The sequence below is a fragment of the Lontra canadensis genome, unplaced genomic scaffold (genome assembly GCF_010015895.1).
Source record: "Lontra canadensis isolate GAN:19392208 unplaced genomic scaffold, GSC_riverotter_1.0 scaffold87, whole genome shotgun sequence".
NCBI classification, from domain to species: Eukaryota; Metazoa; Chordata; class Mammalia; order Carnivora; family Mustelidae; genus Lontra; species Lontra canadensis.
The window spans coordinates 7185981-7258069 of NW_022631081.1; the positions used below are offsets into that span (position 1 = coordinate 7185981).

The 72089-nt window shown below is 43.5% G+C and overlaps 1 pseudogene and 2 gene segments (V, D, J or C); all 3 read left to right on the plus strand.

The window, feature by feature from the left end:
- Nucleotides 1–4360: 4360 nt before the first annotated feature.
- LOC116882689 lies at nt 4361–4819 on the plus strand (annotated as a pseudogene).
- A 15605-nt stretch (nt 4820–20424) lies between these two features.
- On the plus strand, nt 20425–35761 carry LOC116882713. The segment is given in 4 exon segments: nt 20425–20470; nt 20590–21023; nt 32002–32136; nt 35636–35761. Coding segments are annotated over 4 exon segments (741 nt in total).
- A 3548-nt stretch (nt 35762–39309) lies between these two features.
- On the plus strand, nt 39310–52322 carry LOC116882714. The segment is given in 4 exon segments: nt 39310–39355; nt 39591–39897; nt 45377–45540; nt 52209–52322. Coding segments are annotated over 4 exon segments (631 nt in total).
- Nucleotides 52323–72089: the final 19767 nt, after the last annotated feature.

Genomic DNA, 72089 nt, shown 5'->3' on the forward strand with positions numbered 1-72089 from the left:
TTGTTCAAAAACTTCCTAGAAGGTTCTGAAAAATGTGTGTAGCGCAAGTAGATCCTGCAGGGCACAGATCACGGGAAAATCACTAGGGACTAAGATGAGTGCTTTTGGATCAGGAAAGCTGTCTCTCTCTTTTTTATTTTATAGTGGACCCCAAGTTTTCTGGTTATAGAAGTTTCAGGAAATTTAGTTGAAAAATATTGCACCAGTAAGATAACTCAGTAAAATCTTTAGAAATATATAAAATAGAATATCCATTATTTCATTATTAATTAAAATAACAATTATTTCCATAAGTTACAATTAACAACAATTATTCTATTAAGATTATCAAAAAATAAAAAAAGGCTCATGTTACTGGAAAGATAACCAGTTCTGAAGTCACACTGTGATTTTCATTCAGAGAAAGAAGAGTGTGCCTTCGTCTCAGGTCACAATCCCGGGATCCTGGGATCAAGTCCTGCATTGGGCTCCCTGCTTGGTGGGGAGCCTGATTCTGCCACTCCTACTCCCCCTGCTTGTATTCCCTCTCTCTCTGTGTGTCAAATAAATAAATAAAATCTTTAAAAAAAAAGAAAAAGAAACCTACCTGGAGAAACATAGTAGGGTGGTCTCTTCTACATGATGATCTATCTTTCAACAGGGAAAGAAGAACAATCATGCAATGCACATAAAGTGAGATAAAATGGGGCATTCCAGGAAAATGCGGACAGATGAGCTATCAGAGCCCAACTGCACATCAGCACTCTATCTGAAGATGAAAAGGAATAAATACTGTGTCTACAACTGAACATACTTCCCATTGAACATTCATCCACAATCCGTTCTATGATCTTATTCCATGAAGTGTGACCTTGTGTCACTACTGATGTATCCACAACTGATAAACTGATAATAACCCTGGTCACAGACACACTCTTCTCTCTCTGAATGAGCTACACAAGAACTTGGACCAGATCCTACAAAGTCAAACTGACAGAACCCGACACACCCTCCCTCCTCTTCTCTGATTCTGCATCCCTCGGGTTTAGTCTCTTACTCTGGCTATTCAGTCTGAACTCTGTCTCCACATTAGAATTTTAGAGAAAACTGGAAATGATCGTGCTCTACTTTCCAGTCTCCAAGGTCCATCTCTAGGCAGGAGAGAGACCAGAAAATACAGCTGCATGCAACTCCTCACATTCTCCTCTGCCTCTCATCCCAGGATCCATTTTTGTTCCCATCACCACCATTCAGTCTCTTTTCTTTTAATTTTAGAAGTTTTTATTTATTTATTTATTTCAGAGAGATTCAGAGAGAGAGAGAGAGAGAGAGAGAGAGCCTGTGTACAGAGCAGGGACAGGAAGAGAGCATCTTAAGCAGACTCTTCACCCAGTGTGGAGCCCTATTTTGTGCTAGAGCTCAGGACCCTGAGATCATGACCTTAGCCAAAGGCAGATGGTTAACTGCCAGAATGACCCAGGTATCCCTCAGGACCTTGAGATTAGGAGCAGAGTCAAACCAAGTCAGAAGCTCAACCAACTGTGCCCCCAGTCATCCCCAGTCAGTCTCTTTAATATGAAAATAAAGTTATTGCGTTTCCTGGAAAGGATGCATTCATCTACCTTTAGGAATTTGTACATGGGATCTCTTGTATTTTACCCACTTCAGAATTAACTGATGTCCCCACCCATGGGGAAGTTTGGAGGAATGCACAAATAATCCCTGCATATTTTAAGATACATCATTACTTTTCTTATGCTCCAGATTCTCATTCCTAAGAATTCTCTGGACAGTGAGTCCACCATAGAAACATTTTTCTATGATACATAAAGTTCAGGGCTGTAGTTTTTGTTTGTTTTTTTTGTTTCTTTTTGTTTTTGTTTTTCCCATACAGGCACAAAACCATCAGTAATATCTTGTTCTCACTCTCTGGTAGACCCCTGGGGACATGGTGGACTGTGAGTCTGGTTGGGATGTGGGGGCAGGAAGGAGGCAGCTGCATGCTCCCCACCTGCCCTGTGCTCCCAGAGACCTGAAAACCCCACAGCTGTAGGTCTTGAGTCTGCATGAAAAAAAAGACGTTTCTTGTCAGTCAACAAGACAAGGACTCCTGATTCCGTGAATTATTAATAGGCATGCTCTTACATGAGTTCTCCTGGCCGAAGTAAATCCTTTTCCACTAAAAAAAAAAAAAAAAAAAAAATTGAGATACTTACCTCTAAATGCAGAATCAGGACCCTGGAGTTTTATAAAGAGAATCACCATGAGGAAATATCCCTTAGAGTGTTTCAAAGTCATAAGAGGGACAGGGGTCACGTAGCCTCATTTTTGGTCTCACACACACACACACACACACACACACACACACACAGCCCTCTCCTCCCTCTGAGTGAATACTGTGTCTGCAACTGCAATTTCCAGGCTCTCCGGGTCAGGCTGTATTCACCTAGCCATTCTCAGGGTCATAATCTTCTGAAGGTAGAATCCTCCTCAACAGGAAAATTGGACACATCATGTGTAACATGGGTCTTGTCCCCAGGGAAGCTAGGTTGGGCTCAAAGCCCTGCTTTCCTGGGATGAGGCTGATGCTCATGAATCCCAGGGGGAGTCTCTGTCCCTATGGGAAGCTCAGGCCCTGACCTTCTCTGGGCTCCAGTCAATGCCTCAGGCTGATCAGTACATTGATTTTGGGACAAAAGCCTCAGATCTGCTCCCATGGGGCTCAAGGCCCATGGGGTGGCATGAGGAACACCCTCGCTGAGTTCTCAGGGCTTAACTGTTTCTCTCTCAGTCACCCCAGTGACATCTCCAGTCAGACTGCACTCTGATGGAAAGTTATCTGTCCCAACCCTGAGGGCCACAAGGCCTGTAACCTCAGCGACACTGATCCCCTTATCTTGACCTCTCCTCCACTCACATGCAGTAACTTTGACAGGAATATCTGGCTCTAGTTGGCCTTAGTTAGTAAAATTCATTCCTGTCATCATGAGTGGCTGAATAAATAACTGTTCAATCCTGAACATGTTGGACACAGTTGCAGGGACTAGAGCTGTGTCCACCCCAAAGAGTGGTCTGACCCCAAATCCCTCTGTCCTGGAAGCTCTGTGTTTGGTAATTTTGTCAGTAGGATGGTTCTGAGTTCACAGGAACAAGCCCCTCAAGGGTTTCCACTGGGCACCACGTTGACCTTTCATACCTGGGAGACCAGGCACAAGGTCAAATACGTGATTTTAGAAAAAGTATATAAACCCCTATTATCCTGAGAATAGAAGACATTCCAGTTCCATTAAATCAATCTTATTGAATGAGATTATGTATAATTCTTTTTAAATAGGAAGTTGGCTCAGTGGTGACTGACACATAAACTGTCACTATGTCCCTGTCAGAACATCTGTAGCTGTCAATTCTTTCTCCTAGAACTGCCTGCACATCTGCCTTTTGTGCTTTGAGATCAGTGTCACACGCTGCCTCATGTGATTGGGTTCCTAGGAACTCATGTCTGTGCTGGGAGGAGAGATACTAGGAGGGAATCACTGCCCCAGTGTGTGGAGAACTGTTGTTTCAACCAGGTGGGAAGAGTGACAGATGACAGATATTCCATTTGTAACTCTCTAAGAATGTATGTGATGGCTTATACCCACAACCTGGAGTGAAGAGCTCCCCATCACCTCAGCGCTGAGGAAACCTCAGAGGAAGTCTCCTTCCTCTGGAAGGAAATTCAGAAAAATTTCTGGAAATTCAGGAAAAGGCACATAAGTGGAAAGTCCCAGCATCCCTCACAGAAGGGACCATGTGCACATGGGGACATGTTACTGCTCTAGACTGGATCCTGATCTCTAAGAGGAGTTTTTATTAGGGACTCCATCACACTGCTGACCCAGGAACAGACAAGAGACCCATGGACAGACTAACTCTGATGACTCTTAGTTGAGCATATAGTTAGTTCTCAAGTAATGGGAAGTGACATATAGGAATACCTATAATGCAGGGAACCGTGGACAAAGCTGTTGGGGATTGTGGAGATGGGTCTGATAGACCCTGGTTACCAGTCACACAATAGGGTGTCTGTGTTGGACACAACAGGGTACCCTGGTCCCATTTCTGAGAAGTTAGGAGTGCATAGAGCTGGGACCTGCCACCCTGCCTGCTCTGGAATCACAACTGGGACCTCCCCACCCCCTTTCTCCACACAGTCAATCCAACCAACCTGACATCCTCAGGTGGAGGAACCTGACCCAGTGTCTGTGAGGGCTCAGACAGCTGTGTTCTAATTTGCATGGACAAGCCATCCCTATTTCAGAGGATGAAGAGGGGAAGGGAGAGTAGAAGAGATCTACTCATCTGTGGAGCCAAGAAGGAAGGAACAGTGATGACTTACACCATGGCCTGGTCCCCTCTCCTCTTCACTTTCCTCGCTCACTGCACAGGTGACTGGATGAAGGGACAGGGGTAGAGATCTTGGGAGGAGACTTAGGCCCTGTTTCCTCCTCTTGTCTTTAGACCCCTGTATCAACCTCTCTGTGCCTATCTCCTTGCAGGGTCCTGGGCTCAGTCTGTGCTGACTCAGCCACCCTGTGTCTGGGGCCCTGGGCCAGATGGTCACCATCTCCTGCACTGGAAGCAGCTCCAACATTGGGAGTGCTTTTTATGTGCACTGGTACCAAAAACTTCCAGGAACAGCCCCCAGAACCATCATCCATGGTGATAGATGATGACCTCAGGGGTCCCTGATCGATTCTCTGGCTACAAGTCTGGCAGCTCAGCCACACTGACCATCACTGGGGTCCAGGCTGAAGACGAGGCTGATTACTGTTGTCAGTCCTATGACAGCAGTGTCTGAGCTCACACAATGTTCCAGGCCTGTGGGGAAGTGAGACAAAAACTTGTTGTTCCCCCAGCAATGGGGTTCTCCTTGCAGTTCCCAGTCCTTGTTCAAGTCATCCCCTTCCTTTGTTTGGTTGTAGCCCAAGACCAACCTCAAGGGACTTTGGTTACAAAATCATCCCGATTCTCATAAATTCAGTCCCTCGCTCCTGTCCTTGGCAGGAACACATTGCACCATTTTCTCGTATTTTGGAGAATTTCGTGAGTGCCAGGGACAGGGTCCCCTGGTAACAGTCGGCTGGTGGAGAAAACAAAGGCAGGAGAAATGTAGCTTAAATTAATTGCCTTACAGCTTGCAGCTCACTCATAGATACCTGACACATGCAGAGAGTGAAATTCCTCAAGGAAAGCATGGCTGTCTCAGTGACTTAATTTTTGGGTTTTATTAAAGACTAAAAGTAACTTTATCTTCACAGTAGCTAGGCCCTCAATTCCTGACAGCCTTGCTTCCAGATTCCTTAGAGACTTGGGCTATCCCTAACTTCCACTAATTAAAAAGTATATAATTAGTCACTCCTCACTGTACCAGTGCAGCCTTCAGCCCATGGGTCCTGTCCCCATGCTGTAGTAAAATCATCTTTTGCAACATTGAATATCTCAAGAATTTGAGTTTAATTTTCTTTTAATTTCAATTAATGTTTGTGCCAATGTGGTCCATCTTGGGGCAGCCCATCCTTGACCAGTTCCTCCCTCCTCTGAAACTTTCCAATGTTATTCATATTAAAGGTTGGGCTAGTAGATTTTTCATTTTTTGACACTCTCCTGACAACAGGCCAGTTTGGTTAAACTCGTTTCAGGAGAGGTGATGCAGATGTGTTCTCAAATTAAGGCCTATGATCCAATAAATCAGGTATTAAGAGGCATTTCTGCGGAAACAAACAAAAATGATGGTTAATGATTACATCAAATTATAAAGCAGTTCCTGAGTTCTGAGGTTGCCTAGGGGAGAAAACATCTTGATGTCAAGTACAAACTATCTTCTGATACAGTGACAGCAGGTTGTGGCAATCTGACCGACTTTCCTGGATTGCAGCTCAAGTGTGTCTGGTGAACTCTGAGTGGCCCCCAGAGCAATAGGCATGAAGAGTTTCTCTATGTGAGCTGCTGTGGTGATTTTTTCTGAAGTTTACATCATATTCTTTGTATTTACTTTTCAGGACTTCAGGGAAAGGACAGTTTGAGTAACACTCAGAAATGTGGGAGAAAATTCAACATGCTGGCTAAAAGACCTGTAGCCAGATATTGTAGGAAGCTAGAGAAAATCGGGGTCTATTCCAGGTCATAATGAACAGTATTTGAATCATGTATTCACTCAGGTGTCTTATTGAAATATTCTCTACAATCACACTCATTTCTACTCAATATAGCCAAACTAACATTAATTTGCTCACCAAGTAATTGTAATTTCATAAAAAACTTGGTCTGATTATTTATATATCTGAAGCAAGAGTAGCAGTTGACCATATAGGCTCTTTAAAATCTGCTTTGGGAACTTTTGTATGAAACCTCTAGATTGAACATTTAACAGCCCATCCAGGCTAGAGGCCAAACCAAAACTTGTGCTAGAAACTTGCCATCAGACATTACATGAAACACCAGTAGACCTGGGGAAATTCTCTGTTCTTGTAAAACCAAAAATTCCCTAAGGTTCCTGCACTTGCCAGGTTATAATCTTCTTTTTTAAGATTTTTTTTTTATTTGAGTGAGAGTGAGAGAGAAGGAAGAAACACAGAAGTGGGAGAAGGGGCAGATAAAGAGGAAGAAATGGAATGCCTGTTGAGCAGGGAGCTGGAATCAGGGCTTGATTCCAGGACCCCAGGATCATGACCTCAGCAGTAGGATGATGCTTAACTGAGTGAGTCAGCCAGGGACCACAGGACATGACCTTCTTGACTCACCTGTTAAATCTGCTGGAAACTCTATAAGCAGGTAGTAGGTTGATACTTCCAAGAGGCTCTATTGTCTCCATAAAGTCAGTGTCAGTCCCTTAAAGCTCTCTGGTCATATCTGAGCATATACCTATACAGTCTTTCAAATATGACATTCTAGTCAATGTCTTGGTATATAGCAAATGTTTCCAATTATATCATGTTACAAGGAAAATAGAATCTTATCAAATTTATGCCAATAATTACATTGCCATAAATTATATGAATACTAACTGACAGTTTCTGAGTTTTGGAGGGATCAGTTATAGGGAAAACATAAATTATTTCCCTTGATCACAAAGGTATATTTCATTAAGTCATTTATAGATCAGTTCACTAACAGAAGCTTCCTTAAATCTGAAGGAAGAAAACATTTTTAAAAGTCTATAATGTTTCAAATAAGAAAACATAAAGATTATAATTATCTTCCTCTGTACATTCAGTTTCATGTTATTTATTTTTGTTCTGTTGGAATCCAGTTTTTCTATTAGTTCTGGCAATACTTACTTTAGTTTTACTATCTTAAATATATCAGAAACCCACATTTTTCAAAGTCTTCTCCATGAATATCCTTAAAGATGTAACACATTTGAAGTAGCATCAGAGTAAGATGAAAACTACATGACAAGACATGAGAGTGGTCATGTCTACAGATGAGATTAGAGTTCATTAAGATATAATTGACAAGGAAATGTGGTTTTTCCCATGAAACACAACACAAACATATATCACAGGCAAATACGGAAAGTTACATAGTTGTAAGCAAATGTAGGAATTTTTTAGATATTAAAAAATATATTTTTCAATACATCAATGTCCTGATAAACATAGGAAATATTTTGTGGAAACACAGAGTGCATGTTTTCTAGGTACATAATTTTAAAGTTGAATAAGAACTTTTGTTTACCATTTTTTTGGGAAGAGAAGATGAATGATTTATGGAAATTTTCAACTTTTTAACCAAGTTAAAACAGAATTTTTTTTTCCTTGTTGAGATGCTTTTATTTCGATTCTTCTAAAAACTGAGTATCTTGGCTAAAAGATTCAGTAACAGAAAATGTTAACAATACTGGGTCATCATGAATTAGAATACAATATTCAACTTGAGAAACGTTAACAAGATTTGCAACTTATTGTTTGTTAATTTTGCATCCACATCGTTTCATCGTAAAATCACTTATTTACATAAATGTATCTTAATTTTAACCAGTATTGCCCACACAGAAATTTACTTTCAAAGAGACTTTTCCAAAAACCTAGTAGTACTACTTTCTCCTTTCTCTAGACCCATCATCATCCTCTCTGTGTCTCTCCCCCTTGCAGGGTCCTGCAGCAACTCTGTTGCCCTCCGTGTCTGGAGCCCTAGGCCAGAGGGTCACTATCTCCTTCACTAAAAGCAGCTCCAATCCCAGGGGTTATGCTGTAAACTGGTACCAACAACTCCCAGGAGTGGCCCCTCCAACTCCTCATCTATGCTCATAATAATCAATCTTTGGTGGTTCCTAAACAATTCTCTGGCTCCAGGTCTGACAACTCAAGCTCCCTGACCATCACTGGACTCCATGCTGAGGATGAGAATGGTTACTCCTGTCCATCCTCTGACAGCAGATTCCATGCTCACAGTGCTCTGGGCCTGTCAGGAAGTGACACAAACTTGTTGTCTCCACAACAAAGAGGCTCCCTGTGAGGCCTTATCTTCCTGACCAAGTTAGCTGTTTCCTTTGTTTCTTTGGTATTAACAGGGTCCTGAGATCCATCTGAGGGGAATTGTCCACAAATTATTTTCACATTCTTATAATTTGACTCTGAACCCTGTTCTTGACAAGAATCATATTTTGTCAGTTTCTCAAATTAAGCAAACATTTCTGGGTAGCAGGGGCAGGATGTCCAATGGACAGAAAATCAGGGAAGAACCCAGTAAACATAATCTGGCTGTTTCTGAGTCCCAACACATCAGGAGTGTCCAATACACATCCTGGTACCAACATCTCCCATGTATGTGTACCGAAAACCTCCACTACTGTGATGGTGAGACCTTCTGTGGTCCCTGATCCTTTCTTTGTTTCTATGTCTAACAGCTCTAGCTCCCTGACCATCAGTCACTGGGCTGATGTCTGATGACATTCTTCTCCCAACTTCCCCTCCTGTGACAGCACCTCAGGGCTCACACAGACTCCAAGTCTGTAGAAATTGAGACCAGAGCTTCTTTCTCATCCGCCAGGAGAGGGGGGCCCAACAGCTGTTCAGGCTCTGCCTGTGGCTTCTGCATCTGCTGCGGCTTCTGCTGCAATATGGGGCCAGGTCCATGCAAGGGCCCTGCCTAGTTGTGAGGGCTCTTCCTTTCCTCCTTTTCCCAAAGTCACTCACAACATCCTCTCCCTAGACAAAGGGTGTCAAAGGACACAGAAAGGTCATCTCTCTTATCAGGATGGGACACAGGGTCTCTACACTGAAATTCATGGACTGTGGGTGGCAGGTCCATGGTGCTCATCTCCTCCTGAACTGTGAGGAATTGGGGATCTTCATTCTTGGTTATTTACCTATTTCTAGAAGTTTCCAGAACTATGCAATCCTATTAGTATTCCATAGGAATGAACGTTCTTCCTGCTCATTAGGCTGATTTCTTCTGTCCCTGCTGCACAAACAGAGAGTATTGAGCAATCATATATTTGGCTCTTTTGGGATGACTCCCTTTTTATTCCCATCAATGCTGAGAACTAACCAGTGATTTCACTTGTCCACTTTCATTGTCTAATACTTGCAGAAAGATATTGAATAAAAATGGAGTTAAGGTCACTTATGCCTGTTCATGATCTTGTTGAAATGTCCTCTCCCCCTCACCATAGCTAATTTCCTGTCTGGATGAGTGAGTTCTAGGTGTATAGGAGAGAGTGTGTCACCATGTTACAAAAACGTGTCTGTCTCTTTCTATTTTATGCAATTTTTGTTAGGACTTTCGGTTCCATTTGTCAAAGAATTGTTCTAGATCTAGTGAGATAATGTGATTTCCATCTATTTATTTACAGATAGGATGCCTTATATAAAATAATTTATTAATATGGAATTCAGCTTGTACACTTTCAGTGAATCACATATAGTCATGGTGTATGAACAAATGGATGTGATTTTAGGGTCATACTGTTCATATTGTATTTAGATCATTTGCACAATATGACAATAGTGATATGAAAATTTATTTTTCCTATCTACTATTGTTCAGGTGTAAGTATCTATTTTACAATTCTTTCTATAAGTATTTTAAAATTCCAGGGAGAATTGCTTGCTTAGCAGAGCATGCTACTTTGGATCTCAGGGTCATGAGTTCAAAGGAGATGTTGGAGGGGCCTACTTAAAATAGTTAAAATAAGTAACTAACAAACTAGATAAATAAGTAATTTCCATAGTTTTTCAATATTTTGAAATAACATATATATGAAGCTAACACATAAATCACATAAATTTTTCTGCTCTTGTTAATGTATCCTTTGAAGCTAACATCATCTCATGACTTTTTGTAGAGCAATTCCTAGTAGTATTCTCTTTTTTTTTCCTTTCCTTAAAATGATTTTACTCATTTATTAAGAGGGAGAAAGAGTGAGAGAGAGAAAGCAGAGCAAACATGAACAGGGGGAGGGGCAGAAGGACAAGCCGACTCTCCAATGAGCAGGGACCCCCACAAGATGCTCAAAACTAGGACTCTGGGATCATGACCTGAAAGGAAGGCAGATGCTTAGCCAACTGAGCCACAAAGGTGCCCATATTTTTTCCACAGAAATTAGTCTGTTTATTCACTTTTTTTCTAATGGAACCATTTTTTTTTCTTCACAATAAATTATGCTTATGTCTTATTATAACATAGGTCAACAGTGTATTTTTATTTTTTTTTAATTTTTGTCCACATGACATTTCATACTTCACATATTTGCATATTAATCATTTTCATTCAAAAACAGTAAGTTGTAGTTCTATTCTGTCTCCTAAAAACAGGATTTTGAGGAACCAATTACAAAGTTGAAAATAGAGCTATCCTATGACCCAACAATTACACTACCGGGTATTTACCATAAAGATAGACATATAGTGATCCAAAGGGCACCAGCAGCCAAGTGTTTATAGCAGCAATGTCCACAATAGCCAAACTATGGAAGAGCTCAGATGCCCAACTACAGATGAGTGGATAAAGAAGATGTGGAATTATATATATATAATCTCAATCATATATATATACACACATTTATATATATGAAACATATATATGTGTGTATATATTTCCTATCATATATGTATGTGTGTGTATACATAGATATAGATATAGATACAGATATAGATACAGATATAGATATATATCTGTATCTATATATCTGTATCTATATCTATGATTGGATATTATAGCCATCCAAAAACAGAAATCTTAAAATTTGCAATAACATGGATGGAACTAGAAGATATTATGTTAAGTCAAATATGTCAATCAGAGAAAGACAATTACCATATGATATCACTGATATGAGGAATTTGGTAAACAAGGCAGAGGATCATAGGGGAAGAGAGGAAAAAGAAATGAAACAAGTCAAATCCAGAGATGGAGATAAATGATAAGGGACTCCTAATCTCAGGAAATAAGCTGAGGGTTGCTGGAGTGAAGGGGATGGGGGAGGGTATATGTTGTGGTGAGTGCTGTGTATTATGTAAGACTGATGAGTCACAGACTTGTACCTCTGAAACAAATAATACATTTTATGTTAGTGATAAAAATAAATTAAGAAAATTAAAAATTAAATAGAATTTGTGATTCTCTGGATACCAAGGGGTGCTGTGGTCCTGAGGAGAGCACAGAGACTGACACCCACCTCCCTCCCACATGTGAGGAGCTTGAGTCTGCTCTAGTGGGACTGGGTGAAATGACCTCTCCAGGTATGTGACCACCTTGCACTGTGACCCCCTAACCCCCTGGAGAAACTGGATTCTGGTCTCCCTCAGCCCCTGGGGAACATAGGTCTTCTACACCTTCTTCCTGTGACTAGAACCATCACCAGCCCAGAGTGATACAGTGATTGGACATGGGGGTGGCTGCAACATATTTGCATGGAAGTCTATTTCCAAGAACAATGGAGAAGAATGAACAAAACTCAGTGTCTCCAGTCCCACAGTGGTCCTCAAGAGGCTGTAGTATTCTGTTTCCTACATGGCTCTGTTTTCATTGGTAACATACAATCCACAGGAGATCCTCCCAGTTATCCCAGTGAATCTCACTGAAGAGTCCCTGCCTCATCTGTAGGTGGTACAGATCCAAACCCACCCCATGTGGGATCCCAGAAGAGTCACCTGCTCCCTCCCTGGAGTCTGGATCAGCAGGAACATCCAAGTCAACACAGTTAAAGTCCCTGCTCATGTGAGTAAATGTCAGGAAATATAGTTGGAAGCAAGACTCTTCTGATGGCAGTAAGTGCTGTGGGGTGTCTTGGGAGGAGAACTGGGGTGGAACTCACATAAATTGGAAGACACAAAGTGGGTGACAAATGCCAGGTTTTTCAGCTCCCAAGGGCATCTCTGAGCTAACAGCATTCTGCACAATGACTGGTTCAATCTTCTTCTTCTTCCTCCTCTTCTTGTTACTTCCCTCTCTCCTTATTCTTCCTTCTTTTTCTCCTTCCCTTCCACCTCCTTCACCCTCTTCTTCTTTTAAGATTTATTTATTTATTTGAGAGGGAAAGAGTGAGAATGGGGGACAAATGGAGAGGGAGAGAGAGAATCATCAAGCAGACTCCCCACTGAATGTGGAGACCAATGAGAGACTGGATCTAACAACCCTGAAATCAGGGCCTGAGCCAAAATCAAGAGTGAAACGCCTAACTGACTGAGAAACTCAGGTGCCCCAGTGACTGACTGGATCAATCCTCTAACAGGTTTTCTGTGCATGTTCAGCTTCCCCATTCCCTCAGCCATTAATTTCACCACATTCTTCAGGTTCCTCAGACAGTTCCCCTCTGGAGGGGCAGGGGCTATGTACCAGGACCCTACAATGAATTAGATAGCTCCTTTCTTAGATCCTTTCTCTCTGCATTAAATGCTCTTCCCTACCCTTAATCATCCTTAACTTCACCTCCTCCCCACTCCAAGGCATCCCAAAACTTTGATAACCTTCCAAAAAGAGTAATTGACTCTGTTACACCTGTCATTCTCACAGGATGGGGAGGAAATCCAAACTTCACCTGGGATTCATTTAGGAACTGCTTTCCCTTTTTGTGAACAATCCAAGGCATAGCCTTTCCCTGGACCACATTCCTCTCTATCCCTTATGAGAATCTGTTCCTTATTTCTGTTTCCACCTCCCCCTTCTCATATCTACCCTTGTCTATGACCAGAAGCAGACATGGGACACACATATGGAATAGATGTTTGGTCATAGACAACTACCCCATACAGAGATGAATCATCCCATGGTAACCAATGTTCTGGTGAAGATCCATGTGTCTCCCTCACTGTCCTCATTCAGTTCCTTCCTCACATGGAAAGCTGCGAGGTGGGCCAGACCCACACATCTTGGGGAGGACTGATTACCTTTGGCAACTTCCTCACCTAAGGATTAGTTTAAATTATCTCCTCCCCCACCAACATGAATTATCCACTGGCACGCATCCCTGAACTTTTGTCATGCTCATGTCATATCCTACTGGTATCTATTTATTTTTAATATTGGTCAAAATAGTGATATTGTATGTGAAAATGATGCAAGTGATGAATATCTGACTCTTACTATAGAGGACAAATACCCAGTCTATTGTATAACTTGTATATACATAACTGAAAATGTCTCAGTGATGGAACATATAAATCAGTAAAAGTATAATTATCTGTGAATAATTTATAATCAGAATTGTATAGGCTTCTAACTGCACAGTTCCCGTGTAAATATAAAGTTGATCAATGGGGTGGAATACATTATTTTCTCCATCATCACGTAACCCTATAGTCCAAGGTGGGTGTCAAAGCTTGAGAGGTTACCTCTGAATGTCACTGACCTTCTTAAAGAAAGAGGAATATAGGTCTAGGTGGAAGATGGTGGGAGATGCCAGAGGCTGGATCAAGGAGTGGGGAACTGGTCAACCAGCAGAGAGGGGCTGGGTGTGAAGAGGTCCCATGTCCTCTCCCAAGGAGGACACCATGAAGAGTCAGAGAGCTGAAGTAGAGCTCTCCCCTCAGTACTGACATAACCATTAGGTCAGGAGCACAGAGGGGGCTCCTTCCTGATCCTTCCTATTATTTCCTTACCGGCACCAATCAGAAAATAGGGGGTGATTCTAAAATACGTGTTTCAAAAATAACTACATAAGTTCAAGAACATATAAATGAGTTATTTCACAAACTAGACAATTAAAAAAATACTGTATGTTTTTCTGTTTCATCCATAAGAATTGAAGGCAGTGCAGGCTCAGTTTAGTTCTTAAACTCATCCTGTGTTGAGAATCTACCCTGTGAGATCACTCATTTCATGTTCATGGATGCAGAGCTTCCCTCTCATAGTCCCTTCTGCTTCATTACATGTTCCTACTCTTCCAAAATAGGGAACAAGTTTTTTTTTTTTTGTTTTTTATCTCCTCTAAGCTGTATCTGTTTAGTGTCTCCTACAGGAGTTCATGTAGTAAATTCCCTACAACAACCAGGTGATTTTCTCTACATCACCAATGAAGAAGCCCAAGAGCATATCAAAAAAACAATTTCATTTAAGATAGTTTCAAAAAGAAGAGAAATTTTAGGAGTAACTTTAACCACATAGGCAAAAAACTTATAAACTGAAAAGTACAAAGGATTGTTAAAAATATTAAGAAGATTTAAATAAGTGAGAGGAGCCCAGAGCCATCAGTTTGATGACTTAATATGGTAAACATACAACCCAAAACCCCCAAATCCATGTCCACATTCAGAGCTGTACTGCCATGAATTTATTGGCCCTGGTTTAAAACCCCCTTGCCTATTGGAGGGTTTGGATAAATGTCTGTACTTTGGACCCAGATTTTAGACAGTCATCCCCCTTGAGATCAACATTAGGACATAAGGGTTTTCAGTGTATGAGAAAAGGAAGAACACCTCAAAAGAGGAGGGCTCCATTTATATTAATGATCTGTGTATACCAATCTTCATTCTAATTCAAATAATAAAAATGGCTATATATACATATATACATACACACACATATATGTCATATCCTACTGATGTGTGTGTGTGCGTGTGTGTGTATGTGTGTGTGTGTGTGTGTGTGTTAAATAGCATCTTTCAGTTTAAAGTTTAAGGAAAATTTGAACCTAGAAAAGTCAGTAGGAGGGGAAGAATCACTTCACTGGAAGCATTTTTTTCTCATGGCAAAGACTGGCATCATAAGTCCTTGCAATGTGGGCTCAGGGGACCTAAGAGGAGAATCTAAACCCAAAACAACAATAACAATGGTCAAACAGGAAGATGGGTCCATGTATAATTACAACGAGTTGTGAACCACTTCAGTACTCTAAGAAGTTTAAGGCTTTTACTTGGTTCAAGGTTATGGGAGACTGGTGATGACCCCAAGCTCCTGAAAGAGACAAACCCCAATGTCAGGCAACCCTGATATTCCTGCTAACATAAGCACTGTGCAACACCACGTATGCAACCATTCAGAGTTCATTAGTGACCTGGGGGTGGGGAATGTCAGACAGAACACCACAGAGGGCACCCCTTCATTCTATTGCCCTGGGCAGTGACATCATTCTAGATCTAATCGCAAAATTCTGGACATCATTCTAGGAGCTCTGGGAGGTGTCCGAGGGGCTGGAGAACTTTGTGTCTGTCCAGAAGGTGGAGCTGTGGGACTGGGCCTGTGAGGACAGGCTTCTGGTCCAGACCAAGTAGGGAAATACTCTAAGAATTCTTGCACATAGACAGGAAACAACATGTGTTGGAGGGGATGTGGAGAAAGGGGAACCCTCTTATACTCTTGGTGGGAATGCAAGTTGGTGCAGCCACTTTGGAGAACAGTGCGGAGATTCCTCAAGAAATTAAAAATAGAGCTTCCCTAGGACCCTGCCATTGCACTACTGGGGATTTACCCCAAAGATATAGATGTAGTGAAGAGAAGGGCCATCTGTACCCCAATGTTTATAGCAGCAATGGCCACGGTCGGCAAACTGTGGAAAGAACCAAGATGCCCTTCAACGGACGAATGGATAAGGAAGATGTGGTCCATATACACTATGGAGTATTATGCCTCCATCAGAAAGGATGAATACCCAACTTTTATAGCAACATGGACAGGACTGGAAGAGATTATGCTGAGTGAAATAAGTCAAGCAGAGAGAGTCAATTATCATATGGTCTCAGTTATTTGTGGAGCATAACAAATAGCATGGAGGACAAGGGGAGTTGGAGAGGAGAAGGGAGTTGAGGGAAATTGGAAGAGGAGGTGAACCATGAGAGACTATGGACTCTGAAAAACAATCTGAGGGTTTTGAAGGGGCGGGGAGTAGGAGGTTGGGGGAACCAGGTGGTGGGTATTAGAGAGGGCACGGATTGCATGGAGCACTGGGTGTGGTACAAAAAACAATGAATACTGTTATGCTAAAAAGAAATTAAAAAATAAAAAAAAGAATTCTTGCATACTTGGCATGAAGTGTTTTCACTGATGTGTGACTGCAGCCCCTGTGTCCCCACAGCTGCATGGGGGCTCAGCTCTGATTCATTCCCTACTTCCTGGGTCATCCTCCACCCCATGGGGGACTTGCCCAGGCTGGTGATTCGACAGGGACAGATACACTCACACCTAGAAAGTTCACATCATGAAAAAATCTCAACTGCCATGCTACCTGGGTCTAGGGCAAGAGACCCCTGGGGAAGGGAAGGGGGGAATTCCAGCACTGTAGCCTCAGCCAGCAGAATTCTGGACTTCTCTGTCTTGCCTGATTCCTCTATCACCTCCCCCCTCATGGACAAAGAGTCCCCTTTAAGGCTGAAGAGAAAATATGCTGGGATGCAAGAGTCATTTGCCCTGTTTAGTTCCCAAATACAGCCCCATTTTTTCTGTCACCTTCGAACCTCCAGCTTTCCTTACAGGGTCCTGTCAGACTGTGCTATCCACAGCATCTGAGTCCTTGTTAGGGGGAAAAGGAAAAAATATATATATATGGTATTTATTATAAATTAAAAGCAAATATTGCACATTATAAAATTATATATACTATATAAGCATATAAACATATATTGAATGTGTGCAATATGTTATATTGAATTATTACACATATCATTTTATTATATGTAATCTAGTAAATATAGATATCAGGTATGATATAAAATACTATAGATTTTATATAAATATTTTATCATATGTATGACACATGTCACTTGTTGCATATATGTTTCATATATTCTAAATTATACACTTAAGTACTATAAGTTACATATAGAGGGAGGGAGAGGAATGCAAAGTTACTCTGTGTGGGAACAAATGTGAGTTTGCTCCATTCTGAGTTAAATTTAGAGACAGAGCCATGTGTGTAGTCCCACAAAGGAATCTATTTGCAGTGAATAAAGAGATCACAGGGAATAACTTGCAAAGCCTTGACTCTGGGAGTAGGAGAGAGTGGGTTCTTTTTATTTAGTATTTGGGATGAATATTCAGAAGGGGAGCTTTGTCATCCCATGTCAAGGTGGGCATAGGATGGGTCAGGAGGACTGAGAACACTGGCCTCTACAGGCATCCTCTGCTATGTTACTGCAGGCTGGGCTCCTCCTAGTGCAGAGACTCTCACATTACAAGGAAGGAGAGGCAGCTGTCCCCCAAGGGGAAGGGGCTAGGGTCCTGCCCCCAGAGCCAGGATGCACTGGGAGGGTCTGAGCTCCTTGTCTGGGGTAAGGATTGTGGGGCCTGGTTTTCCTTTGAAATAACATTGAGAATTTCACTGATTTGCTGTTTCTGATGTGGTTAGACTGTTTCCTGGCCTGATATAGGCTGTCAATTTTCATATTCCATTTGTTCCCTTAAAATCCTTAACTAGTGAGGTGTGGTTTTTTTTTCCCCTTCCATTTCTTCTTAATTCTTACAACTCTGAGGAAGATAGGATGTGTGCTGGGGAAGTAGAGCTGCTCTGACAGAGATCATAAGAGATAGCTAGGGTTGGGGGTTAATTGACTTCTCTTGTGTCAGGAAAGCTGTATCCCACATTTTTTGTTTGGTTGGTTGGTTGGTTTTGCTTCTCTCCTGGGGACCCGTAAGTTTTTATGCTCACACATGGACCCATTGATGGGACTCCTTGGTACAATAGCCCTTTGTGGACAGTGTCCAGCAGCATGGTCCTTCAGAGATGAAAAGCACAGCCCAAAGACAGCTCTCCCCTGGGGCAACCACCATCACCTTAGAGTCAGCAGGGGTTGGTGGGGGGAGACTGCCTGTTCTTTCTAACTTTGTGAGGGGCTCCTGGGCCCTGGGTTTTTCTCCAACACCCAGTTTTCCAACATCTGTGCTCACCACTCTCTCTAGAACTTCACAGTAATAAAGGATCTTCTGATCCATGATAGAATGCCTTGAGAATGTGTGTGACGGTTTCTCAGGGCTCCCTTCAAGGTCAGGGATCCTGGATGATTACTGTGACTCCCCAATTTATTCATGATTAAATATATTTCAGTAGTTCTCAAACTTATAGTTTCTGTTGTCATTTCTTAGAAATATGATATTGATCATTTATTTCTGTATTTTGTGTTGACTTACAGAAGCTGAGAATTTTTTTCAGATATATCTATTAGCCATTATAATTTTTTGTTTTTCTTTTAAGTTTGGGTCCTCTTTATCTTCAAATTTGTTGCCCATAAAACTGCATACTTTTCTCCAGTGTATCAAAGGAACTTTTGTTAAACAAACACAAAGTGATGGGGTAGGAACTTTTTTGTGATATAAGTTAGGCTCTAAAACACAGGCATTGAGGACAGCAAATAGCATCTAGGCATAATTGTATGAACCAGACAAAGTACTAGCAGTTCTGAAATGAATAAAAAAGCATATTTTATTGATATTGTAATGAACACTGTTTTGACACAGGTGGGCATTCCTTAAATGTGTATTTCAAGAATGTAGGGGAGGTAGACCTGGATGGGTCAGGTGGTGAAGCATCTACCTTAGGTTCCAGTCATGACCTCAGGGTCCTGGGATCAAGCCCTGTGTCTGGCTCACCAGGGAGGCTGCCTCTCCCTCTCCTTCTGTGCCTACACCCCAGCTAGTACATGCACTCTCTTTCTCTAATAAATAAATAAAATATTTTAAAAATAAATAATGTAGATGAGAATGAATGAATGAATGATGCACACTGAGCGCTCGCATTGGCTGTTACTGTATTAGTTTGTTTCCTTAAGAGGAAAGGAAGGTGTCTCCCAGTCCTGTTCATCTGTGTTTCCACACCTTTCCACAGGTCACACATGGTCGCCATGTGACAGAGGGACAACAGACTATCAGCAGACCCCAACCTGCTCTCCCACTTGACCTTTTGTGTGTCTTCTGGGCATCCCCATCATTGTGGGAATCACTCTCCATCCACCTGACACTTTCACCCATCCCTCCCACTCTCAGCCCAGGGTCCAGCTGGTGACCTTCCTTTGTCACACCAGGGGACACATGACATTTCTCCCTTCCCTGTTTCCTCTGCTCTCTGCTTCCTCCAGCTGCCCTCCTGGTGTCACCTTCCAAATCTCCCTGTCCCAAGTTCTGTCCTAGAGATAAATCCCTAATGAGCAATACTGACTAGAAGCACAGCTTCTGGTCTCTCAGCAAATGGAAGAGAGCTCACAGGATGGCCCATCTGTTGTTCCTGCTGGAAACCCAGACCCTGCAGTGTCCCCACAGTCCCTGTGTGTCCCATCATTCCTGCTCAGGAAGGGCCCAGCATTCTCATACCCAGTGTCCTCCTCTATGAAGGTGTGTGTCCCCTGCACAAGCTTCTTTTCACACACAACACCCAGAACCAGCTCATGTCCTCTGAGGTCCTCCTGTGGTAACAGATTCCTTCTTTTCTCTATTCACTGTGTCTTGTCCTCAGCTCCACAGAGGTTCACAGAATCTCCTGGGTCAGGTCTGCTCATGTATTTTCCTTTAGACACGAGTTCACAGAGGAAGACTGATCAGGGACAGCACACCAGGACCTCTGTCTTTCCTGGAGGGTCACTGTTGCATGGTGGGAACACAGGTTTCACAGAGGCAGGTGAAGCAGAGTCTTGCAATCTATGGGAATGAAGGAGAGATTCTCCCAGAGATCAACAGGGGGCGCTGTAAGATTGTGTCTGGGGTTTTCTGCAGGACAGGGTCTCCTAGCAGGGTATGCTGAGTCCCCAGCCTTCAGTGGGGACAGGGCAGCTGTAGCCTCTTTGAAGCTGGATAAGTCCCTGGACCAGGGCCTGTTAGGTTCCAGCAGCTGCTTCACCCAGGCCCACCAGAGGGAAACTAGTGTGACAGGAATTCTCCCTACGAAAGGGTTATAGACCTGGAAGTGCACAAGAAGGAGAAGCAGGGGTGGGTCATATTTGCATGAGGAGCCCCTCCTCTATGAGGACCTTGGACAGGGAATAAGACATGCTAGGGTCAGCCCAGCTTCAGCTCTGTGACCTAAGAAGAAGTTGTGTCAACATGGCCTGGGCCATGGTCCTCTTCATGCTCTTCTGTCACTGCACAGGTAGGGAAAGTCCCCATCGCAAGAGGGTGACCCCCCAGCCTGTTAGATCCCTCTGGCTCAGCTCCTCAACCACACAAACCCTATCCCTTTTCTTCATTCTGATGTGTTTGTGTTTGCAGGTTCCCTGTCCCAGCCTGTGCTGACCCAGCCTCCCTCCCTCTCTGCATCCCTGCGATCATCAGCCAGACTCACCTGCACCCTGAGCAGGGACATAAATGTTGGTAGTAAAAACATGTACTGGTACCAGCAGAAGCCCGGAAGCCATCCCCATTTTTTCCTGTACTACTACTCAGACTCAGATAAGCAGCTGGGACCTGGGGTCCCCAGTCGTGTCTCCGGATCCAAAGATACCTCCACCAATACGGCAATTATGCTCATCTCTGGGCTGCAGCCTGAGGACGAGGCTGACTATTACTGTGCTATAGCTCATGGCAGTGGGAGCAGTTTTCATTACCCACAGTGTCTCAGACAACAAGGAAATGAGACAAAAACCCCTGGACACACAGACCTTGTCTCTGAGCCTCTTTTATTGAGAAATTTCTTGGGGCTTCCTGTCAGGTGTACACCTGTGGCACTAAGCACAGTGACAGAGACAGATAAGGGGGTGACAGGTGTTTTGAAGTGGTTAATTACTTCACTGGTGATAGCAGTAGAACATGTTCCCCAGGGATTCAGTCACGAAATGAGGCCCTGCTGGAATGCTGTCCTTTCCTTACACACAGACCACATGGAGCCTCTTAAATGTTGAACAAAATGTATATTAATACTAATAAATATTAACAGCACTAATACCATTTCCCTTGTTAAATGTGTTGAAGAGAAGATGATAACCATCCAGAAGGCAGCACACATCATACTATATATCATTACACATATATGGATAATTTCTTTTTATTTCTTATTTATTTATTTGACAGAGAAAGACACAGCAAGAGATGGAGCACAAGTAGGGAGAGTGGGAGAGGAGAAGCAGGCGCCCCACAGAGCAGGAAGCCTGATGTGGGGCTGCATCCCAGGACCTCAAGATCATGACCTGAGCCAAAGGCAGACACTTAATGACTGAGCGACAGAGGTGTCCCTCTTTTTATTTCTTTTAAATTTAAAATAAATTTTAAATATTTTACATAATCTCTACACCAAGTGTGGAGCCCAAAATTACAATTCTGAGATCAAGACTCCCATGCCCCAGGGACTGAACCAGCCAGGACCCCTCTATATGCATATTATCAGGACAGAGTGTCACCTAGTCTTATCCCAAGCCCCAGCCTGTGCTGTTTGCCTCCAAATAAGAAAACTAATTAAATAGATGAACTTTCTGGAGAGCCTCCCTTCCCTAACAGAGATTTCACCCCAAAACAGTGTTTGTTTGCCCCTGGGAACTAACAGTGACCCTAGCGTTCAGAACCCTCATTGTCTGAATGCACTGCTTTTGACCTAAAATTCTGTCTCTGGGTCCATTATGTATGAAACCCGGGCAGCTCAGCTCAAGGATGCTCGCAATATGTGTGGTTGTTGTTGTTGTTTCTTTGTGTGTGTGTGTGTGTGTGTGTGTGTGTGCGCGCGCACACTCGTCTGTGTATTTCCATCTCACTTTAGAGTCAAACACACCATCCCAGAATTCCCAGGGTCTCTCTGATGGGCAGTAATGAATTTCCTGTAAAATAAAAGCTCAGTATATATATATAATGTTTGGCCTCATAGGAGGTCTTCTTAAAGCAGGCTCTTAATTTTAAATTGAAACAAAGCAGAGCCTTTACTGTGAGAAAGAGAAATGTTTCATTTTAATTTAGTGGCAAATTTACATATGCCTGAAAGATATGTCTTCCTTTGAAAGTTTCAAGTTTGGTAATGCTAAAAGCTGCCACCATGATAAAGTCAGGGGGATATGTATTCAGTAGTTCCCAAAATTCTCATTTAAATATTCATCCATCAATAACCCGTGGAGGGAAGTCAGGATGCGGGGATCAACAGCCCAGGTTTACGCCATTCTCCAAAGGACACTAGCTTTCTGTGTGTACCGAGTCAATCTTCATTATTTCAACATGCAGCTTGTATTTTGTTTAAAAACACTTTAATGAGGGGTGTTAAGAAGTGTACATATTGCAATGAACACTGGATGTTATACCCAAACAATGAGTCATGGAACACTACTTCAAAAACTAATGAAGAACTGTATGGTGATTAATATCACATAAATAAATAAATAAAATTTTAAAAATCATATCTTTATGTATTTCCAGTGGACAAATGGATTTCATGTTTATGTTCTATGTCTGTTCCATCATGGGAAATTTGCTGGCAGTCTTCATAATTTTTGTTAATTTTTGTTTCCATTTTAATACACACATAGGAATGTTTCATTCTCTACTTAACATCTTTCATACAACTATGTATAACCCATGCATCTTCTTTAGTGAATGTTGCTTGGATTGAAAAAGAGAAGTAGATTGTTTTTGTTCTGATTGTTAACATTTTAGAGTCCTTTATATATTCTGTGTGCAACTATTGAGATTAAATAAAAAAAAAGAGAATTAAAGTAATAGTCCTTCTATCTGCTACTCCAATTGTTCACAATCATATGATAGGAGAGAACCAATGTTGCCAAAATTCATGTTGGTGCAAAGACACCCTTGTCCTCTTGATTTTTAATTAAAGGGAAATTAAAGCTTGGACTTAAGGCAAGAAAGAATCACTGGGAAATTACCATGCCTTAGGACTCAGATATCAATCCATGAAACTGGAGAATGAAATTCTCACTAAGAATAAGGAAATATGTTTATTCTTCCAATCCAAGAGCATGGAATGGTCTTCCATCTTTTTGTGTCTTCTTCTATTTCTTTCATGAGTGTTCTGTAGTTCCTCGAGTACAGATCCTTTACCTCTTTGGTTAGGTTTATTCCGAGGTATCTTATGGTTCTTGGTGCTATAGTAAATGGAATTGATTCTCTAATTTCCCTTTCTATATTTTCAAGAGTAGTGTATAAGAAAGCCACTGATTTCTGGACATTGACTTTGTATCCTGCCATGTGGCTGAATTGTTGTATGAGTTCTAGTAGTTTGGGGGTGGAGTCTTTTGGGTTTTCCAGATAAAGAATCATGTCATCTGTGAAGAGAAAGAGTTTGACTTCTTCATTGCCAATTTGGATACCTTTTATTTCCCTTTGTTGTCTGATTGTTGTTGCTAGGACTTCTAATACTAGGTTGAACAAGAGTGGTGAGAGTGGGCATCCTTGTCGTGTTCCTGATCTCAATGGGAAGGCTGCAACCTTTTTCCCATTGAGGATGATATTTGCTGTGGGTCTTTCATAGATAGATTTTATGAAGTTCAGGAATGTTCTCTCTATCCCTATACTTTGAAAGATTTTAATCAGGAATGGATGCTGGATTTTGTCCAATGCTTATTCTGCCTCAATTGAGAGGACCATGTGGTTCTTCTCTCTTCTCTTATTAATTTGTTCTATCACATTGATTGATTTGCGAATGTTGAACCACCCTTGTAGCCCAGGGATGAGTCCCACCTGGTCATGGTGGATAATATTTTTAATGTGCTGCTGGATCCTGTTTGCTAGGATCTTGTTGAGAATCTTAGCATCCATATTGGTGCAGCCACTTTGGAGAACAGTGTGGAGATTCCTCAAGAAATTAAAAATAGAGCTTCCCTATGACCCTGCAATTGCACTACTGGATATTTATCCCAAAGATGCAGATGTAGTGAAAAGAAGGGCCATCTGTACCCCAATGTTTATAGCAGCAATGGCCACGGTCGGCAAACTGTGGAAAGAACCAAGATACCCTTCAATGGACGAATGGATAAGGAAGATGTGGTCCATATACACTATGGAGTATTATGCCTCCTTCAGAAAGGATGAATACCCAACTTTTGTGGCAACATGGACGGGAATGGAAGAGATTATGCTGAGTGAAATAAGTCAAGCAGAGAGAGTCAATTATCATATGGTTTCTCTTGTTTGTGGAGCATAACAAATAGCATGGAGGACAAGGGGAGTTGGAGAGGAGAAGGGAGTTGGGGAAAATTGGAAGGGGGGGTGAACCATGAGAGACTATGGACTCTGAAAAACAATCTGAGGGTTTTGAAGGGGCAGGGAGTAGGAGGTTGGGGGAACCAGGTGGTGGGTATTGGAGAGGTCACGGATTGCATGGAGCACTGGGTGTGGTGCAAAAAACAATGAATACTGTTATGCTGAAAATAAAAAGAAATTAAAAAAATAAAAAAAAGAAGAAGAAGAAAAATAAGGAAATATGTAAGGGGTCATGCATTGCTCAGTTCTTGCAGGAAACAGAAGGAAACAGGAGGGAAGGAAGGAAGGAAGGAGCAAAAGGTGGAAGGGAGAGAGGGAGGAAGGGAGGTAGGGAGGAAAGAAAGAAAGAGGTTTCCCTAATCAATGACTAACACAATATCATCTGTCTTTCCAGATTCTGTTCATTGAAGTCACATTCCTGACCTGGAGATACCTCTCCAGGGGCCCCATGCCATTCTTTCCCAAGACCACCATGAAGTCCTGCTTCTGTGCCCCAGGACCCCTTGGTTGACCTTGTCTGTCACTATCAGGTCTCCATGCCTGGAGGAAAGAAGGAGAGGGAAGGAGCTGTCAGGTGGGGGCTTTGGGTCAGAACTCCTGGATCCACAGACCTGGCGAGAATAAATGCTAAAACAGTTCATCTCTGTGTGGGTCCCAGAGTGCCCTGTGGGACCTCTCCTTGCCATTTTCCCTCTCTGTAGAGGATGTAGCCACAGAGATCTCATGCACATATCAGGTCCTCCTGGGATTTTTCTGGGTACAAGGAAATCTATTCTAAGGGCCCTGCAGAGGATGAGCATTTATGGCAGCCTTACTTCCTGGGAGGAGCTGGATCCTCAGCTGTGACCACAGGGATTCCCTGGCATGATGGCACTGCCCAATGTCCTCCACACACATTTCACTGATTATCACTTCTACCTGCTGTTTCTGTTGTCCCATCCTCATACAGGGGTGCCCCCTTCTACTTCACAGTCTCTAAACCTTACAGTTAAGACTCATTTTAGTTCTTCTTTCCTTCTACTAAAAGATACAGGAGAACATGGGTCCTATGGGACCGCCTCCTAAGCATGCCTGATATGTTATTTCTTTATTTTCCCATTTATTGTCCTGCCATGGATTTCTCATGCCCACCCACTCTCCTCTTGTCTGATGTGCTTCTTTGTATTCATAAGATGTCTGGTCATACACACAGTATAATGCTTCTCATCTCCCTTATCATATATCCACTGTCCCATGTTAATGATTTGCTAAGGGGTCTTCCCCACAGTCCTCTGCACCCCATATACCCCTGGGGCCACTCTCACATGGTACTCTTTTCATGTGAAGAACTGTGTCTGCTGTCCCGCTGGCCTGTTCCATTTAAAGGAGGAAGAGGATTAAAAATGATATTTCAAGCCTCCTCCATAGCAGCTGAATTTTAGAGTAAAGCCAAGATATAGATAGACAATGATCTGTGAGAATGTAGGTATGTTTTATTTTTATATTTGGTGGTGGTGGTGGTGCTCACAAGGGAGATTCTCTTAGATTTAGGAGGCCATTATGGAGACAACAAATTCTTTCTATATCTGTAAACTTCAACTAGTACTTATTTCATTACATCTACAAGCCCACACAATTGGACAGTGACTTTAGCGGTCTTTCAAGTAATTGGTCCATTTGTATCATCAGGTGATTCAGTGCCTAGACAATTTAAACTCCATATATTATTTTCACATATTGGTTTTTACTTCTTTTTTTAAGTTTTTATTTATTTATTTATTTGACAGACAGAGATCTTAAGTAGGCAGAGAGGTGGGCAGAGAAAGAGAGGAAGGGAAGCAAGCTCCCTGCTGAGCAGAAATCCTGATGTGGGGCTGGATCCCAGTGTCCTGGGATCATGACCTGAGGTGAAGGCAGAGGCTTTAACTCACTGAGCCACCCAGGTGCCCCCATACTGGCTTTTCTTAAAAAAGTAAATTATTTTACATAATTAATCATCCTGATTCCTGAAGAAGTAATTAAAATGAAATGTTAAACTTGTATGTGTGGAGCCAAATAATGCTCATCAATGAAATAAGATTTTAATGGACAACAGATCTAAAATAGTCATTTATTGGGGCACCTGGGTGGCTCAGTGTGTTAATCCTCTGCCTTTAGCTCAGGTCATGGTCTCAGGGTCCTGGGATCGAGCCCCTCATCGAGCTCTCTGCTCAGCAGGGAGCCTGCTTCCCTTCCTCTCTCTCTCTGCCTGGTTCTCTGCTTATTTGTGATCACCGTCTGTCAAATAAATAAATAAAATCTTTAAAAATAAAATAAAATAATCATTTATGCAATTTAAAATTGGATTTTCAAGCATGTTTTTATGCTATATTTTAGCAAATATTTCAGAAGAGAGTGAAGTACACATAATCCTTCTTATCACAGTCAAAGTAATTAAATATTTGATTATTCTCCACTTGCCCATTATGCATTTCAAATTGTACTTTGGTTGACCAGCAGGCTCCTACCATGAAGAATGTCATCAGCAGGAGCCAGGTATGTCACTGACACCTGTTTTCTGGGACCTGCAGCTGTCACATTCCAGAATAATTATTTTCCCTTCCTAGTTTGTGCCCTGAGCCCCTTGTGAAAGGCACTGAGTTGTGTGCTTCACATGTAACAAGAGGTGTCTCTGCCATCTGTTTACCAGGTCTGTCAGCCTGGGTGTCTGTATATGCACATCTGCACACATATGAGGACACTCGCAGGTGCTGTGCATGGGTCTCGTCCCCAGGCTCCAGACCCACTGGCACTTCATGCAGACAATCAAGGTCTGAGACTGAGTTACTCTGGAAGTGAGCCCTTCTTTAGAGATACCCAACGGCCTTTGCAGACTCATAACTGGACTCAGATTAGATTCTATGTCAGGATGTTCATGTGCTTCCTCCTCTGTATCCTCCTCCCTAGCCACTCCCCACACTGTGGAGGGCAGGAGGAGAGTAACCCTCAGACAGGTCCACCTATGAATCCCCTTCTGATGGCCTTTGAGCTTTTGGGCTACTCCAGGTGTTGGTGATTGGATGTGCATGAGGAGACACTGCTCAGGGACGTGGGTGGCAATGAGAAAGACTGAGGGAGGTCTTGGCAGATCTGTAGGTCTCAGAGTGAATAGCCTAGAGTTGGCTGCATCTTGGCCTGGACCTGTCCCTTCCCCATGTTGCCCAGGTTCTGCACAGGACACAACCATCGTGCAGCAGGAGACTTACCTTCTCTCTCCTCTTATGCTAAGGTATCTCCTCATGGGATAGATCTGAAGCAGATACACATGCACATGCCATGTCCCTTATCTACCAGCGCTCAGCCTCCTGGATTCCTATTCATACCTCCTTCTATACCTGATATGAATGCAACGATCCTGAATCCAAGAACCATGCTGGGGACAGTGGTGGCGGCATCTCCATGGCCTGGCCAGTTCTCGTCATGACATAGCCCCTCTTTTCAGCTGAGTCCTCGGCAGGGTTGTGGACACATGTGGCAAATCTTCTGTCTCCCTGAGTGATACCAATGCCTACTCAGCAGGACTGCAATGGAAATGTGGAGCACTCAGATTGGGTCCTACCTGGGGACGTCACTCAGGGACAAAAGGTCAAGTCTGATATGGCTAAGACATTAAGAACCTTTTAGTACACTGACAAAATTATCTGATTCTCCCATTCCCTGTGAGGTGGTGCCTCTCATTCTGAAAGTCACACAGTGAGCTCCAGGGACACTTACAGAGGTCAAGAATGTCAGGAGCACAGTGATTAGGTACCTGGAAAACCTGAAGGCAGATGGTTCATGAGCTTGAGCTGGTCAGCGGGAAGAGAGAACTGGTGATGTTGAGAGGTCACACTCCCCGGCCACCAAATGTGGGGGAGACAGTGGTGTTTGCCCTGGGCCTCTATGGCCCATGGGTGAGAGCCACCTGGAGATGCCTTAAATCCTGTCCCAGAGAGCCTCCTCAGGTATAGAATACTGACCCCAACAAGCATTTGTTTTGTAGGGGTGTCCTGAATTACCCATGAACCTGACTCCGAAAATTAGGCTTGTTATCAATCACTGGGACATTGATCAATGAGTTATTGTTAATAAATGCACTCATTGCTGTCCTATGTTGGCATGGACAAGGTACTCTGTGCCAGCAGTGTGTGCAGACTGCATGTTTCTCATGATGGCCTTGCTTTCTCTGACAGGTTACAAACTCTTTTCCATCACCCATTGTCTTGCTCTGACCACAAGATCTCCTCAGAGGAAGCACATGCTACTGGCTGACAAGGAGTCAGAGCCCCTGCTCTGCCCTTTAGTCTCCTCTTCTGCCTGCTTGACCAGCATTATTCCAAGGCGGGCTTCTCATCCATATAAACATGTAAGATGCCTGAGCACATCAAAGCTTGTGAGGGAGTGCAGCTTCCATAAGAGATGGGAATGTTGTGACCCTTCAATTTCTGGTGAATTGGGCCCAGGTGAAAATCTTCGCCCTCTTTGCTAATACAAAGCCCAGACAAGTCCATCTATGGCTCTGGGAAGTCACTGTGACTCACTGAAGAACATGCCCTGAGCCCAGAGTTTGCAGAGGAGGGGTATGAGGCAGTGGGGATTTGGTTCAGGAGGGTCTGAGAGCATGGAGATCAAGGCTTACGCAACACACAAAGCAGACAGAATTCCACTGAGCTCTCAGGGCTTTAGGCCATGATGAAGTGTTTGCCCCTGACCAGAAGTGGGCGCTGTGGAATGGTTCTGAAGTCTTCACCCAGCTGCTCAGTAGGACAATTCAAGCAAGGAGCCTGGGATTGGAGACTGGGTTCTAGGCTCCATGATGGGGACTCAGTAGCTGTGTCCTCTCAGACCTGGCACATTCCTCTGAGTAGCGACCTGTGTGTGGTCTCAATAGGTGCTTTCTCTCAGGGTTCTCCTGAGGGCTGGAGCCAACTGGTATAATCCTCTGTGTCCTGAGTTGATCTCCAGCACCAGGGCTTTAGGAGGGGCTGGACAGTCACTGGATGGAGCCCAGGTGCATGGACAGCCCCTCCTGTGACAGAGGGTGGGGTAGAAAAGGAAGCCTCAGGCAGCCCAACCCCTTTGGGGGATTCGAGGCTGTGTCACCATGGCCTGGATTTTTAAATCTTTGTTACACTCTCTCACTGCACAAGGAAGGACTAGCCCCAGGGCCACAGAGCAACCTATGAGACTATGTCAGCCACTCTACCTTGGTGGTTTTGTGGGCCTTTAATCTGGCCCCTGATCCAACATCCATAAATGTGTTTGTTGATTCTGTGTCCAAGCCAATGCTGAGTCAGCTACCCTCACTCTCTGAATCTCTGGGATCATCAGTAGGACTCACATGCACCCTGAGCAGTGGCTTCAGTGTGTGGAATTATGCCTTATCCTTGTTCCAGTAGCTGCCAGGAAGCCCTCCTGAGCCTCTGCTGAGGTGCTACTCAGACTCAACAGGTCTCTGGGATCTGCAGCTGCTTCTCTGGATCCAAGGATACCTCGGTCCATGCAGGGCTTCTGCTCATCTCTGGGCTGCAGCCTGAGGATGAGGCTGACTCTCACTGGGCTATAGATCATGGCTGTAGGAGCAGCTTTCATTCCTCACAGTGTCTCAGATAAGGAGGAAGTGAGATGAAGGCCCTTGAGCCAATGGACCTGGGCTTCAGACTACTATCAGTGAGAAACTTAAACTGAAGTCACACAGTGGGTACATATCTGTTGGAAGATCTCTTCTTGGACACAACAGAAATACCCAGGTTATGTATTCAGGTGAAACATTGCAGGGCATTCCCAGAAGACAGGGACTGATGAGGTATCAGAGCCCAACTGCATATTCCTACTGGGTCTGGGGAAGATGGACAGCAATGAACACCGTGTCTGCTCCTGAACATGCTGCCCCTTGAATATTCATCCACAATCAGTTCTATCACCTTATTCCAAAAAGTGTGACCTCCTGTTACTGCTCATGTATCCATCCCCCTGGTGCTTGATTGTGCCCCCCCCCCACTTTGGGAAATCTTGGAACTGTTGAACTATTTCTCTACTTGAACAGCATCTCTCGCTTTCTTGCTCTGTCTCTAAGTCTCTGGCTGTCTGGAAACTGGTTACTTTCTTCCAACCAGATGGGGGCATCCATTGGGTTTGGACACTGTACTTCCTGAGGGTCAAGGTTGGGATGGGATGGGGTCCCATTGCCCTCCTCAGATATTGCCAGGATGTTCCAGAATCCCCACAGGACTTGCATGTGTCTTGGGACTGGAAAGAACATGGCCAGAGCCCATCTGGGGTGGCAGAGGTTTGGGAAACTGGAGAGGGGAGGGTGGCAGGTAGAAAGGAGCCCTCCCTTCTCTAGATGCTGAGGGTGTGCTGGCCACTTGTAACACTGGACTTGCTGGCTTGTGCTATATCTGAGGCTTGGCTGGGTCCTGCTTGTCCAGCTTCCACCCATCAGAGACCCACCCAGTATATAGTGTGACACTGAGGAGGCTGGACCCAGCTGGCTACAGGTGCTGCAGTGTGGGTCCCACTCAGGACTGCATGCAGGGCCTGCCAGGCCTAAGGTTCACTCCAGCTTTCGGTCTTTCAAGGTGGTTATATCACTCTAGGGTTGAGGTAAGTTACAGCCACCTCCATTAGTGTTGATTATAGCAAGATCCTTGTCAGCCAGTCTGTTCCTTCCTCAAACACAGTTCTTCCCTAGCCTGGCCCAAGGACCTATAGGACTGCAGGCGGGGATGGGGCTAGCAGGGAGCTGCCTCCTACAGAAGCAAATAAACAGGAGGTCTCTTGGGTCAGGCTGGCATGAGGTGGGGTAAGGACCCCTGGAACTTGGGCTCCTTGGCAGGCCATGGTTTTGGCGGTGGCCTGTTCCCCCTCACAGCCCTCCAGGGGCTGCAGGTTTGGTACAGTGGAAGATGTAGGATTTCCTTGGTTTCTTCTGGTCCGTGTATCCTGGGAGACCCAGCCCCCCCTTGATCCCTTTGGGTTTTGCCTGAGATGGGCGGACAACAGGGAGACAGACCAGGGTGTGGTGGGGTAGGCAGTGAGGGTGGCTGTGAGGAGAGTCCCTTGACCCCTACAACAAACCCCATGCCCCGGCAGGGGGAGAAAAGATGGAGGTGGCTTTGTTGTGGTGGAGGAAGGGCATGCAGTGCAGGCACCAGGGGCAGGCACAAGACCACAGGTACATTCATGCACATGTATGTGAGTGCACAGGGATGGGACTCCCACTGCCCTTCTCTGCCTGGGCAGGGCCAGGTGGTGAACTGGAAAGGGCTTTCAATGAATTCGAAAACCTCAGTTACTGGGCCAAGGGCTAGAGATCTCCCCTAAAGGCAGGACCTGGAGAAGACATCCTTCCTGCCCAGAGTTTCCAGCTGCCTGTGCCATGGGCTGGGGGCCTGCCCTACTTGGTGAGGAGACAGCAGGACAGATTCTGGGAGAAGTACTTGGAGACCTCATGATGATCCCACATCAACTGGTCAGCTACAATTCCTCCAGGTCCTGCAGGTGCACCAGGCCCCACCATTCCATGGATGTCAGCAGCCGGCAGCCTGCCAGACACAAGAGATGCCATCTCCTTCTGGCCAGGAGCTAATGCAGCCTGCAGTCCTGCACCTGGCAGCACCATCACAGGTAGAGACTGCAGAGGGATGACATGGTGGACAAATAGGTGAGGCCAGTAACTGTGATGTGCTCATACCCTGGAGCATGGGGGTAATTTATTTAATTGTTTGTTTGCTTGTTTTATTTTAGGAAATAACTTTCCCTCAGAGAAGTTATGGTTCATTGCCTTGTAACTTCCAGTGTCATTCTTGAGGGGATAAAAAACATCTCTGACTTTTTAAAAGATTTTATTTAGTTATTTGTCAGAGAGAGAGAGAGAGAGAGAAAGCACAAACAGGGGGAACAACAGACAGAGGAGAAGCCGGCTCCCCAGCAGCAGGGAGCCCAATATTGACAGTAACCCTGGCGGCAAACACAATCTCCTCTCTCTGAACCAGCTACACATGAACTTGGACCAGATTCTACAGACTCTCCCTGACAATACCACCCACACACTCCTCTTCTTCTGTCTTCTCCCATGTCCCTCAAGCTTCAGTCCCTCCCTCTGGCTCTGCAGTCTGAACTCTATCTCCATGTCAGGATTTCATAGAAAAATGCAAATGCTTGCGGTGTAGTTCCAAGTCTCCAGGGTCCATCGCTGGGGAGGAGTATGTCTAGAAAATAGAGCTGCATGGAACCCTTCATATTCTCCATCTTGTTTCTCTCACTTGAGAAAACCTGGACTTCTGATTCAGGGAATTGTGAAAAGGCCTGATCTCACATCAGTCCTCACTGCCTAAATAAATCTTTCCCATGGAGAACGTAAGACCCCAGGCTCAGTGATGCTCCCCTGGAGCTCAGAACCCCTGGGGATGTGGGACACAATCCCCTGTGCTCCTTAGGCTGGGATATGACTCCCTCAGTCATCCCCGTGACACCTCCATAGAGATTGTGCCTCTGCTGAGACTCTATTGTCCCAGTCCAAGTCCTCAGGGCTGTGACATCAGAGACACTTATCTCCAACTCACCTCCACTCACATGTGGGACTTTGGACAGACACTTCTAGGTTTTGTTGGTCTTGGGTAATAGAATTTCCTTCTTCTGGTCATGGGTGGCTCAGTGAACAATTTCTCTGTTCTGAACTTGCAGAACAAAAAGCACAGGGTGTACAGCTATGCCCACCCGAGTCCAGTCTGATGCCAAATATTTCCTTCCTGTGGGAGCTGTCTGGGTTTGGTAATTCTATCTCTGAGATGGCTCTGAAGTTCATAGGAATGGCTTCTTGGATTTCACTGTGTACCACATCAGCTTTTTACCTGCAGGACCAGGCCTATTATACACAACTAATGACTATAATAATAATAATAATAATAATAAATCAAATTATTTTAGAAAAAAGTTTATAGGCTCCTATTCAGCTGAAAATAGAAGACATTTATTTTCTATTATTTTTCCATCTATGCTTTCAGCTCTAAATTCCAACCACTTTTTTACCACAACAAATAGATCTGAGAAAAGTACACTACTCATTGTACTTGCAACTTCTCCTTGTCATTGGTCCTGAGTTTAAATCAATCTGACTGAGTTAATTTTGGACAAACTAACCTGCATCCATTTCAAGTGCACACCTGGCAAAGTGATTACTAATAAAATGTGTCATTCCATCGTTGTGACATCTGCAGTGTCGCTCCTCTCCTCCTAGAACCTCCTGCAGTTTTGCCCTTTCTGTTCTGAGATAAGAGACAGTGACAGCCTCACGTGGCAGGGCTGCTGCAGACTAGTGTCTGTGCTGGGAGAACAGATCCTAGGAGGGAATAACTGTCCACAGTGTGTGGAGAACTGTTGTTTCAAACAGGTATAAATAGTAACTGATGACAAAGATATTCAGTGAGTAACCGTTCTAGGAAGGCACGTCAGGATTTCTTCCCACAACTTAGAGAGAAGACTCCATTTCCTCAGTGCTTCCCTTGGAAACTGTGAAGGAGTCCCATAACAGAGACGGCTTAGCATCTTGCAGAGAAGGAGCTATGTGTCCTTTGGGTCCCATTGCTGTTCTGAGCTTCATCCTGATCTAAGGGGAGTTTGTACAATGACACCATTTGAGTTCTGACCCATGAGAGCCATGGACAGACTCACTCTGAGGAGTCTAACTAGAGGATGATATCTGTCCTGTATGGTGGAAGGACAAGTAAGGGGAGCCCTGGCCTTGCTCTAATGCAGCAGACAGTGGTCAGTGCAGTGGGAAACCAGAGATCTCTGATGAGCTCTGATTACCATGTCATGAAAGGGTGTTTCTGGGCCTGGACATCAGAGGTGCTCAGGTTCATTTTCTGAGGGATCAGAGGTGATCAGAGCTGGGACCTGTCATCTGACCCTGCCTGTGCCCTCTCCTCTGGGATCAGAGTTGGGAACTCCCCACCAAATAGTTCTATGCAACAACACACCCTAGTCTCCTCCCTGACATCCTCTGGTGAGGAACCTGACACAGGGCCAGTGAGGGGTCAGAAATCTGGAGTCTCATTGAAAGAACAGTCCCTCCCTCTCTCACAGGTAGAAGAGGGTAGGGGAGAGATTAGGGGAGGTTCAAACCCCAAATATTTGCCAGGCAAGATGCTCTGACATAGATAGAGCTAGAACATGGTAGGGGCAGTCTGTGTCCCCATGTTTTTGAAAATGTCATGAGAGAGAAGGAACAAACACAAGTATTAATATCAATGCAAATAAGATGTTAATGGAGTGTGAGGAATGGTGAGGTTGGTGGGGTGAAGCTTCAGCACTGGAGGGATTGACAGGGAACCCTGGATTCTGATGTGCTGTGATGATGTCCTAATACTGCACTGATGGTGAGGAGTAGGAGGGGAGCATGAAGACAGAGACCAGGTGGCGGCTGTGGGTGGTGCCCACGTTACATTAGGATTCTTGATGAGGGGTGTGAGGTAAGGCAGAGAAGGTGGATAAGATTCCGCATGACATGGAGGATTCAGGGACTGAGGATGGGGGCAGGAAGGAGAAGGAGCAGTTTCATGGTCTTAGGAACAGAGAAGGGAGGGGCTCCACCCACTGGAGCAGTGGGAGAACCCATCTCTGATGCAGGATGACTTCCATCCCTGGCTCCCAGGACCCAGGAGCAGCCCTGACCCAGGAGAATGTTCATCAGATTTCCAGGATTGCAGATGCTTGCTTACTTTCATCTGACACATGATGAAACTGCTCCCATTCCTGTTAAAAATGAGGGATTTTTTACAAGAACGCAACATTGGGATGAACTCATTTCCTTTGCTTATGAACACATTTAGTGAACATGATGGAAAGTGCACTGAACCAGCCACAGGATCCCCATCATACAGGAGAGAGCCTCATCCTGCAGAGGCTCAGTGTGGGACTTAGTCTTTCATCTGACAGTTTTCTCAGGGGAAGGAGGCACAGAGGGGCACAGTGGTCCTGCATCAGCACTACTTTCTCCAGGGTGGCTTCAGAGCTTGGTCTGAGATGGCAGGAAGCTGAGCAGCTATGTTTCAGAAGTCACCCCTGTTGGCAGGGCGATTGGGTGATCCTGAGTCCCTGTGTCATCTTATCTCCCCTCCTGCAGCCCAGCATCTCCAGCTGGAGCTGGTTCCTGACCATTCTGCTGGTCCCTCCACAGAGCAGTCCCAGGCCATTCCAGGCTCACTCCCACCTGCAGAGCTTGATTCGAGATTCAGGTAGTGTGATATGAGAAAGAAACAGAAAATAAATTCCTCATGATGGAATTCCTCTGACAGCCTGCATCTTGCTCATACCTGGAGCTGGGCACACTGCTTGTCAGGGGTTGTTCCTGCCCAAACTGAAATCAGTTGAAGTCTGCTCCATATAATTGCAGAATTTTTTCTGGTAAAACACATCCCTTTATAATCAGTTGGTAGATGAGATCTGTTTTTCCATTTTGTGGTTGTTACTGTTGATGTTTGTTTGTTTTTGCTTTAGTTGATCTTTCTGGAAAAATCATGATAAACTATGGGTAAATTTTCAGACATAAGCATATAAATTCTTCTCCTTTTTAGCAACCCACATAGCACTCATTCTTAAGTTTGGATTATATTTTTCTCAAACTCTGCATTTGGAATGCTGATCATAACAACCACTATATGTCAGGCTCTCTTGCAAACACTGTCTGCTCAAGGAGTGAAGAGTTCAGAGAGGGGCACCTGTGTGGCTCGGTCATTAAGCTTCTGTCTTTGGCTCAGACGATGGCCCTGTGGTTCTCAGATTGAGGCCCACATCAGACTCCCTGATCAGCAGGGATCCCATTTCTCCTTCTACCTGCTGCTCCCCTTACTTGTATCTCTCTCTCACAGTATCAAATAAATAAAATAATGCAGCCACTTTGGAGAACAGTGTAGAGATTCCTCAAGAAATTAAAAATAGAGCTTCCCTAGGACCCTGTCATTGCACTACTGGGTATTTACCCCAAAGATACAGATGTAGTGAAAAGAAGGGCCATCTGTACCCCAATGTTTATAGCAGCAATGGCCACTGTCACCAAACTGTGGAAAGAACCAAGATGCCCTTCAATGGACGAATGGATAAGGAAGATGTGGTCCATATACACTATGGAGTATTATGCCTCCATCAGAAAGGATGAATACCCAATTTTTGTAGCAACATGGACGGGACTGGAAGAGATTATGCTGAGTGAAATAAGTCAAGCAGAGAAAGTCAATTATCATAGGGTTTCACTTATTTGTGGAGCATAACAAATAACATGGAGGACAAGGGGAGATGGAGAGGAGAAGGGAGTTGAGGGAAATTGGAAGGGGAGGTGAACCATGAGAGACTATGGACTCTGAAAAACAATCTGAGGGTTTTGACGGGGTGGGGCGTGGGAGGTTGTGTCACTACATCAGGAAGCCAATGGTGAAAAATAACCTTTTGCTTGGTGTGCAGAGGGGTATGACAAGGGTGGAGGAGGTGAGTGCTGAGGGCACCAGGGGAGCTGTGGAAGCAGGGACTCCAGATGGTGGGCAAACCACTCAGCTGGAGAGAGGGGCACCAGGCAAACTGTGTCCTCACTGATGTGTGACCTGCCTCCACCGGTGAGGGCCCATTGCCCTGTGAGCTCCTGGCTCTGGCTCCTTCTGCACACTGCTTCAAATGTGGATCATCCCCTACCCTTTTTTGCCCCTATGGGGTCTGGTATGGTTGAGGCATGTAGAAAAGGAGAAGCTGGAATACATGTACAAGGAGGAAGGGGGCTCTAAGGAGAGTCTGCTCAGAGAATAATAAAGCTTGTAGCTATAATCCCCTTGATGGAACCTCAGAAGACAGAGCTCAGTGGGGTCTTCACCATGTCCTAGGGACTCTCCTTCAGACCCTTATGCAGGAGCCTTTGCCAAATCTTACAGAAAGGAGTCCCTGAGGTCACTCGGAACCTGCTCTTTCTTCAGCATCAGGAGCAGACGCAGTGACACTGGACTAACAGACCATGTTTCAGTGCACTGGTCACTTGGATAAAGGTCCCTGATTTCTGCACCGGAAATGTCAGCAGTGTGGGCTATGCTGGCTCTGGGGCAGAAGCTCCACAAATGCAATGATTGATGTCACTTAAGACATAGCCTGTGTGGGAAGAGATGATCACGTCAGATTATGCTCAGTGCCTCAAATTTCCATGGTTCTCTTCAATCTGGACAAGTGAGCCAACTCATCTTCTCTGTTGTCCTTGTTCCATCCATCATGTCTCTGTTATTAAGTGTCAGCAGTACTGGTCACAGTCAGTGACTAATCACTCACTGGGGAGATCTCTGCGGTCATGTCTGCACCGGCATTGGCTTATCTAATGCCACGACATCCATTTACATCTTTAAGAATGACTACTTGTCCATTACCATCGATACTAAGTATTAAACATTGATTTTGTTTACTTAATTGTATTTTTTGATACTTGCGGAATACTGTTGAAAAATAATGGATGTGAGGGTCATCTCTAGCATTTTCCTGATCTTTGCGAAAATGGTCCCCTTCACTACACCATAAACTGAGATGCTGGACTTAGGGTTACATCATAATTGTGCGAGAGAGTGGGTATTACTTTATTATAAATGTATCTGTTTGTATTTCCATATTTCCATATTTTCCATATTTCTTTTTTGTGATTTGGTCAAAAACTCTTTCAAGATCAATTGGGGCTATATGACCGTATCCCTTGATGTAATGATATGGCATGTGATATGAAATGTGTTCTTAATATGGAGCAAAATTTGCATCTTTGGAACAAATCACACTTAATAATGGTATTTCAATTTATTATTATGATACTGATACCTCTTTGTTAATATTTCATATACAGTATTTGTATCAATATTTAATGTTACAGGTCTGTAATTTTCATTTTTGTGAAATGTAATTTGCTATGTGTATTTATCAGTGTTATAACACTTTTAAAAGAACTAAGAAATATTCCATCCTAATAATAGAAGAATAGAATAAGAAGCAAAGAAATTGGAACCATCTTATCTCAGAAGCTTTGTTAGATGTCTCCTGTGAAAATGTCTGTAACATATGCATTTCTGTAGAGTGCTTCTAAAAAATCACATTTTCCTATTAAAATTTATCTATTCACTCAAATTATTTCAAGTAGAACTAATTGTATATCTTCCTTTTTAATTTTTTAAAAAAATTAATTTAGAGAGGCAGAGTGAGCGAGCAGGGGAGGAGCATAAGGAGAGAGAGAGAGAGAGAGAGAATCCCAGTGGAATGCTTGCTGAGCATGGAGTTCCATGCTGGGTTCAATTCCATGACCTTGAGATCATGACCTGAGCCTAAACCAGGAGTCAGAGGCTTAACTGACTGTGCCCCTAATTTTGGATCTTCTTAAGAAAGTATTAATTTTATCTATTCTTAATAGGAATTATCTCCTACAAGTATTTTCCCCCATTTTTTATTTCATTTTTCATTTTTCCATGTGAGATTTTCAGGGGGCACTGTGAAACTTCCCTGTAGTCCCTACAAAGTTGCTCAGTGAGGACTAGTCATTGAGGACATTCAGCTCTGGAAGCTCTTCGTGGTCTCAGCAGATGCTTCCTTCCAGTGTTCTCTGCAAGTGTGAGTAAAACTCCATCTTCCTCAGTGTGTGATATGAGCTAATCTCCAGCTACAGGGCTCAGGGAGGGGCCAGGCAGCTCCTGGGTGAACCCCATTTACATGAACAGGCCCTCTTGTGGCAGCGGGTGGAGGAGAAAGAATGCCTGTTTGAGCCCAAGCCACTGTGGCATCAGGGATTATGTCACCATGGCCTGCACTCTTGTCCTCCTCATGCTCCTATACTACTCTGCAGGTAAGGAGGGGCCTCAGGGACACAGGACTGACCTCCAGCAAGTGTCAGCCTCTCTGGCTGAGTCCCTAGGGAACTTTACCTGGCCCCTGTCTCAGCATACATGAGTGTCTGCATTTGCAGGTTGCGACAGAGCTCGTGGAAAACAAGGTGGTCCCAACATCACTCTTTCTGTGCTTAATGTTCTGATGATTCATTTTTTTCAATTTCCCCATCACTGATATGTCTGTGTTTGCAGGTTCCCTGCCCCAACCTGTGCTAATCCAGCTGACCTCCTCTGCACTGCTGGGAACAATGGTCAGACTCACCTGCACCCTGAGCAGTGGTTTCTGTGTTGGCAGCTACTACCTCAGCTGGTGCCAAGAGAAGCCAGGGAGTCCTTCCAGGTTTCTCTTATACTATTACTCAGACTCAATTTCACGGTTGGGATCTGGAGGTCCCCAACCACTTCTCTGGCTCCAAATATACCTCAGCAACTGCTGGGCTTCTGCTTATCTCTGGGCTGCAGCCAGAGGATGAGGCTGACTATTACTGTGTTAGAGCTCGTATCTGGGGGAGCAGATTTCATTACCCTCAGTGTCTCAGACAATGAAGAAGTGAGCAATAAGAACCCCTGGAACTAGAGACCTTGTCTCTGAGACTTCTGTGGAAATTCATGTAGTGAAGAGTTCTCTGATGAAAGACCTTTCCTTGAGGAGGGAGGAGTGGCTCACAGATTGTGGTGTTGCCTGAGACACTGCAAGTGTCCCAAATGCACACCCAGGTGAGGGAATAGAGTCCAATTGCACATGCCCTACGGTCTGGAATAAATTAAAAATAATAAATATTTTACTAAAACAAACCTCATTCTTTCCTTGTATTTCCATTGTTTCTCCATTACTACTGATGTAAAACATTTCATGTCTGACACATTTGGTCAACTGTCATGTGGATTTTCTTTTCCAAAGCAAGCAATTTTCTGTGACACCTGCTTGGTATTCTAAAATTTAGCCCAAATTAACACACAGCTTACCTACCCTGAGATGGTGTCAGATGCACAGAATAAGGACTCAGTAGAATGCTCCCCACTTTGATGTCAATAGCTACTTTTAGGTTCCTCACCACTTATGTCCCACTTGGCTACAAATGAGGGGTTCCCATGATACTCCCCTCATTCACTTAATTTACTAGAGTGGCTCAAGGAAATCCTTCCTTCCCTTTACAAATTCATTAAAGGATATGATGGAAACTGATAACCAGTCAGATGAAGAGACACTTAGGGCAAGTTCTGGGAAGATCCCAAGTGTAGGAGATTCTGTCTTCATGGAGTTATGGTACATCACCCTCTGGGTATGGGTATGTTCACCAATCTGGAAGGTTCTCAAAGCCCATATTTGGAATTACTATTGAGGCTTAGGTAGTCATCTCTGATTCACATTCTGCTCTTCTCCTCTTTCTGGATAATGGGGGTCTGAATATTCCCAACATCTGAACATGGTTTCATGTTTTGGTGGACCAGCCCCATCCTGGAGTCATCCACGAATCCCCACAGTCACCTCATTTGCACAAAGATGCTCCTAGTGATTTTGTCACTTTGGATTTGGCAAGTGTTTCAGGAGCCCTGCATCGAGAATGTGGGACAAAGATGTGCATATAGTTTCTAAGATCTCAAGTACTGTTGTATCAACTGCAAATATTGATTTTCACATTTCTGTAATCCACATATCTTAAGCTACAAAGTGTGACTCTTGTGTTACTGATGACACATTAGCTGGTATATTAATATATAAATCGATCACACACACACACACACACACACACACACACACCCTCTCTCCAAGTGTATAATGCCCTGGGCTCTGCAGTTTCCAGGCTTCTCTGTCTCTCCAGAAGTCAAGCTCAACCTGTGCTTACCCAGTTGTCTCACTGTCACAAACACTATAGGGTAGAATCCCCATCACCAGGAAACATCAAAGACATTGACTGTAACTAAGGCCCTGATTTCAGGGCAGCCAGGATGTGCCCTGAACACCTGGGTGGAGGCTGATGCTCAGGAATCCGAGGGGGTGTCTCTGTCAGTGGGGGCAGCTCAGGTCCTAACCATCTCAGGGCTCCAGTCAGTGCTTGAAACTGATCAGTACACTGAATCTGGGATAGCAGCCTCAGTGCTCCAGACTCATGTAGATGTGACACAGTCAACTGCATTACTCTCAGAGGGCTAGGCTGTCCCTCCCTCCTTTACCCCAGTGATACAGCCAGCCTGGACATCTGCTGAAAATTCTTCTGTACCAACCCAGTACTACAGGGCCTGTGACTTAAGGGACAAAGCTGTCCTTTTCTCTGCCTCTCATTCACTCTCATGTGAGACCTTTGATATGAAATTCTGGGTCAGAATGGCCTTGAGGAATAGAAATTCATTTCTCTAGTGACCATATGTGGCTGAATGAATAATGGTTCTATTCTGAATGTGCTGGACACAAAGTACAAGGACTAGAGCTGTGCCCACCGTGAAGCAGGTCTAACTCCAAATCACTCCATACTAGAAGCATTTTCTGTGGTAATTCCATCAGTGAGATTGTTCTTGGATTCATACGAACAGGCTCCTCATAGGGTTTCACTGGACACCATCTTCAGCTTTCCTTCCTGCAGCAATAGAGCCAGGATACAAAACTGATGACTAAAATATACATATACGCAGAATCAGAAAAATCAAACTATATTAGTAAAGGTTCATAGACTGTTATTGAAGCAAGAATAGAAGACATTCCATTTGCATTGTTGTTTCATTTATTTTTTTTCTTAAGATTTCATTTATTCACTTGAGTGAGAGAGAGACAGAAAAGACATGCAGAGGGAGAGGCAGAGGGAGAGGGAGAAGCAGGCTCCCCACCAAACAGGCAGCCCAACTTGGGGCTCAATTCCAGGACCTGGAAATCATGACCTGAGCCAAGGGCAAATGCTCAACCATCTGAACAACATAAACGACCCTGTCCCATCTATGTTTTTAACCTCAATTTCCATCCATATTTTTCCTGCAATAAACACAGGCCTGGGAGAAGTATACCAGCCATTAACTAAATCTGCACAATGACATTAATATTGAGATGTAATCAGTTTGAATGAGATGAATTCTGTGTAACATTAACATGCACTTATTTTACGTATGTGGTTGTTTCAGTGGTGACCAACACATGAACTATGTCATTGAAAACCTGTCATAGCATCTTTAGTTGTCAGTACTGCTCTCCTAGAACTTCTGGAATGTTTGCCGTCTGTGCTTTGGGGTCAATGGTACACATACACTCACATGGCTGGGGTCCTTGTGTCTGTTTGATTGGAGAACAGATCCTAGGAGGGAATCACTGTCCACAGTGTATACAGAACTGTTGTTTCAAGGAGGTGAAAAGAGTAACAGGTGACAAAGATTTTGTGTGTTACCCCTTTGGGAATTCACACAGGGGCTTCTACCCACAACATGATGAGAAGTGCATTCCATCTCCTCAGTGCTTTGGGAATGTCAGAGGTGGAGACTTTTGGAAGCTGGGAAGAATCACATAGAAGGAAAGACCCAGTGTCTTGCACAGAAGCAACTATATGTCTATGGAGATCCAACATTGGTCTGTATTTAAACCTGATCCAGGAGGAGTTTGTGTAGAGACAATCAGTGAGTCCTGACCAAGTACAGATCAGCCATAGGAGCTATAGAAAGACTTACCCTGAGGAGTCTGAGTAGAGCGCAAAGTCTGTCCTGAGGTGGTGGGAGGACACATAAGGGGACACAAGGCCTGGACCTAATTCAGGGGATAGTGATCAGAGCAGTGGGGAAACAGGAGTCATGTCCAATGGGCTCCATTCACCATTTCAACAGCTCCAGCCAGGATCAACATGTGAACTGCATCCACCAGTGGGCGCAGGTGTTTCCCCAGTCTCTGATCTCCCTGCCCCTTGCAGCAGCTCCTTTGTCATCCTAGGGATGAAGCCCTTTCAAATTCCTACACTCTGTTTTGTTCTGCTGTATCCCGAGTTATGTCAAAGGATGGGATCGCACAGCCTTAAGAAAGGGAAAGATTTGCAAGGAGACTCCCACCACAACCTTGAGGATCAGGAGGGCACATAAATTTTGGTGAGCTCAAGCAGAACTATGGGGCCTAAGAAGTAGAGTCTGGTGTGTTTCTCCAGGTCTGGGGCTCCCCTGGTTCTCACCTTTGTCACCCGCTGCACAGGGATTTCCAAATATGCCTTGGGAGCAAAACAACACCAGAGATCTACAAGGTGAAATAACATATTTTGAGCTATTAGGCAGTCTTTGCTTTATGTTCTTCTTATGCCCTTCACTGGAGAAAGGACAGATGATAAAAAAAAAAAAATCCACGTATTTGTCACTGGACAGATCTGGACTTCTGACTCAGTAAAGTGTTAAGGGGTGTGCTCTCATCTGAGTCCTCGGGGACTAAATATTTTCTCTTACACGAAGATTGTCTTTGAGAAAATTGATCTATAAATACAGAACCAAATTCTTGAAGAGCCATCTTTCAGTAGAAGGTATAAAAGCCACAGTGGCTCAATTGACCTCATTTTTGGTCAGACACACACACACACACATACACAGACACACATCTCTCTCTTCATTTTTTGATTGTAAAGTGTCTAGGACTGTGATTTCTGGGCTTCCCTATCCATCCAGAAGGCATGCTCAACCTATGTTCACCCAGATGTCCTCTGTGTCACAATCTCCAGGAGTCAGAGCCCCCATCAACAAGGAAACCACAGGGATGTTAAATGCAATTGAGGTCTCATCACCAGGGCATCCAAGATGTGCTCTGAGCACATTTTCTCCTAGGATGAGGCTGATGCTCAGGAATCTCAGAGGAGTCTCTGTCCCCATGGGCAGCTCAGTCCCTAACCATCTCTGGCCTTATTCAGTGCCTGAGGCTAATCACTACGAGATCAGGGCTCTTCCCCTGGAGCTCAGATCCTGTAGCATTGTAAGACACACACTTCCTGTGATCTCAGGGATGGGCCATCAGCCCCTCATCCAACCTAGTACACCTCCAAAGAGGATGAATCTCTGCTGAAATATCTTCTGTCCCAAGCTAGTGCCACAAGATCCCTAGCCTAAGGGCCATAGTCCCTCTTATTTGTGCCTTTCCTTTACTCAGATGTGGGAAATTTGTCAAAATCTGGGTTTAGGTGGCATTGCTAATATGAATTAATTCCTCTCATCATGATCATTTACTCTCTCCTAAACATGTTGGACACAAGCTATACAGACGAATTTTGTCCCCACTCGAAAGTGGAGTCCAACCCCAAATTTCTGTGTCCTGGAAGCTCTGTTTGTGTTCGGTAATTCCATCACTGTGAAGGCTCTGCAATTTGTAGGTAGAGGTTTCTCCTGGGGCCACACCAGATGTCATGTTGGACTCTCCTTTTTTTTTTTTTTTAAAGATTTTATTTATTTATTTATTTGTCAGAGAGAGAGAGAGAGAGAGAGTGTGAGAGCAAGCACAGGCAGACAGAGTGGCAGGCAGAGTCAGAGGGAGAAGTAGGCTCCCTGCGGAGCAAGGAGCCCAATGTGGGACTCGATCCCAGGACGCTGGGATCATGACCTGAGCCGAAGGCAGCTGTTTAACCAACTGAGCCACCTAGGCGTCCCTGGACTCTCCTTTTTGTTGTACAATCCCATAATACTAAACTCATGACCAAAAAAAAAAGTATTTCAGAAAAACTTTATATACTTTTATTCAACCAAGAACATAAGGAATTTCTTTTTGTTTATTGTTGCATCCATGCTTTTATACACAATTTCCCATCCATATTCTCTCTGCAATGTACACAGACCTGGGAACTGTATACTAGAGATTCCACCTGCAGCTTCACAAATATATTGTCACTGTGTTTAAATAAATCTTACTGAGAGGAATTTAATATGCTATAACAAAGGGATGCAGGGTCAGGGGAAGGGCCCTTGGGGAGAAATCTGGGTCCTGCTTCCTCCCCTTGTCTCTAGACCACAGGTCACCCTGTCTGTTTCTCTCCCCTTTCCAGGGTGCCGGGCCCAGTCTGTGCTGACTCAACCTCCCTCTGTGTCTGGGACCCTGGGCCCGAGGGTTACCATCTCCTGCACCGGAAGCAGCTCCAACATTGGGGTGATGAATACGTGTCCTGCTTCCAACACCTTCCAGGCAAAGCCCCCAAAACCATCATTTAAGGTAACAGCAATTAAACTTCAGGGATCCTAGATTAATTCTCTGGCTCCAAGTCTGGCAGCTCCGGCTCCCTGACCATCACTGGGCTCCAGGCTGAGGAGGAGGCTAATTATTACTGCACAAAATGGGACAAAAATCTCAGAGGTCACACAGTGCTCCAAGTCTGTGGGGAAGTGAGACAAGAACCCACCTACTCATCTGTAAAGAGGGAGACACACACCAGCTGTTCCTCCTCAGCTTAGCCTCTGATTCTGCTTATCCTTTGGCTGAGGCCCTGGGCCCCGGTCCATCCAGGGCACCACCTGGGAGTGAGGCTCTCCTGTCCTCAGTGTCACTGAGAGCAACACATTCCTAGACAAAGTCTTCATGTAAACATAAAGTTCTTGGCTTTATCAGGTGAGGACATTTTACTTCTAGGCTGTTTCATATTTCTATCTACCATCTGATTGTAAATTAAGTGAAACAATTTCTTTTGTCCTTTATAGTATCATGGGACATTGGCTCTACCTATGTAGCCATGAAAGACTAAGTCAGATCTATTTACTTTTTTTATTATTATTATTAATATCTGAAAGAATATGGCCAATGCTGGTAGTTTACTTTAAAATATTTGCTTAGGAATCTTTACAGAGGGGGCGGGCATAGGAAGAGGGAGAGAAGGAATCTCAAGCACACTCCTCACTGAGATCAGAGCCAGAACATGAGCTCAATCTCCCAATCTCAAAACCATGACCTGAAATGAAATCACAGTTAGAATTTTATCTGACTGAGCCACCCAGGATCCCTGGTTGGTTTGTCATGTATTCTGACTTTTGTGAAACAGATTCCAATTTACAGTTATAAAATTATTTTAAAACTCCATAGAGAAAAACCTGAAAGTAAATGTTTACATAAGCTTATTCATTATTACAAAAAACTGAAAGAGATCCAAAATTGGCATACATCTGAACCTTTATTCCAGGTTCAGATATAATCCCCCAAACCAGGCACCATGTAAGGTGGAACATTTACAAAACAGGGTAATTTTCATAGTACGATCGTAATTACATCACATATTGGAAGAGGGAAAAAAAAGAGAGAGAGAACAAATACCTGCTGTTTCCAGAGGGGCAAAAGGAAGAAAACAAGTTGAATGTGTGATGAAAGGAATATGTTTTTGATCAAGGGAACTATTTTCTATGATATTGTAAAGTCATGGAAAGGCCAGAATCCACTGAACACTATACAGCCCCCTGACAGAAACTTATTATATGAATTGAAAACAAAACAAAACAACAACAACAAAAAACATCTTTTAGGAATTTTTGGGTCCATGGTGGAATGTGGAATGTAAAAAAATCCATCTGCCTTCAGCAAAAACCTCTGAATCCACCTCAGTGCCAGGCTTGAGGAAAACCTGCTGAGCTGAGTGACTGTGAACCTGAGTGGAACCGCTCTGTGGAAAGTCATAGGAGACTGCACGTGAGTGCTGTGCTGTAGTAGATAAGGTTGTGTCCCCAGGGGAATATGGATTATTTTTTGGTGTGTGATATGTACAGGAATTGAACAAGTAAGTAAGTGGGTGGATGGAGGTGGAACCAGATTCCTCACTTTTGGAAAGGGAATTCAGATACAAGCAAGGGAGGACACTTGAGTGAAGCCTGTGTTTGGTCACGGATTACAGAGATGGCAGTTTGAAATCATGGTTAGTTTGATGCTGTCAGATAATGGCATGTGGGATTAGTTAGCACTGTGTGCATGTTCCTGGGTTAATTGACTTATCTAAATGTCATATGTCTGTCAGCTTAATGGGGCTGGAAGCAATGGCACCCCGTAGCCAAGAGATACATTTCCCCACATTTTTCTTTCTAATACCACTCTACTGGGAAGAGATGCAGACTTCTTTGGAGAAAGATTTAATTCCCAGGGGCACCTGGGTGCCTCAGTAGGTTATCTCAGATAATGACTGTGGGGTCCTGGGATGGAAGCCGGCATCAGGCTCCCTGCTGAGCCAGGGAGCCTCCTTCTCCCTCTCCTTCTGTCCCTCCCCTGCTTGTGTTCTCTTTTGCTCGCTCTCTCTCTCTCTCCCTATCTCTTCCTATCTCTCTCTCTCTCTGTAAAATAAATAAATAAATAAATACATACATACATACATACTTAAAAAAAATGATTTAATGCCCAGATCAAGAATTTCACAGGATGAACATGGAGCACCTTATAGTGTCAGAAGGTGATGAATCCTTTAAAACAAACACAAGCACACCAGTGCAACTCCACCACACACATGATTGTGCATGAGCATACACAAACACACACACACACACACACACACACACACACACACACACACACAGATGGCAGGGAGCCAAGGAGCTCATGAGTCAACTCCAGGGGCTCTCATTGGGAAAAAAAAAATGGAAAGATTTGAGGATCCCATAAATGTAAGAGTATAGGGCTGTATAAGGTTTAAGTAGATGTCTGTGATCCATGTTGTTCACTTGTTGTATAAGTGAATAAATGGAAAGAGAAGAGACACATTCTCATGCAGAGGTTTCAAAGAACAGGTATAAATACTCAGCTCTGAGAGGACAGTGTTCTGAGTTGGGCCAGCAGGAATATCCCTGTCTAGCTCTCATATCCTAAGGCAAGCAAGGTCCTTGCTGCAGTATGGCTGTTCCACACTTGCACCACAGGAGACACATGAGGCCTTAGACTGACTCCCTCCCCCACATGGAATTACTTACTCCACACCCATGGTGTACTTCTCCACACCTGAGGCCAGGCACACACAGATGGACCTCACACAGAGCAAACATATTTGCATGAAGAATCTGGATCAGGAAGATACTCGGTGGAGAGAATAGTAGAAAAGTAGGGAAGAGGGGTCACAAGGCTAAAAGTGAGGCTTCAACAGCTGAGTTCTGAAGGCATCTCCCCCTGGCCTACATATTTGTCCCTGGCCAGTGAGGTCCTTTGGGCATATGAAAGGATGGACAGGACAAATTTTTACTATCTTTCCTCCAGGAGCCCAGCACAAGTGTTCTGGCATCCCATTTGTCATACCACTCTCTCTACTTCCAGGTCAGACTGTGCTGGTCTCACCATTTACAGAGTTTGGGAGTCTGCATACAAAATAAAAATATAACTGTGTGTGTGCGTGTATATACATATGAATGAGGGTATATAATATTTATATTACATGTTAATATATTGATATGTTTATATAACACATATATATCTCATATAATGTGCAGTATATAATCAGTAATAAAATACTTTCAGAGAACAAGCAAAACAGAAGGCATCATGAGAGAATGCTCACAAATATGCAAGACAAGTTCCAAGAATTTTTCAATAGAGAGCATGTGGCCCAAACGCATTTCTAATCCTAGAAAATCCATGACACACAACCCAACAGGAACAACAGGAAAATTCAGGTCACCTGGGTGACTCAGTCAGTGAAGTACCTGCCTTTGGTTCAGATCCTGATCCCAGGGTCCATGGATCGAGCCCCACATCAGGCTCCCGGCTCAGGCTCTCCATTTCCCTCTGTCTGCCACTCTGCCTACTTGTGCTCTCTCTCAGTCAAATAAATAAATAAAATGTTTGTAAAAGAAAATTTCAGGACAATTCCATGTATTAATATAGAGACACAATCTGGAGCATATTAGCAAGAAGAATCCAACATTGATTGGTACAATTCCCCTTGACCTCCAGGGAAGAATGGCCTGAAAACATGACCTTTGTGTGCTCTCTGGAGTTGAGCTTCCAGGGATTGTGGAGAGGGCAACAGATAGCATGAGTCATGTACCCACTATCCCAGTAAGAATCTCAGGCTCTCATTGTGGATTCCTTAAACATTTTGGGAGAGAAAGATGGGGATATCAAACACACTGACAAAAGACACAATACTCTTCTAGCCTGAGGTGGGCAGTATACAACATGGTCATTCTAGATCAAACACACCTTTTGCTTGGGTCAAGCCACATCTCCCAAGAGCCACCAGGGGAGCTGCTCTCTGCTCCTTCTTGTGTTGCCATGAGCTCATGGATCATTGGATTTTTCTGAAATACCTCTTTTGCATATTATGCCATTCACTTCTGGATAAGGAAGAATGGGGCTTTGTTTAATGGGTACACAGTTCCCGTTTGGATTTATGAGAATGGTCTGGAAATGGATAGTAGTGGTGGCGCACAGCATTGTAAGAGTGCGTAGTGCCACTGAATTGGGCAGAAGAAGTGATTAAAGGTTTGCATTTTACATAAATGTAGAAAACTACTAGTTCAAAGTCCAAACTCTTTGTAAAAGTTATTCTCACAAAAATCTCTGCAGCTAAATACGAACATTATGACACCACGAGTTTCTTTTAAATTAAGATGTGATAGGCTAGTCTTCCTCCACTACCCCTATGATGCATCTCTTGCCTATCCCTGTCTGTGGCCTACAACTGCTCATGTTTACCATCCATAGTCACTTGTGGAGGCCTGGTGCTGTTACCTAGATTAGTGTTTATGAGGTCAATGAAGTGTTGTAGGTGACCTCCATGGGATCCAAAAACACAACTCTAAGAGGACAAAGTGAAGGGGCTCGGTCTTCTCAAGAAATTTGGTTGAGGAAACCCACCAGATATACCACAGGGATTAGCCAAGTTCTGCTCAGAATTGGAGAAGAATCTAGAATGAGTAGTGGAAGTGAAGACATATTTGCATTCTGTGTATCCTTGAGATTAACTTCAGCAGCAGGTCCTGTCATTCACAACAGCAAATGATACCTTACATGTTTCCCACAGTGTAAGTGATTAAAAACATCCAGGAGGAGCTGTTCTTATGACTCATGTTATGAAGCTTGGGGATTGGAGCAGTGCAAGGGCTGTGCTGTCATCATATAGTGGTGGCTTCCCTGTATCTCTGTCATTTACCAACCTGTCTCAACTGAACGCTTTTATGGGTCTTGTCCTTGGGTAAGCATTCACTCAAAGTCACTGATTCTAATTCACTCAAAGTCACTAATTTTAAGTCACTAATTCACTAATTCAGGCAGACCACATTCAATGACTGACTGATGCATGGTTCCATGAGTTAGTCCTCGGATTTCCACCCTCTGGATTATAAAAAAAAATCCCAGCTCCAATCTCTGCACAGAAGGGGCTGAGCTTATTGCAACTATATCACAGTACAAATCCTTCTTGTGCCCCATTATGCACCCTCACTCCTGACCTGCTGGTGCCCCTGAGAGCGTTCTCCATCATCCTTATGGAAAAAAAAATATATCAATTTCAGTGATAGTTTTTCAGGAAGTGATAGGGGCGAGGAATGTCTAACTGTTATAGGAATAGAGCGTGGTAATGGCTACTGCATGATCCATGAAGATTTACTGAGATAGTTACAAGAGTCCTTAGGGGCAGGGTGAGGGGTAATAACCATCCCTGTAGCTCTGGAGAGTAATATTAAATTAGGATATGTCTCTACTTATTTCAGGGAAGTCACAGCATACCTGTCACACATACCATCCTGTAGCAAAGGATTGCGATAATGAGGAAACATGAGACAGAGGCTTCCTTTCCCACATTTGTTTCTACTGCAAATTGAAAGTGATTTAAGGAAATATCTATTATTTGTTTAAAAAAATAAGGCTTTGAATCATAAAAAATATAAGGGTCTCCTGATTGGCTCAGTAGTCAAACATCTGCCTTTGGTTCAGGTCATGATCTTAGGGTCCTGGGACCAAGCCCCACATCAGGCTCACTGCTCAGGGGGAAGCCTGCTTCTTTCTCTCTCTCTGCTTGTGTTACATCTCTCCCTGTGTCTTTCTCTGTCAAATAAATAAAATATTAAAAGAAGGGTGGAAGAAAGAAAGGAAGGAAGGAATGAAGGGAGGAAGGAAGGAAGGAAGAATTGAAGTAAACAAACGCAAATGATCTGAAAAACTATGACAATCAGATGGCAAACACACTTGAGAAAAGATATTCAACATCATATATCAGTAGAGAATTGTAAAATGATACAGCAATGAGATAGTGTTATATACAAATGAAAATGGATAAAATCCAAACACAGATGACACCAAAGGCTGTCCAGGACTTCTAGTGACAGGAACTCTCTTTCACTACTGGTGGGAGTACAGATTGTACAGTCACTTGGAAAAAAGGCTTGACTGTTTCCTTAAAAGTAAACATTTTCTAAATTGAACAATCCACCAACCATACCTCTTGGTATTTACTGAAAGGAGTTCAAAACAATGTGAACAAAAAACCTGCACAAGGATGTTGATAGCTGCTTTATTAATAACTGCCCAAACCTGGAAGCAGCCAACTGAGGTGACTTTCCAGAAGTGATGGATGAATAAACTGACGTGCAACCAAACGACAAACTATTGATCAGTGCTAAGAAGATCTAAGCCTTCAAGCCATGAAAAGACATAGAGTGTATTTAGGTGCATATTGCTCAGTGTTTAAGAAGCCAACCTGAATCGGCTATACTCCATATGATTCCAAGAATATAACATTCTAAACAAACAAACAAACAAACAAACAAAAAACAAACAAAAAAAATCTAGGGACACCTGGGAGCTTGCTTGGTTGAGTGTCCAACTCGACTTTGTCTTGGGTCATGATTGCAGGTCATGGGATTGGGTTACTTGTTGGTCAACTGCAGTGTGGCATTGTCCTTTTGTTCTCTGAACTGGGTTTGCAGCTGACACCCTTCTTCACCCCAACAATGGAGACAGCACTGGAGCAGTGGAGACAGCTGGAGACAGACCTCAGTCAGGAGCCACCACAGGGGATTCTGAGCTCAGTGTGGACATGAGGCTGAGGCCTAAGGAGGGCCCATGTGTGGCCTGTTCTCCATAGATAGTAGAAAGGGGATCCATACCAGTGGAGATGGAGGCTTCAGTGCTCTGGGCTCACCGCCCTCCTATCAGTTAGGGGGCACAGGAATGGAGCAGAGGGGCCGTGTGAGATGTGGGATGATGTCAGCTTGGAAAGCAGCTCCTGCCTGAATGTGGGCCTAATGTCTAGCTTACTTCATTTCCAGGACCTCAGTGATCAGGTGGGTCCTCCTAGCCTGCTCCTCATGACAGATACCAAGTAGAGGAAATGGAGTTGAGGAGTGGGGACCAGAATGTAGTGTTCCTTCCCCAGAGTTTGAGGGGAATAAGAGAGAGTCTGCAGTTCTGCCTCCCTGGGGCTGGAAGTCCAGGGGATATGTAGATCAGGTGAGAAGTTTGAGTTCTTCTCCATTCCCACTTCTCCTTTATGTCTACTGTGCCACGCACTTCAGCATGACCCTGGATGCTCCACACTCATGGATCCTTGTGACTCTTCCTGAGATACCCCTGGGGTATGAAGGTCTACAAAAATCACTACCAGACAGATCTTCACTGTCTTCAGCCTTCCCTGGAACATTTATACAGGAAAGACAAAAAGGGGCTGGTCTTACCTGAATGGACACCCAGCTAATCACTTGGAGCCTGAGGAGAAGGTAGGATGTCACTAACATACATACTACAGGAATAGTGAAGGGACTGAACACAGGAGCCAGCCCAGACTGAAGGACTCTGCTTCCAGGACTCTTTTCACCTATTTTGGACACAGGGATGGTGCACAGAGTTGTGTTCCAGGATCCTGTCCCTCCTACGTGTCCACTTCTGCACCAGGGACTGCTCCCCAGCCTGGACACCAGCGTCAGGCAGTGGTCATGACCTTCTGTCACTCAGGGTCAAGGCCCACCATTTCTGAGCTTGGAATTCACTATTTCTACCTATGCTTCAGGTCCTCAACTCTTTTATGAACAGGGAAGCATCTTATTATCTAGTGCTCCACTAGCACCATCTAATGGGCCAGTAAAAACAGAAATGCCCACATCAAACTCTACCCTTCCTCCTTCTCTCCCTGAGTTCCTCATGTTCCACAGTCCTGAGCATCTCCTGTGAGCACAACCACCTGCATCCTTACCTCATATTTTCCTATTTTAGTTGTTCCTCCCCGACCACATAGTTTCCCCAGTTCTGCCCTGTTGTGTCCACCCTTTTGTTCCCCTGGGCATGCTGTCACCAGATGGTTTCCCCACTCTGTGAAATTGCTGTGTCCCTTCAAGGTTTGAGAATCTTCACACCCTGTTTTGATTTTTTTCTTCTGTGAACCCATTTGGAGAACACTGTTACTCCTCTCCTGAGACATATTGTGAAACCTTCCTGTGAAGAGATCCCTAAATGTCCCAGGGGTGAGATAATCTCATTCTTCCATATGTTCCTTTTTTTTTTTTTTTACATATCATATTCACAGGAGTGTTTATTTCTGGAAAACTGTTCCCTGAATGTTTCAGGACTCTCAAATCACAGACGTGTATCCATGTTCTTTAAATTAGACCCAAGATGGTGCTTCACAGTTCAGGTCACTGTTGAATGCTGGTGTCACAAGTATAGACATTAACCTCAGGACACTGAGGACTCTGCAGGGAGGCACATAACCATCAGGGGGCACTGTGCATCTCTCTGGGCCATTCAAGGTGACCCTCAAGTTGGGAGAGTCCCTGCCCTCAAAGCTTGGCAGAGACTGAGCTGCCCTCTGTACTTCTTAATGAAATACAATAGCTTGTTCCCTCAGGGCCAGGCAGAAGCTCCTATGCAGGGTCCTGTGAGTATCCCCACAGCTGCTCCCTCCACCCCCTTCTGGGTCTGACTCAGAGCAGGAAATGTCCTCAGGTTCTTCTGTTCTCAGGTCCTGAATCACTGATCACATGGAACTGACAGAGTCTGTAATGGGGTGCAAATTTGTTTAAAAAAAATTACTTTCCCTGGGGAATGTGAGAAGGAAAAGACAAGGCTGGGACAACACAACCCAACTGTGGAGACTAGGGGCTATATCACCATGGCCCAAACCAAACCTTTCGCCTTTTCTTCCTCCCTCTATGCTCATGTAAGGGCAAATCAGACTTTTGGGTGAGCTCCCAGACAGTATCAGCCTCAAGACCAAGAAACTCCCAATCTCGTTGCCCCATCACCCATGAGTGTCTGTGTTTGCAGACTCTCTGTCCCAGCCTGTGCTAACCTAGCTACCCTCCCTCTCTGCAGCTAGGTGAACAACAGTCAGACTCACCTCACCCAGTGCAGTGGTTTAAGTGTTGGGAGCTAGTACATTTACTGGTTCGAGCAGATGCCACAAAGCGCCCTAACCCCAACACTATCTCTGGTACTACTGAGACTCAAGAAAGGAGATGTTATCTATGGTTCCCAGCTGCTTCTCTGGGTCCAAAGTTCTCTCAGCCAATGCAGGGCTTCAATTCATCTCTGAGCGGCAGCCTGAGGATGAGAGTGACTATTACTGTCTGATTGGACTACAGTGCCTCCCACAGTGATACAGGCTGATAAAGAACTGGGTCTGAACACTTCATCTGCTCAGTGTCTTGTTCAATGACAGTTCAAAACTTGTTAAAATGTGTATACACAAACTGTGATTGTATTTACTATTTGGCTTATGATGGGTCTAAGGAAAACAGAACAATAATATCAGCAAATACTTCAATGTCATGATGACCCTCATGTTTCCTGCATATTCCTATGGGATAGAACCAAGTTCTGTGCAGCTTAACTTTTTTTTTTCTCTCTCTCTTGAAATAAGAAAAACTAGCTTTTCATTGTCTTTACCTCCAGTAGAACCCAGGGACCATTCCAGCAGGTAGACAGTCTTCCAAAGCATGGACTCTGTCCTTCCAGGTGTCAGAGGACAGGCCTACCCTTCCCTCCAAGGCTCCTGTGCCAGGGACTGGCTGAGGCTCCCTGTGCCCCATGGGTGAGGCTCTAGGTGGTGAGATGCTGTGTGAGAACACAGGCCTGGGGAGGGTTGGCTTGGAATACTTCCTGGGCCTCTGAGATTTCAGTTGTGAAGTTAAGGAGAGGGAAAACTTGTGTGTTTGAAGCCAAGAATCCTCTTATGATCCAGCAGTAGGGAAGGTTGCATCATTGCTGGAAAAGGGAGAGTGTGTCCCAGAGAAGTTGCAGAAATGGGATCCATAAATGAGTCACTGCTACAGTTGACACCATGCGGGCACATGGGGCTCCTCTTGAATGGGTTTTCCTGAGCCCACAGTTAGGATCTTTGTCCTGCTCACTTTCCATACATTATTAGAGTTTCTGTGAGGTCAGACAGTGGGACGTCAGATCAGGAACTCCCCCATATGTGAATGTGTCACTGCCCCTGTGAGGCTCTTGATGATTCCATATTTGAGGTTACCATCATTTGCACAGGACAAAATAAACTCTGAGTATTCATATGAAATTGGTACCAAGGCTCAGACAGCCCATACGCTTGTGCTTGAGACAGCACGAAAGACTGTCTGCATTTCGAACCTCATTCTCCAGACCCAACTGTGTTATCAGGAACTCTTTTATGATCTCTTGGCTTCATCATGAGGAGAGGCTGATTATCACTGTTATAGAGCTGATACAACCAAATGTCACACAGAGCTCCTGGTCCATGGGCAAATGTAATAATATTCTCTTTAACCCTGTTCCCGTCCTACTGATCATTCCCATGCTCCTGTATGGGATCAAACACAGCTCAGATTATGGTTTCTACTGTTACCTGTCCTACTGATATCAGAAGACTTCAAGCCCTAGATTTTGTGGATGTTTATTAGATCAATAAAAAACATATATTTTATATTTATTGGTCACCCAATGCAGTGGAATTACTTTGTTTCCAGAAGCAAAATGACCCCCATAATTTCTGGGTGACAATGAGAAAAAGGGCTTTGGGTCAGGATGCGTGACCCAGGAGAACCAGGTGGTCTTTTGCCTAACGTCCTGCATACCTCTGTTGCCAGCCTGTGCTTTACGGGGAATTTCATGATATCTGAAATCTTAGAGATGCTCAGTTTCTTTTTTTCTCCTGAGATTTGGGAAATGACAACACACATACGTTGATGTGGGAAATGACAGCACTCATATATTGATGTGAGAAATGTTGGCATCCCTGATTTTTTGCACAAATCTTTTGGAACATTGAACATGTAGGTAACATGTTAAATTTCATGAGATTCATATACCACACATGGATTACGGAGTGTTTGGGAAGGAAGTCATGTTCAGAAAGGGAGTAAAACAAGGGACAAAAAAGGGTGAGATAGTCAAGATGAGTCATATCCCTGACCTCATGTTGGATATGGGTGAAAGCTGTTCTTTGTCTAATAATCTATTGTCTACAGTTTAACTTGAATATATAAAAATGTATCAATATGTTTTATTTATTTATCCCCTCTTGAAAATATATGTGTGTGTTTATGTGTGTGTGTGTGTGTGTGTATGTGTGTGTGTATAATTTGTATTTATAGATTCTCTTCAGCCATCTGTGATGATTTGTGTATATGAAGTAATAAAGAGCCAGGGAGTGCCACTCAGAGTTTCCAAAGTACATGTTTTTTCTATTATCACAAGTGAAAATCCATCTCCCCAGAGACTGAGGAGGACATGGCTTGGAGACCAGGGAAGGGGCTGAAATTCAGGGTTTTGTATTTTTTTTAATTTTCTAAAGATTTTATTTATTTATTTGACAAACAGAGATCACAAGTAGGCAGAAAGGCAGGCAGGAAGAGAGTGAGGGGAAGCACTCACCCTGCTGAGCAGAGAGCCTGATGCATAGCCAGATCCTAGGACCCTGGGATCAGGACTTGGGCATCAGAGAGCAAGGAGTGGGGCTTTATGGTGGGTGGGGCCAGAGCATGAAGGTCATTTTGGGGAAGGAGGGGTTTGTGTTTTCTGCCAAGAGCAGTGGGAGAGTCACTATAGGAGGTGCCTGCCTGAGCTCAGTCAGGAAGATCCCTCTGCCTGCCTTTAGGACAGAGTATCTGAGGGAGGCAGATGGTCCTCATCACAGGAATTTAGTAGAAGGCCTTTGAAGATAGATGTTTGGAGAATACTTAAGCACTGAAAGCTGAGCTGGATCTTTGGGATACTGAGGAAGGGAAGGTTTATGGAAGCAACTGCTCAGACATTGAAAATATCTGGAAAACACTAACATCCACATTTAACGTCTACTGAACTATGACAAGCATAAAAAATATAGGTAGTGATTTTTTTAATACAAAGAAATTTTATGACACCTAAAACAAACTCCTGCCAAAAAATGTATGAGACAGATGAGTAGAACATATAAACTTGGGAATATAAACTCAGTTCTTAAAATCTATTTTTTAAATTTTTATTGTGTTATGTCAGTCACCATAAAATACATCATTAGTTTTTGATGCAGTGGTGGTATATATTAAACTTTTGCTGGGTAAATTTTAGTGAAGACAACAAAAGCCATTATGTGTATTTATTTATTTACTTATTTTTTCTACCCATCATTTAATAAAATGAAATCTCCACTAACATTTTCAATACAATGTTTTGAAATGTTTTCTGCATTGTCCTCTTTAGAATATGACACTGAGCAAGTGTATTCCTACAAAATCCCATGTCTATGCCTTTCCTTAAAACAGCCCATATGCTTTCCTCAAAGCAGCTCAGATGATCCCCCCAACCCTGGCTCTGTATCACCTGATCTGATGCACATGTGGTTCATTCAGCATTTTCTAGAATGTCCTCTAACTAATTATATATGCACATATTTCCACATCCCATGGACCAAGCCTTCTCCAGGAGTGAGAACTTACAGGAAGAAAACACAAGCATTAGAATCATAGTACAGCTGTCCCCAACCGTTGAAAATTCTCTTTACACCACTTAGCTTTTATGAAACATATAAGTACCTGCTTTGACTGATAAAGGAAATCTGAAGACGATTTTCAGTTTTATATTAAAAAAGAAAGAAAAGCAAACTAACATTCAGCATTTATTTTTCATGGAGACTCTACAAAACTGTGCACCACTCAGAAAGCAGGAGGGAAGCCATCCAGCTCCTTCCCTGGGAACTACACCCAGCAGCACAGTATCAGGACAGCACTTTGAACTGTGTATGTTATCATTTTTGCTTTATCTCCATTTGTTTTTGCACATCTGACAGCAAAATGTGTCCTTAGGTATAAGAGAAGCCTAGGAAAGTATTTTTGAGTCTGGAAACATGCAAATCTGTGCATATAAATTGTTAATTGTTCCTTTGTCTTACGCCATCGTGGCTTACTAAAGACCCTTGGAAGTATGTACTTTCAGAGAACAGGAGAAACGTACTAAGAATTGTACGATGGATGTGTGTATACACGGGGAATTAAGGAGCTGCAGAAATCAGCTGGGCAATCAGGGTTTTGGGACACAGGGACTGCTGCAACCTGTGACCAGCAGGAGGAGATGTGGGACTGTCCTGTAATCCCTATATGGAGGTTTACTGAGGTACATTCACTCAAGGGAAATGACCTGGAGACTGGGCAGTGCTCTCCTTGATGGGGACTCAGCAGCTGTGTCTTCTCCGGTTTGGCAGAGTACCCTGAAAGAGAACTGTGTGGTCTCAGCAAGTGCTTCCTCCCTGTGCTCTTCCCAGGGAGTGAAACCAAACACCATCCTCCTGAATGTGTGGTGTGAACTGAGCTCCACCACCAGGGCTCAGGGAGGGGCTGGGCTGTCAATGGGTGGACAGCCCTGCCTGTGACACAGGGTAGAGGAGTCTGTGTCACCATGGCCTGGATTCCTGTCATCTTCATGCTCCTTTCTCTCTGCACAGGTAGGGAAAGGCCTCAGGGACATAGGGGGCCCCATATGCCATTTTCCATGTTCAGGATTTTGAGGCTTTTTGTTTTCTGTTTGTTTGTTTGTTTTGTTTTTCCCACTTATAATTCCATCACCCATGAGTGTCTGTATTTGCAGGATCTTTGTGCCAGCCTGTGCTGACCCAACCACCCTCACTCTCTGCATCTCCGGGAACAACAGCCAGACTCACCTGCACCCTGAGCAGTGGCTTCAATGTCAGCAGCTATAACATATTCTGGTATCAGCAGAAGCCAGGGACCCCCTCCCCAGTATCTCCTGTACTACACCTCAAGTACACAGCTAGGACCTGGGATTCCAAGTCGCTTCTCTGGCTCCAAGGACACCTCGGCCAAAACAGGGCTTCTGCTCATCTCTGGGCTACAGCCTGAGGATGAGGCTGACTATTACTGTGCAGTGCAGCACAGTGCTGCTGATCACAGTGACACACACAGATGGGGAAGTGGGACAAATACCTCAGCCTGCTCAGAACCTTGTACTCTAATTTTCTTCCAAATTAAAATAAGTAGAGTACACAATGACTGTACTTGGAAGTAGCTCCTAGATCATAATATTGTTTCTACCAGGTTCCTATGCTTGTACCAGATCACCTAAGTGATCTCTCAGGGGAAAACAAAACAAAACAAAACAAAGACAACAAAAAACTCATGGTACTGGAGAAACTTTGTCTGGTAACCCAGGGGTAAAAATTCAGAGCCTGTTGAACTCGCATTTTTTCTCTTTATAAAGCCACATAAACTTTCCTTAATTTTCTTCAACAGAGCCTGCAGAACATCCAAGCAGGTGGACAGTCCTTCAGAGCATGGACCCTGTTCCGACAGGGCTCAGAGCACAGACCGTCCTTCCCTCCATGCTCCTGTCTTCAGGGCTGGCTAAGTAGCTTGGTGTCTCAGGAATAAGGTCTAGGATTGGTGCCGAGTACGGACTCAGAACAGGAGGCATTCCAGCGGGCACAACTGACTTGGAACAGATGCTGGATTCTATCATTTCACTGTGATGTCAGGAGAGGGTAATTAGCCCTGGGAGGAACTTTGAGTGTCTGTTCGCAGATCTCTCAGTGGGACTTGTGGGGGGAAGGGGAAGGCTCCAGTCCTGCTATAAAATACTGAGCCTGCTCTAGGGAAGATGGGTGAAGTAGATCCCACAGATTTGCAGGACACACAGCTGACACTGTAAGGGCCAATAAGCTCTGCTGCAGATATCCTGAGCCCACAGGCACTGTGTCCTCCTCCTCTTTCTTGCCACAATAGGGTTTATCAGTGATCCACACAGTATGGGGGCAATGCAGCACCATGAACCCGATGGCCACCGTCTGTGCACAAGGATGTCCACCCTGGAGCCTCTCCAGGAATATGTCCTGCTATTTGTGACAACAAGTGTTGACCAGCAAGAAATTATCCTAAGTGAAATAAGGCCTACAGGGAAAGACAAATTGTTTGTTTTTTTCTTATTTTTATGTGGAATCTACAGGAAAAATAATAACACAAAACCTGCTGCACATTTTTAGTAATGAGGATGATTTAGAATAGGGTAACACATGTAAGGATGTAAAGGATATTTGTATGCATACAGCATCTTAAATATAACCTGATTGTCAACTAATGATTTATAATTATTATAATATACATACAGGGACACCTGGGTGGCTCAGTTGGTTAAGCAACTGCCTTCAGCTCGGGTCATGATCCCGGAGTCAAGGGATTGATTTCTGCATGGGCTCCCAGCTCCACAGGGAGTCTGCTTCTCCTTCTGACTGTTTCTCCTTTCATGCTCTCTCTTACTTGTTTTCTCTCTTAAATAAATAAAATCTTTAAAAATTAATAATAAACATAACAGAAAATTTACTGTTTCAATCACTCTTTAATGTGCAATTCAGAGATATTGGGTATACTCCCAGTGTTGTGTACCCATTACAACTAGCCATTGCTAGAATCTTCATCATCCCAAGCAGTAACAGTGTACCTGAAAGGGGGATGATTAACCTGGATCTGGGCAAGGAGCCAGGGCTCCAGAAGCCCATGCCAATGCAGGAAGAAGCAGAGAGCAGAGGGCAGCATTGATGGGGGCTTTTGGCAGATGTGGCCTGTCCCAGGTGGGAGCATTCTTTGGGTTGTGCTTCCTATCCCAGATTGACCATGTGGATGCACTTTGCCTGCCATGGCATGGGCACCAATGTGCCCACTGCAGGATGTCTTGTCATTCTAGCTTTGTGTCCCGAAGTGGGTCAGCAGACATGAGTGAGAACATAAGGATCTCATTTGGGGCATCTGCTATAGAAGTCATGCATATCACTATCTGAATCCCCTCCAAAATCCATGTCAGCTCTTCTCCAGAGACTTCAAAAAGTCCCTGATATCAGCCTAGGCCCTCCCTGATGGTAAAGGGGAACTTGTATTTATTTGTTTGTTTGTTCATTTTGTTGTTGTTATTTTGTTTTATTTTGTTTTGTTTTGTTTGTTTTTAATTCTGTGGAATTGATCTGTGTGTCTCTAGGTCAATATGATACTCTTTTCGATACTATAGCGTTATAATATAATTTGAAAGCAGGAAATATGGTGTCTCCAGGTTTGTTCTTTCTCAAGATGTTTTGGCAATTTGAGATCTTTTCTGTTTCTATACAAAATTCAATATATTTTTTTCTATTTATGAGAATAATGTCACTGGAATTTTCATAGGAAATGCATTGAATGTATAGATTTATCTGGGTAACAGGAACATGTTAATGTTATTTTTGTCATGGAGAGCACTGGATTTAAGAATTACTTGGAGATATTGTGTGAGGTATAAAGATGTTTCTAAGATGATACCCATGTCTGTGGTTCAGAATTTGAGTTGATGATGATGGTCTTAATGAAGCTTGAGATACCTATTTTGGGCGTAAGTTAAAGAGGTGGATATTTGTATTTTTTCATTTGCTGAAGTATTTACTGAACACCAGGTAAGTATCAGCAAGCTCCAAATACTGAGTGCTGCAAGGAGAAAAACAAATTTGTGAAGATCATGAGCACATATTCAGTTTTTATCTGACTCACCATGAAAGGCAGTGATCCGATATTTTATATGAAGTTCGGAAGGAGCCGTTAGCATTTGTATGAATAAGACATACAGTTCTTCTTTAAAAAGATTTTATTTATTTATATATTTGACAGAGAGAGGGAGAGACATCACAAGGAGACAGAGAGGCAGGCAGAGAGAGAGGAGGAAGCAGGCTCCTCACTGAGCAGAGAGCCCGATCAATCCCAGGATCCTGAGATCATGACCTGAGCCAAAGGCAGAGGTTTAAACCCGTGAACCACCCAGGGGCCCCAAGACATACAGTTTTATGTTAAGTGAGAGATGCTGGTTAGAGAAAACACACACACACACACACACACACACACACTTTGCCCTTATCAGAGCAGAATGGCTTAGATAACATCACTGGAGAAAATAATTGTGTTAATATTTATAGCATGAATACGACCATGTCTGATACATTGATAGACTAGAAAGGGATCATTTATATGAGTTATAAAATGAGTCATTAAAATATATCTCTGATTGAGAGCAGAAGGCTTAGGAATTTATCAAGAGACTGAATCTAGGAATTCCTGGATCATGAGACTGAGTGATGTCCTTGAGACTCTCAACCCCTATCTCCAAAAGTACAGTGCCACCAGGATGGACCTAGTGTCTGGTGCAGGAGACCCATTCACACATGGTGTCTCCCCTCATGCCTGGGGGTTCCTGGCTACATTCTTGGAGGGCTGTGTTGTTGAACATTTCCTGTGGGAGCTCTCAGAGAGGAGACACAGAAGAACCACATTTAGCTTCTTTATAATTCTGGTCTTTCCTTGAAGAATTCCCTGCACACTGTTATTAATGAACTCTGAGCCATCAAGGACAGAGCAGAAGGTTATGGGTGTTCATCAGTTAGGTTGAAATTGTCCTGATATGAGACAGAGGTTGGCTGTCTCCTCCAGTAGCACCCCCCCACAAAGACGCTGAGAAGGGAAGTGCATGCCCTCTACATGTCTCACTGTGTGTAGGATGTATCCTTCTTGAGGGGCCACTCAACTCTGGCCCCCAAAACACAACTATCTATGTAGCAGAAGAAGCAGAGGTTGATTAATGCTGAGGAGGCCATGTCTCTGAAACAAGGACTTGGTTGTGGCACCTGCAGCACAGAGAGGGGCCCCTGGGGATGAGAACCCCATGACCCTATGTGGAGGTGGGAGGTGAGCCAGGCAGGCTGAAGTCCACAGTGTCCCTCTCTCAACTCAGCTCCAGGATGTCCCTCCAAGTCAGTGGTGAGTCTGGACTCTGAGGCAGCAGGGGGTGCTATGGGCTTGTCCCTAGGTTTGGGAGTTGGGGTGAGGGATCACCTGGGCATCCAGGCCTGGAATCTTGTCTTGTTCCCTCTGCTCTGTGCTCACTGGGGCCCAATAGAGGTTCCCCAACACTTCCCTATACTTAACTGTCCCCAAATTCATGTCAAGGGGCCCCAGGGGAGGGAATGATTTGCATTAAGGGTTCCTCTCTGCTTTTCCAGAAGGGGAGAGGATAAAAAAGGCTTTGTGCAGTGCTCACTTGTGAGTTCAGAATCAAAGCCTGGGTATATCCACCATGGTCAGGACCCTTCTCTTCATCACCCTCCTCACTTTCTGCTCAGGTGACTGGTTCTGGGATGTAGGGGGTAGTGATTAGGGGAGACCCAGGCTATTTCTTGTCTTTTTTTGAGAACCTCTTTTGGACAATCACTAGATACTCACTGTGTGGATATGTTGCAGGGTCCTGGGCAACTGCTACAGAGTTCTGGGCACAGTCTGCACTGACACAGGAAGGCTCCATTTCAGGGTCTGTGGGACAGAAGGTCACCCCCACCTGCACTGGAAACAGCAACAATGTTGGAGCACGTTTTGTGGACTGATACCAACAGATTTCTCATGGTGCCCCAAAACCATGATGTTCGAAACCACTAGTCCTCAGGGTTCCCAGCTTGGTTCTCTGGCTCCTACTCTGGGAACAAGGCCTCTCTGATCATCTCTGACCTGTAGCCTGAGGCCAAGGTTGATTATTACCTGCTCAGCAGGGGACCACAGCATCAACAAGGACACAGAGCTGCAGGGCCATGGGGACCTGACACAGAAAGCTTCCCCTACTCCCCATGGTCACCCCCATGAGTGTATGTGACAAACAGGGAGACTTTGGAGACCCTGGAGGGCTGAGTGCATGATTGTCTGACCACAGAACAACTTTATAGGGAGAGTGACAGTAGCTTCTTCTTTTGCTACTTTTTTTTCCTAAAACCAAAACAAATATATTATAATTTGCATGCCATAAAGTTCAGTGCCCTAAAGTGTACAATTCAATGGTCTGTAGTATATATAATTGAGTTGAGCAACTACCATCAAGATTAAATTTACATTCCCATCACCTGCAAAGAATTCCATGACCCAGCAGCAGTCATGCCAGTGTCCCCCTGCATTCAGCACTCCGTGGCCCGCAATTCCCTCCTATTTGCAGTGAGTTCCCTACTGTGCACATTTCACAGGGACTGAACCCTGGAAAAAGTGCCCTTGTATGTGCTCAGTTCACTGTCATGAGGGGCGTATGTATTGTTGTGGGGCATCACCACCATCTGGAAATATGCAGACTGCTTCATGTATGTACCTGTCACCTTGTGTGGAGGCCATGGTAATCTATCTGTATGGCCCTAACTTTAATGCATGGGATGTTGAAATGTTCATGATTTACATTTCTATAGTGGTCTATAAAATAATTATAGATTTCAATGATGTTTTTTTTTATTTTTATTTTCCAATATCAAATATCCCTTATCAATTTTTTAAGGTTTGTTCAAAGTAAATAATTCAGTCAGTGGTTCTTTTATTCAGTTATGAAAAGTAATATGTTATTTAAATTTTTTCTAATTTTTCTCTCGTGTATTTTTTTCTTGACCTATGGTGGAAAGTGGGCTGTTTCTCCTTTCCCTTTTTCCTACTCCCCTGTGCCTGTCAGACACTAAATTTCCCTTCTTTTCCCATTATAGTGGTGTTTTCAGGGCTCCCCACCTAAGGTTTTCACCCACAGCACTGCGTCTGAGACCTCCTGTCTCTTTCTTGGAGGCCCATTCTGTGGTCAGGGCTCAGGTCTCCTCGCTGTCCTGTGTCTTCATACTCAGAGGACTTCCTCTTCTGATGTTGGTTCAGAACTGCTGCTAACTTCCACTTCTGCCTCCCACAGACTTTTTTGGAACTGACTTTTCTTTCCAGTGAAGCTCATGACTTCTGGGGTTAGCATGGGAGTGAGGACACCAAGGTCTCTGGTCTGTTTGAGCATTTATGTATTCATTTGTTTTCATTTACAGGATGGAAAATGTTGGCATATGAGCTATCTCATGAGTTAATATGTTGTGAGTCCTGTAGAGTTTCCTGTCTTCCTAATTGTGAAGGTGTTTTTAAGAAATATAATTTCAGTTCAGTGCAAGCATTTTGCATATGTATTTTTAAGTATTAACAATTATAAATACTTTTAGAGAGGATATTTTCTTTTTTTTAAGATTTCTTATTTATTTATTTGACAGAGACAGAGATCACAAGCAGGCAGAGAGGCAGGCAGTGAGAGAACAGGAAGCAGACTCCCCGCTGAGCAGAGAGCCTGATGCGGGACTCAATCCCAGGACCTGCCGATCATGACCTGAGCTGAAGGCAGCAGCTTAATCCACTGAGTCACCCAGGCACCCATAGAAAGGATAATTTCTTCCCTAATATCTTGGATAAAATTGGAGCATCTCAAAGAGCATATATTGAAGTTGTAGCCCTTAGGGCCAAAGAATATAACCTTATTTGATAATGGGTTGTCCCAGATGTAATCAGGAAAGATAAGACGATAGTGGGTTGGGGTGACCTCTTAATCTGATATGACGGGTGTGTGTGTGTGTGTGTGTGTGTGTGTGTGTGTGTAACAAGACAGCCAGATGGAGACCAAGACAGCACCATGGGTACATAGAGGCAGAGACTCTGGCCCCAGAGCTGCAAACAGGGTGTGCCAAAAATTGACCTCAAACCTCCAATGGTTAGACAGAGGCAAGAAGGATTCCTCTGCAGGTTTCAGAGAGGACACAGCCAAGCCCTGCAAACTGTGGGACTGGGTGAGAACCCTAGAAATACATTTATACAGTTTGAAGCCAGTCTGTGGTACTTTGTTATGGCAGCTGTAGAACTTTTGTAAAAATCAAAATATATAAATATAGGAAATGTTACTAATAAGCGGAGATATACAACTTAACAAGGAAATTACTTCTGTTATAAAATTGGAAAATATTAAGATGAAGTTTATCCTCTGTAATATGTGTGATAAAATGGGAAATCTCATAAATGATGGTGAGAGTATAAATTGGTGCATCAATTTTAGAGCATAAATTTTAAATTTCTATCAAACATTAAATATATGAATGGCTTGCTTCAGGGTTATATTTTTACAATTCAATTATTTAAAAAAAATCTAACTGATACATGTAACAATGAATATACTGGCATATCCAGTTCAGAGATGTTACAAAAACAATTGAGACCAATATGGATATTTCTCCATGGGAACATGGAGATTGTGGTAAATTATCCTATGGAATGATTATGAAATATGAATTAAAATAAGATATATCTCTATGCTTGCAAAGAAATATCTGTGATTATATTTTACGTATAAAGACAGTTATGGAGCACTGGGGCTATACAAAAAACAGGACTGTGTTATGTTATATATATATATATATAATACTACATATAACACACACACATATATAAATTTTCATATCTATTATATATAATATAAATTTTATATATACAAATATATGTATAAAATTACTAGAGCACATTCTTGAGACAGGTTTCACTTATCCACTCAGGGAGTAAGTGCCTGTGGAACAGAAGAGTGGGTTGTCAATGGGGGGTATCTTATCAATTTTATAGACCATTTAGAGTTATGTTATTTATTATCATCCCTTTCACCATGAAAAATAATAAAAGTTGACTAAACTGCCTTAAATACACCAGGGAACTAATACAAAATATTTTATGTAATAAAATAAATAAATAAAATTTTATGTAATAAAGTGAATAAGTGAAAATCGACCAATGTAATCAAGGACAAAAGATATATTGTATCTGACAACATGATATTGTCACAGCAAATACAGAGATAAAGGCAAGGTATATGCCATGAGAGCGCGTGACCCTAACAGGAGACCCTGACAAAAACAACAATAACCAGTAAATCAACTTGTAAGGGTAATCCAAGTAGAATTACTACCAGAGTTGTACCAATCGGCTTCTCTGGGGAACGTTAGTCCTTGAGCTTGGTTCAACTGCATTTTGTCCCAGTAGTGAAACCAGGGACAAGGCAGAAGCAAACTGAAATGTCAAATAACCCATAAAATGCTCCTAATATAAATATTTCAGTTATTTTTTTTATCTGAGGACATTGATTCTCTGGAAAAATGGATGGATCAACCCCTAATCCCACATAGCTGACTTACTCATTCTATCGCCCTGGATGGTGACATTAGAAGGATCCACATGCAAAGGTCACAAAGTCCTTCCAGGAGTGCTGGAGAGTGTGCCATGTTCTGTGGGGGAATGTGTCTGAGGTCAGTAGTGGGCATAGGTGGGCTTCTCCTGAGAGCTCAGGGTCTGGGCCAGAAAGCCTAGGAAAATCTAACAATGACCTTTGCCAACTAGGGCAAGCAGGATCCTCACTGTGACTTTCCTGCACCTGGGCCTCCAGGGGTCACAAGATCCTTCAGCTCAGATTCATGCATGCCTCAAACATCATCCTCCATGGAATCAGAGTAAAATATCTAGACCTGATATTCATGGGAAGAGAGATGGACACGATGATCAGATAAAAGAAACACATTTGAAATAGAGCAAACCTTGGGACAGAAGTCACCAAGGTCACTGGGGATGTGATCTGGTGAAAGATGTCCCCCTGACACTTAATGTCTCAGATCCCCTGCAGGCATTGTTGTTTGTGAGTTCCCAGCATCTCCTCCTTTCAATATTTCTGAGGTGACATGTGAGGAACTCTGGGGCAGTGAGAAAGAGGAAGCTGATTTGCATGAAGCACCTTCTCCTCATAACACGTCTTGAGATATGAAAAGGTACAGAACACCCCACTCCAGCCTAAGAGTGTGTGAGGGTCACAGACTGCAGGAGTCCCCACCATGGCCTGGACGTTGTTTCTTTTTGGGCTCATTGCATATGGATCAGGTCAGGGGTAGGGAATCTGTCCATGGGAGGCATTTAAAAGCAGGGTCTCAAGGGCTTATTTTTTCCCCATAACAATAGCTTTCTCTCCTGTTGGTAATAGGAGCAGATTCTCAGACTATGGTGATCCAGGAGCCTTCACCGTCAGTGTCTCCAGGAGGGACAGTCTCATTCACTTGTGGTTTCAGCTCTGGTTCAGTCTCTGCAACTAAATCCCCTCACTGGCCCCAGCAGACCCCAGGCCAGGCTCACCACATGCCTATCTATAGCACCAGCCCCCTCCCCTCTGGGGTCCCTGATTGCTTCTCTGGATCCAGCTCTGGGAACAAAGACATCCTCACTATCACCATGGTAAAGGCTGAGGATGAGGCCAACTATCACTGTTTGCTGTCTGTGGGTTATTTAAATCTATGAGGAAGTGTAACTGGAACCCCCTGAAGGGCTCTGAGTGGCTCAGCCTTGGAGACAGGAGAGAAGTTGGCTGTGGTAATGGTCACCACCACCATGGGAAAGGAAGCTCCCGGGCCTCATCTTTCTCTTCCTTGGTTCAAGGCCATGTGTCCCCCATCCTGGTTATCCCAGCGTGTGTCCATCTCTCCACTGTGACATTTTCAGACTGCTCTTCCTCTCTCATCTGCCTGATATGTTGAGTGGGGACTCAGTTCCATTATATATAAAGCAGTACTAAGATTCAGTCTCCTGCTGCTTCCAATAAAGACTATTATCCAGAGAGCATTGGTAGTTGTGGTTGTATTCATTAATTTGATAATGAGAGACAGATTAATAATTTATTTTAATTGTTAGCTTGATAAAAACGCAATTCTACATCCTAAACCTTCTAAATATGACGCATGTGTTGATGTTCATAGATTTACATTTAACAATTCCTCCAGGAGATTTGTATGACTGTTAATGTTTGCGAAGCATCTGATCTTTTATTATTATGAAATTATTTCTGAAAATATCTCTTTAGAAGGCAGTGATAACATCTTCTGACACAATCACTCTCCAAATCCCACTGAAGACCAAAGAACACTGAGAAACAGATTCAAAGTCTCAGGCTACCAATGGGCATAAGTGTTGGGTATGGCACAAGGCATGCTGGAAGATACAGAAGTGAGGGAGAATATGTATCCATTGGATGTAGATGTATAACTTGTCCTGGAGACTGGATGATCTGAGCATTTTGGTTTCTGACTATAAAAGACTCCCAGTGAAATATTGAGAGACAAAGGATGGCATAACATTGTATATTCTGTTTCAACCCTCTGCCACTAAATGAGGTTGTGCAATACTTGACATTATATTTGGGCGGTTTCTACTATTTTTGTTTCAGAATACATCATCTGCGTTAAAAACCACTAAACAGTGGAGCCTGGGTGGCTCATTGATTGTCTGCCTTGGTTCAGGTCATGATCTCCAGGGCCTGAGATCCAGCCCCATATCGGACATCCAGCTCAACGGAAGTGTCCTTTTCTCTCTGCCTCTACATCTGCTTGTACTCTCTCTGTCTGTGTGTCTCTGTATCACTCTCAAATAAATAAATAAAATCTTAAAAAATAAGCATAAAAATCACTAAACAATACAGAAATTTATTATATCAGTTTATTTTAGATCCTCAATGATATTAATTTTTAAGGAAAGTTACAGTCAAGTTAAACACATCCCCAGGAATTACTTATGCAATGTAGACTTTGATCCAAGAATGAGCAGTTACATTGTTTAACTCATGCTTGCCAGTAACTACATCAAAATTGTTCATTGCTTTACTTGACAGCCTTCCCATGAAGAAAACTTCAGGCCAGAAGACTTCATTAGAGAATTCTACCATGCATTTACAGAGGAAATAAAGAGAATCCTACAGAGAATGAAGAAAAAAGAAGAAACTTGAATATATGTTATAAATCCAGTTTCTCTCTGATATTATAACCATGTAAAATGTTTAAAATAAAAGAAGTTAAGAATCAATATGGTTTAAAAAAGAATCAATATGATTCATAGACATGGGGATCAAAATTTTAAAAAATGCATATTTAGTCAGCAATGCATCAAATGGGAACCTGATTTGCTCACATGGATAAGTGTCTGACTCTTGGTTTTGGCTCAGGTCATGATCTCATGGATCATGCGATTGTGCTTTTTGTGCTTCACACTTGAGTTTGTTTGAAGATTATCTTCCCCTGCCCCACCTTTCTCTTTCTCTCAAATTAAATGAGTGCATCTTTAAGAGATCCTCAATGCATCAAAGGTGGTCATTTTAGACACTTAAGGTTTGTGAAACATTTGAAAGTCAGTCAAGGTAATTCAATCTATAAGTGAATAAATTAAAAATATAATCATCTCAATAAATGCACCAATATTGCCCTGAAACCATTCATCTAGATGGAAATAGATTAGGAAGGAAAAATAAACTATATTATTCAGAGATGATATGAGCAACCTGGCGATTCATAGACTTGTACCCCTGGGGAAAAATATATTATATGTTTATAAAAAATAAAATTAAAAATAAAGTACTCATTTAAAAAAATTGACATTAAAGAAAAATCTCAAAAATAATAAGCAATTTTAACAGGTTCAAATGTACACTTAATATAGAAAAATCAAGTGCTTACCCATTAACTAGCATTGAACAAGGGAAGTGTGAAATATGTACAATTTATATTAGCCCCCCAAAAAGGGGAAACTCTTAGGTAAAAATCAAACATAATATGTGTAAAACCTGTATAAGGAAAACAAAACAATTCTGATAATTGAAATCAAAGAGAAGCTAAATAAATTGAGGGGTATTCTATGTTCATTGATGAGAAAGCTCATTTCTTTGAAGCTGCTGGTTCTTCCGAATTGGGTGTAAAGATTCAATGTAGCCCTTAAATCCCAGCAAGTTATTCTATATATCCTGAAGAACTGATTCAAAAGTTTACACAGAGAGGGAAAATATCCAAATTAGCAACATAATATTGCAGGGGAAGAACAAAGTTAGAAGACTGACACTTGAATTTGAAGACCTATTATAAAGCTATAGTATTGAAGATCAATAGAAGACAAGGAGAGAAATACAGATCACAGTGTGTTACACTTGGTGTCTGCCCTGCTTTCAATAGATGCTCAATGTTGCCAAAATGTGTGTCTACCATGATCCCCAGGCAAAATCCATTTCCTTCCAAGAGATCCTTGTGTGGAGAACGTGGGAAGTACTGAGGTCAGGGACTCCAAGATCAGAGGAGGGCTGAGGCTGGAGCAGGGAACAAAGGCAGAGCTGTGAGGTGGGTGGGGAAGTGTGCAGGGCAGAGCAGGGAAGACCCTCAGACATGGTATGGGTTTGGGTGTTTAGCAAACAGCAGTGAGGAGTCACTGAAGGGGTTGAAGCCATAGGGTGACATGCCTGAGTTGTAGGAGAAGGACCCCTACCTATGAGAGCCTTGAGGAAATGGTTTCTGAGGGAAGTAGGTGATTGTGGTCATAAGCCTATTAGTTAAGGTCCCTGTGAGTCTAGAGATTTGGTGAATACTTGTGCATATAGCTGATTGTGTTTTAGGGGCGGGTGAGATCATGATTTCTGAACACCCTTTTCCAGGTAAGTAGAAACAATAATAAAGTATCCCATTAATCATCCCACTGAAGGAA